At 42.9% G+C, this 60,948-nt stretch overlaps 1 protein-coding gene across 8 annotated transcripts; it reads left to right on the forward strand.

The window, feature by feature from the left end:
- Positions 1-18,629: 18,629 nt before the first annotated feature.
- On the forward strand, positions 18,630-45,884 carry LOC139383554 (grainyhead-like transcription factor 1). 8 transcript variants are annotated; one of them, XM_071128133.1, is made up of 15 exons: positions 18,630-18,767; positions 21,348-21,534; positions 21,947-22,026; positions 22,178-22,547; positions 23,069-23,151; positions 23,526-23,682; positions 23,934-24,045; positions 25,606-25,700; positions 31,623-31,869; positions 33,493-33,620; positions 39,723-39,751; positions 39,941-40,032; positions 42,596-42,681; positions 43,891-43,955; positions 44,141-45,884. In XM_071128133.1, exons 1-15 carry the CDS (start codon positions 18,748-18,750, stop codon positions 44,253-44,255), a joined length of 1,866 nt encoding a protein of 621 aa, XP_070984234.1. In that variant the 5' UTR covers positions 18,630-18,747; the 3' UTR covers positions 44,256-45,884. The 8 variants fall into 8 exon arrangements, with proteins under 8 accessions (XP_070984234.1, XP_070984235.1, XP_070984238.1 ...); XM_071128134.1 differs by having other exon boundaries at positions 39,944-40,032; XM_071128137.1 differs by having other exon boundaries at positions 31,623-31,833.
- The last annotated feature ends 15,064 nt before the right edge of the window (positions 45,885-60,948 follow it).

Here is a 60,948-nt window from a genome sequence, read left to right on the forward strand (position 1 = left end):
CGAAACCGAGGGGGGCGCCAACCCGGACAGGAAGATCATGTCAATGACTCAACCCACTCAAGTGACACACCCCTCCTAGGGACAGCATGGAAGAGCACCAGTAAGCCAGTGACTCAGCCCTTGTTAGAGGCAGAGAATCCCAGTGGAGAGAGGGGAACCGGCCAGGCAGATACAACAAGGGAGGTTTGTCACTCCAGTGCCTTTCCGTTCACCTTCACACCCCTGGGCCAGACTACACTCAATCATATGACCCACTGAAGAGATGAGTCTTCAATAAAGACTTAAAGGTTGAGACCTCTCACATGGATAGGCAGACCATTCCATAAAAATGTAGCTCTATAGGAGAAAGCCCTGCCTCCATCTGTTTGCTTAGAAATTCTAGGGATAGTAAGGAGGCCTGCGTCTTGTGACCGTAGTGTACATGTTGGTATGTACGGCAGGACCAAATCGGAAAGATAGGTAGGAGCAAGCCCATGTAATGCTTTGTAGGTTAGCAGAAGGGAGGCTAGCAGTGTAGGGAGGCTAGCACTGGAGTAATATGACCAACGTTTTTGGTTCTAGTCAGGATTCTAGCAGTCGTGTTTAGCACTAACTGAAGTTTATTTAGTGCTTTATCCAGGTAGCCGGAAAGTAGAGCATTGCCGTAGTCTAACCTAGAACTGACGAAAGCATGGATTCATGTTTCTGCATCATTTTCTGACAGAAAGTTTCTGATTTTTGCAAATTTATGAAGAGCTGTCCTTGAAATATTCTTGATATGTTCGTCAAAAGAGAGATCAGGGTCCAGAGTAACGCAGAGGTCCTTCAGTTTTATTTGAGATGACTGTACAACCATGAAGATTAATTGTCAGATCCAACAGAATATTTGTTTCTTGGGACCTAGAACTAGCATCTCTGTTTTGTCCGAGTTTAAAAGTAAAACATTTGCCGCCATCCACTTCCTTATGTCTGAACACAGGCTTACAAAGAGGGCAATTTTGGGGCTTCACCATGTTTCATCAAAATGTACAGCTGTGTATCATCCGCATAACAGTGAAAGTTAACATTATGTTTCCGAATGACATCACCAAGAGGTAAAATATATAGTGAAGAAAATGCTGGTCCTAAAACAGAACCTTGAGGAACAATCAAATTTACAGTTGATTTGTCAGAGGACAAACCATCCACAGAGAGAAACTGATATCTTTCCGACAGATAAGATCTAAACCAGGCCAGAACTTGTCCATGTAGACCAATTTGGGTTTCCAATCTCTCCAAAAGGATGTGGTGACCGATGGTTTCAAAAGCAGCACTAAGGTCTAGGAGCACTCGGACAGATGCAGAGCCTTGGTCTGACGCCATTAAAAGGTAATTTACCACCTTCACGAGTGCAGTCTCAGTGCTATGATTGGGTCTAAAACCAGACTAAAGCATTTCGTATACATTGTTTGTCTTCAGGAAGGCAGTGAGATGCTGCGCAACAGCTTTTTCAAAAATGTTTGAGAGGAATGGGAGATCCGATATATCATTTTATTTTCTGGGTCAAGGTTTGGCTTTTTCAAGAGAGGCTTTATTACTGCCACTTTTAGTGAGTTTGGTACACATCCGGTGAATAGGGAGCCATTTATTATATTCAACATAGGAGGGCCAAGCACAAGAAGCAGCTCTTTCAGTAGTTTAGTTGGAATAGGGTCCAGTATGCAGCTTGAAGGTTTAGAGGCCAAGATTATTTTCATCAATGTGTCAAGAGATATAGCATTAAAAAACTTGTCTCCCTTGATCCTAGGTCTTGGCAGTGTTGTGCAGATTCAGGATAACTGAGCTTTGGAGAAATAGCAGATTTCTTATGACAAATGTTTTTTGGTTTTAGGAGTGCGACTGCATTTAGGGTATTACGCAATGTTAAATTTAGTTCCTCAGTTAGGTGGTTAACCGATTTTTGTACTTTGATGGAGTACTCAAATAGAGATGATCAGCTTGAACAAATTGAGGTGTAGAATCACTGATCTACAAATAGTATTCACTGCCAAATATGTTTTGTGCGATTTAAGATTCAAAGAGCTATGCCAAAAACACGCGCACACCAAGACATTGATTGATTTGGAGGCAGCTTGTGTCAATTACAGAACATTTCCTACCTGCAGCAACACTAGTGGACAATGCTCGAAATACCGGTATAAAAGCCTAGTGCCTCAAAGTGCCCGAGAAATCCTTGCCTATTCAGAGGAAGATGCGATGCGAGAGAGTCCTACAGCGATAAGCAGACTGCCTGCCTACCCGCCTTTGGCATAACGACTCACATTGCTATATGCAGTATCTCTTCCCTTGTTATGAACGTCAGTGGGAAAAGCGAATGGATGCTTGCGAGGATATACATTTTGATCATGTAGTGCCCTCCCCTGGTCATTCACATGCACTGACATCTGATATTTCAAATTGCTCTTTGAGCACAGGAAGGTGTATCAGAAATGGCCTTTATCACACTATACTTGTTAAGGCAGTGGATTTTTTTTTGAGATAATCTGCTGTTGAATGCATTATGAAATGAAAGTAGAGGATGGATTCTAACCTGTGAACTTGTGTCCTTTTGATGGCCCTCAGAGAGCTATAAGAGTGACCATCCTACACAAACACGAAGGACACACAAAAGGTTGTTGTTTTTTCTCCGCTCTCAAATATTTGTATAAACTTTGACATGGTTTAGGAGATAGCGACTGCAGGAAGGTAAAGGCCCATTTCACCAAATTAAAGTCTGATTGTATAGGCGATTACATGATGAGTCAGTCCCTGGTTGTTTGACTGGAGTTCCATGTAACCATGACTCTATATACTGCTGTGCATTGCCTTGAATTTATTTTAGATTTGGGGACATGGAGCACAAGAGTATAGAGTAATACCACAGTAAGTATTGTAGCTGAGCATGGACTAATTACTATTAATAAATAGTAGCATGGAAGTAAAATGTATTTTTTTTTTTTTACATAACTGTACATTTCTTCCCAACCTTAAACTTCGATGGAGATAGGTGACATGTTTGAGATAAAGATGGATGCATACAAACACTGGGCCTTGTACGTTGGAAATGGCCATGTCATCCAGTTTATGAAATGTTTTATTTAACCTTTTATTTAACCAGGTAGGCCAGTTGAGAACAAGTTCTCAGTTACAACTGCGACCTGGCCAAGATAAAGCAAAGCAGTGTGACAAAAACAACAACACAGAGTTACACATGGGATAAACAAACATGCAGTCAATAACATAATAGAAAAATCTATATACAGTGTGTGGAAATGTAGATAGGCAATAAATAGGCCATAGAGGCAAACTAATTACAATTTAACACTGGAGTGCTAGATGTGCAGAAGATGATGTGCAAGTAGAGATACTGGGGTGCTAAAGAGCAAAAAAAATAACAATATGGGGATGAGGTAGTTGGGTGGGCTATTGATGGGCTGTGTACAGGTGCAGTGATCCGTAAGCTGCTCTGACAGCTGATGCTTGTAGTTCGCGAGAGAGATATATGTTGGCTTTGGTGATGACCAGAGAAATATACCTGCGTGCTACGGGTGGGTGTTGCTATGGTGACCAGTGAGCTGAGATTAGGCAGGGCTTTACCTAGCAAAGACTTACAGATGACCTGGAGCCAGTGGGTTTGGCGACGGATATGTAGCGAGGGCCAGCCAACGAGAACATACAGGTCACAGTGGTGGGTAGTATATGGGGCTTTAGTGACAAAACGGATGGCACTGTGATAGACTGCATCCAATTTGCTGAGTAGAGTGTTGGGGGCTATTTTGTAAATTACATCGCCAAAGTCAAGGATCGGTAGGATAGTCAGTTTTACAAGGGGATGTTTGGCAGCTTGAGTGAAGGAGTTTTTTTTGCGAAATAAGAAGCCGATTCTAGATTTCATTTCGGATTGGAGATGCTTAATGTGAGTCTTGAAGGAGAGTTTAGTCTAACCAGACACCTAGGTATTTGTAGTTGTCCACATATTCTAAGTCAGAACCGTCCAGAGTAGTGATGCTAGTCGTGCAGACAGTGATCGGTTGAAGAGCATGCATTTAGTTTTACTAGCATTGAAGAGCAGTTGGAGGCCACGGAAGGAGTGTTGTATGGCATTGAAGCTCGTTTGGAGGTTTGTTAACACAGTGTCCAAAGATGGGTCAGAAGTATACAGAATGGTGTCGTCTGCGTAGAGGTGGATCAGAGAATCACCAGCAGCAAGAGCGACATCCTTGATATATACAGAGAAAAGAGTCGGCCCGAGATTTGAACCCTGTGGCACCCCCATAGAGACTGCCAGAGGTCCGGACAACAGGCCCTCCGATTTGACACACTGAACTCTATCTGAGAAGTAGTTGGTGAACCAGGCCAGGCAGTCATTTGAGAAACTAAGGCTTTTGAGTGCCGATAAGAATGCGGTGATTGACAGAGTCGAAAGCCTTGGCCAGGTCGATGAAGACGGCTGCACAGTACTGTCTTTTATTGATGGCGGTTATGATATCGTTTAGGACCTTGAGCGTGGCTGAGGTACACCCATGACCAGCTCAGAAACCAGATTGCATAGCGGAAAACGTGCGGTGGGATTCGATGTGGTCGGGGATCTGTTTGTTAACTTGGCTTTCGAATACTTTAGAAAGGCAGGGCAGGATGCATATAGGTCTGTAACAGTTTGGGTCTAGAGTGTCTTCCCCCCCTTTGAAGAGTGGGATGACCGCGGCAGCTTTCCAATTTTTAGGGATCTCAGAAGATACGAAAGGGAGGTTGAACAGGCTAGTAATAGGGGTTGCAACAATTGCGGCGGATAGTTTTAGAAAGCTGATTTGTAGGGTCCAGATTTTTCAGCTCTTTCAGAACATCAGCTATCTGGATTAGGGTGAAGGAGAAGCGGGGGCTTGGGCAAGTTGCTGTGGGAGGTGCAGAGCTGTTGGCCGGGGTAGGAGTGGCAATATCATCCATTTCCTAACTCCAGGTTATTCTAGAGAGGTAGGCAGTTAGCAATATATATCCATTGAAAATGGCAAACACTTTGAGCTAAGTATAAATGTCTTAAAGAACCACAAAGGTTATGCTTGTGTGTAATATATATATTTACTACTGTTCAAAAGTTTGGGGTCACTTAGAAATGTCCTTGTTTTTTAAAGAAAAGCACATTTTTGTCCATTAAAATGACATCAAATTGATCAGAAATACAGTGTAGACATTTTATTTTATTTTTTTTTTTATTTTACCTTTATTTAACCAGGCAAGTCAGTTAAGAACAAATTCTTATTTTCAATGACGGCCTGGGAACAGTGGGTTAACTGCCTGTTCAGGGGCAGAACGACAGATTTGTACCTTGTCAGCTCGGGGGTTTGAACTCGCAACCTTCCGGTTACTAGTCCAACGCTCTAACCACTAGGCTACCCTGCCGCCCCAACATTGTTAATGTTGTAAATGACTATTGTAGCTGGAAACGTCAGATTTTTTATGGAATATCTACATAGGCGTACAGAGGCCCATTATCAGCAACCATCACTCCTGTGTTCCAATGGCACGTTGTGTTAATCCAAGTTTATCATTTTAAAAGGCTAATTGATCATTAGAAAACCCTTTTGCAATTATGTTAGCACAGCTGAAAACTGTTGTACTGAATGAAGAAGCAATAAAACTGGCATACTTTAGACTAGTTGAGTTCCTGAACCATCAGCATTTGTGTGATCAATTACAGGCTCAAAATGGCCAGAAACAAAGCACTTTCTTCTGAAACTCATCAGTCTATTCTTGTTCTGAGAAATTAAGGCTATTCAATGGGAAGAATTTGCAAGAAACTGAAGATTTCGTACAACGCTGTGTACTACTCCCTTCACAGAACAGTGCAAACTGGCTCTAACCAGAATAGAAAGAGGAGTGGGAGGCCCCGGTGCACACCTGAGCAAGAAGGTAAGTACATTAGAGTGTCTAGTTTGAGAAACAGACGCCTCACAAGTCCTCAACTGGCAGCTTCAACAGGGAAGAGGCGACTCCGGGATGCTGGCCTTCTAAATTGGCATACACTAACCATCTGACCATTGGTCACTAGGGACCAATACCAGGGGGATTGAGCACCACTAAATAAAGTAATCATATGGATATTATTGCAACTGTCCTCTGATGTGACTTCCTTAGTAGCGGTTGGACTAACCTCTGCCTTTTGTGAAGTGCAGTGATTTCTATCCGCTCCACCCAGGGATGGGCCTACCTGTCTATCAGGGTTGAACTACTACAGGTCTGACAGGTGTAGCTCTGTTAACAATAGACTAACCCAAAGGTGTTTCAGATTTAATATAGACACTCCTTAAAGACAGTACTTTGATTTATGGGAATGCCATAGTTTAATGAAATAATTACAGCATTTTAACAATGACAGGTTTGTTTAGACCATTAGTTTAGTTTGTGTTTACTCACACACACAGAAACACACACAGACACCAATTCATTGGAAACATCAATAACACACACACACACACACACCAATCCACTGCCCTGCAGGGTTAGAGGCTTGGCTTAGGTTCAAGTGAAACTCCTCTGTTTTTCCTCTGGCTGTTGTCTCGCCTTAAGTGCATGGGTTGTCCTGACATTTTCCTCCAAACCTTTTTCACTTCAAATTAGCACAGACATGGCAGTGGCATTAGATCTAATCCCTTATGAAGATCCTTCCTACCAGAGGGATTTTAGACAAGTTTGACAAGGGGTTAATTAGATGACATTGCAGTAAAATGGTGTCTCACACAGGAAGACTGTAAGTATCTTGAGAGGGGAGGAGAAAGAAAGAAGTTGAACTTGATGGGTCATCGAAAGGTCTCCATAAGTTTATATTTTATGATTTATTTATTTATTTTTTCACAATCAACATGAAAGGTCAATGGTCATCCACCTGGCTCATTGTCATGGCCTGTAGTTTTCTTTTACTAAAGAGGACACAAGGTCAAGAATATATTTTTAAAATAATTTTATTTAAACCTCATTTTACCAGGTAAGTTTACTTCGAACACATTTTCAATTACAGCAACAACCTGGGGAATAGCTACATGGGAGAGGAGGGGGATGAATGAGCCAATTGGAAGCTGGGGATGATTAGGTGGACATGTTGGTATGCGGGCCAGATTGGGAATTTAGCCAGGGCACCGGGGTTAACTACTCTTACGATAAGTGCCATGGGATCTTTAGTAACCACAGAGAGCCTGGACTCAAGTTCTTAGTTTTTTCTAGAATAGGATTAATAATGATGCAATATAGGCTCTCTCATCAGGGGTATTTTTCCTATAGAGAATACTACCTCATTCTAGAATTGTCAGGGATCGTGGGAAAAATTCCCAAGCTCACATAATGGCATGAGACATGGGCTGTTGATAACTACAGTCTGTATGGAAAAACACTTGACTTCACTGAAATTTTTAGTCTGTTGTGAAACGAGTGACACCTCGATCGCCCTCTGTTTAAACCACACTATTATGTTAAGGGATGAGTGGTAAAGGCCTCTATAAAAGTCCTTTATGAGTATGTGGTTTAGCTCTCTGCCCTTTTGACAGTTGCTTTCTTCACTGTGCTACACCCACATGGGAAGCAATAGACTGAAAGGATAAATGGCTTTCGGAGCACCATTGTGGTTCCTTTCTCTCCACGTGAAGATGACAGTAATCAACAATCTGCTGAGTTTGGCTGTGGAACAACAGAAACTCAGCTAGGCTTGTTCCTACCTGCCCTGAGATCTTTTACGAACTGGATCCAGTCTGTTCTCTCTCACCTGCCTCTCAAACCCTGTCCCGACACACACACACACACACACACACACACACGCAAACGAACAAGCAAGTACAAACACATGTTGCACACACGTCACGCAAATGCACACACAGACCTACAGTGTGTGTGTGTGTCTGTGGTTAATGCGATTAGGGGGGATATTGTGGGGCAGGGAACAACCAAATCGCCCCTCTTTCACACCCTCTCAGTGAAATGAATATAAGGACTGCTGGTAGCAAAACAGATCTTTTTTTGTTTCGCTTCTGCTGTTACCTTTCATTCACCTTAGCCCAGAATCTGGTGTTGACTGACTGACAAAAGTGTGACTCCCTTTGAGACTTACGGAACGGCTTTTTTCTTGATTTTTGATTGGCACGTGAGAGTCTCTCAATTAAAGCAGAGATGCAGAGAAGAAGACTGTAAAGCTACTTTGTAAGCAGGAAACATGTTGATTTGTAGACAAATTCAACATCATCCGTTAGTTCAATCTTGTTCAACCATAATTTGTTTCAGCAGTAAAGTAAGACGGTGAAGGGTTCTTAAAATGGATTCTGAAAAAACAAATGTAACCGAGTGCTTTTGCCATAACACGAAAATTAGTTCCAACTTCCTCTAAGATAATTTCAGGTTTGATAACAAATCTGTGTACTGCACGCACGCACACACACACACACACACACACACACACACACGTTTTTCATAAATCTAATCGCACGAGACAAGGTGAGCTTTTGGTGGCCTCCCACGCATACCTAACACAAACCTACCCTGACACAAACCTGATTATGTGACCCAGCCTGATGAAATGATAAATTCTACAATAGTTATGAATATTCATTGTCTGTAGGATGTCATGTTTTGCTCTCCTAAGTAGCCTGTGAGATAAAAAAAAAAAAGAAGTTTTGTAGTAGATACTGTATGCTATGGCACACAGAGTATGTCAGTATTCCACACAGAAAAAAGAAAGAAAGGGTTAAAAAATTGCCATGTGTCTTTCCACCTCTGGAACAGTTAAGTGATAATGCCCTTGAAGCTACGGTTGGAGGATATGCTGGCAAGGGTGTTGTTAGGCCCAAGACTAAGTCAAGGGTCGGCAAACATATTCAAATAATTATTGACATGTTTTTATTAAAAACATTATTTTTTATGAATTTACAGTGCGTTTGGAAAGCATTCAGACCTCTTGACTTTTTCCACATTTAGTTACGTTACAGCCAAATTCTAAAATTGATTAAATAAAACATTTTCCTCATCAATCTACACACAATACCCCATAATGACAAAGCAAAACAGATTTTTTTTTTGCTAAGTTATACAGTGGGGCAAAAAAGTATTTAGTCAGCCACCAATTGTGCAAGTTCTCCCACTTAAAAATATGAGAGGCCTGTAATTTTCATCATAGGTACACTTCAACTATGACAGACAATATGACAGACAAAATGAGAAAAAAAATCCAGAAAATCACATTGTAGGATTTTTTAATGAATTTATTTGCAAATTATGGTGGAAAATAAGTATTTGGTCAACAACAAAAGTTTATCTCAATATTTTGTTATATACCCTTTGTTGGCAATGACAGAGGTCAAATGTTTTCTGTAAGTCTTCAGAAGGTTTTCACACACTGTTGCTGGTATTTTGGCCCATTCCTCCATGCAGATCTCCTCTAGAGCAGTGATGTTTTGGGGCTGTTGCTGGGCAACACGGACTTTCAACTCCCTCCAAAGATTTTCTATGGGGTTGAGATCTGGAGACTGGCTAGGCCACTCCAGGACCTTGAAATGCTTCTTACGAAGCCACTCCTTCGTTGCCCGGGCGGTGTGTTTGGGATCATTGTCATGCTGAAAGATCCAGCCACGTTTCATCTTCAATGCCCTTGCTGATGGAAGGAGGTTTTCACTCAAACTCTCACGATACATGGCCCCATTCATTCTTTCCTTTACACGGATCAGTCGTCCTGGTCCCTTTGCAGAAAAACAGCCCCAAAGCATGATGTTTCCACCCCCATGCTTCACAGTAGGTATGGTGTTCTTTGGATGCAACTCAGCATTCTTTGTCCTCCAAACACGACGAGTTGAGTTTTTACCAAAAAGTTATATTTTGGTTTCATCTGACCATATGACAGTCTTCCAATCTTCTTCTGGATCATCCAAAATGCTCTCTAGCAAACTTCAGACGAGCCTGGACATGTACTCGCTTAATCAGGGGGACACGTCTGGCACTGCAGGATTTGAGTCCCTAGTGGCGTAGTGTGTTACTGATGGTAGGCTTTGTTACTTTGGTCCCAGCTCTCTGCAGGTCATTCACTAGGTCCCCCCGTGTGGTTCTGGGATTTTTGCTCACCGTTCTTGTGGGGTCAAAATGATCACGAGGTGAGATCTTGCGTGGAGCCCCAGATCAAGGGAGATTATCAGTGGTCTTGTATGTCTTCCATTTCCTAATAATTGCTCCCACAGTTGATTTCTTCAAACTAAACTGCTTACCTATTGCAGATTCAGTCTTCCCAGCCTGGTGCAGGTCTACAATTTTGTTTTTGGTGTCCTTTGACAGCTCTTTGGTCTTGGCTATAGTGGAGTTTGGAGTGTGACTGTTTGAGGTTGTGGACAGGTGTCTTTTATCCTGATAACAAGTTCAAACAGGTGCCATTAATACAGGTAATGAGTGGAGGACAGAGGAGCCTCTTAAAGAAGAAGTTACAGGTCTGTGAGAGCCAGAAATCCTGCTTGTTTGTAGGTGACCAAATACTTATTTTCCACCATCATTTGCAAATATTTTTTTTTTCTCATTTTGTCTGTCATAGTTGAAGTGTACCTATGATGTACCTCTCTCATCTTATTAAGTGGGAGAACTTGCACAATTGGTGGCTGACTAAATACTCTTTTGCCCCACTGTATATGTAAAAGATACCTTATTTACATAAGTATTCAGACCCTTTGCTATGAGACTCGAAATTGAGCTCAGGTGCATCCTGTTTCTATTTATCACCTTGGATTGTTTCTACAACTGGATTGGAGTCCAACTGTGGTAAATGCAATTTATTGGACACGATTTGGAAAGGCACAAACCTGTCTATATAAGATCCCATTTGATCCCATCCCATCCCATTTGACACTGCATGTCAGAGCAAAAACCAAGCCATGAGGTTGAAGGAATTGGCCGTAGAGCTCCGAGACAGGATTGTGTCGAGGCACAGGTCTGGGGAAGGGTGACAAAACATTTCTGCAGCATTGAAGGTCCCCAAGAACACAGTGGCCTCCATCATTCTTAAATGGAAGAAGTTTGGAACCACCAAGGCTCTTCCTAGAGCTGGCCGCCTGGCCAAACTGAGCAATCAGGGGAGAAGGGCCTTGGTCAGGGAGATGACCAAGAAAGCGATGGTTACTCTGACAGAGGTCCAGAGTTCCTCTGTGGAGATGGAAGAACCTTCCAGAAGGACAACCATCTCTGCAGCAACTCCACCAATCAGGCTTTTATGGTAGAGTGGCCAGACGGAAGCCACATTTATACATTTTCATCTTCCAAAGAACACAATACAAAATGTACCTAAATGGGTGTGAGTTTTCAAACGAACATGTGAAAATCCCATGATCAAACTGGAATGGACTACGTTCTTGTTTGCTTGCTTTCCGAAAGAAGGCATCCGTCTCTAAACATTAGCGAACCAGTTCCCTGACAAATGACATGACTGTCACCTCATCTGCAGGACATTGTCACTGGTGGTGTCACCATTGGTCCTAAACTATGATCACAGTGTGTCAACAATTCATGGTCATATTTTCGGATAAGTTCCTCACAATGGTAGCCTAGTTCACACCGCAGAGCGACAGAGAGAGAAATAAATGGAATGCAGGAACTTTATACCATTGGCGTAGCAAGATATCCCAAACCGTGTAAATGTTATGACCTGAAAGAGATCTGATAGAATGTTCCACCGTGATGACGTTTCAGTCATAGGCCAGAGGGTGTTGTGTTGGTCACGGCGATAATGATAGGTCAGGTGCAGTGGTTAGTACAGACACATGCAGTTTGTAAGGACACAGTGAAGTTTACAAGGACCAAGACAATCTCAAGTCTCTTCCTCGAGCATTTTGACCTGAACTATTTGCCTCAGCAGCTGGGCCCATCAAGCCAAAGGAATTTCAAGCTGAAACTGATAATGGATTGCTTCTATAGAGGTCTTTTCAGGTCTCATTACACTGTAAGAAAGCTTCAATGTATAGCAACCTGTCTAAAGTCCTAAACACTTGACATGACTTGTGAGGTAGTTTAATTTTCTGTCAGTGTTCGAGTGAGATCAGGGGGCAGAGGCTGATTTTTGGATAAGTCTGTCAGCCGCAGCAGCGCCACGTTTACCCACGGAAATGTCTGGGCCTGTAGCACTCCACTGCTCCGGTTACTCTGCTGTTGTCCTACCTCACCCTCTGATGGTTGGGGCGCCTGCCCGGTCGTCTTTCAAAGTCTCACATGCTTAAAGTTGTATATATTTTGGGCCGCCATGTTTTTTTTTTTTAGTAGGGCCATAAACGGAAACAAGAACTCCTGCAATAGTATAGCAAACATACTTGTGTATATACTGTACGGACAATACAGTTACCTGTAGCTAACTTAATAGAGGTACTGTTGTACCTTTAGGTTTCTGTACATAACTGACTTTCACAGACACTCTGTTTTGATTATACTGTGTAAAATACATGCACGCGTCAATATTAGAGAAATACTTGCATTCCTAGTACAGCATAACCTAGGGCCTGAACAAACAATGTAATCCAAGTTTGACGTGGACCAGCATCTCTTTGAATAATAATGTGTAATAACGTTATAAAGTCGTTTACTTGGTAAACTCCCTTTCCTACAGGATTCTGATTAACATAACCACCACAATCGCATCCTGGTCCTATGGGATCTGTGCCAGGTTTAAGATGGTGCTTTCGGAAAGGATTCAGACCCCTTGACTTTTTCCACATTTTGTTACGTTACAGCGTTATTGCAAAATGGATTAAATAAACAAACATCCTCATCAATCTACACACAATACCCTATTATGAAAAAGCAAAAACAGGTTTTTAGAAATAAACGGATTTATTACAAATAAAAAACTGAAATGGCTTATTTTGTCACACCTGTTCACCTGCTCCCGCTCCCCTTAGCTCGAGAGGTTTCTTTGCCTCGGTTGGCTCGGCAGGCTCCCATCTCACGTCATGCCTCAGCCGGCTCGTCAGCCTCCCACACCTCAGCCGGCTCGTCAGCCTCCCACACCTCAGCCGGCTCATCAGGCTCCCACACCTCAGCCGGTTCGTTGGGCTTCCATGTCTCGGCCGGCCTGTCAGGCTCGCCTAGGTGGCGCTCCTGGGGGGGGGGGGGGGTGGTACTGTCACGCCTGCTCCCACTCTCCCTCTCTGGTGCTCGAAGGCACCAGGCTGCCCATCATTACGCACACCTGTCACCATCATGAACGAGCATCAGCACTCATTGGATTCAACTGGTCTCCTTCACTTTGTTTATTGCCCCTTCTATATCTGTCAGTTCCTCAGTTTGTTCCCGTGTCAGCATTATTGTTGTTATATTTCCCCTGTTTAGATGCTGTCCTTGTTTGTTTCTTGTCAGTTATTTATTAAATGTTCACTCCCTGTACTTGCTTCTCGTCTCCCAGTGTCTGTCCTTACATATTTACAGAAGTATTCAGACCCTTTGCTATGCGACTCGAAATTGAGCTCAGGTACATTCTGCTTCCATTGATCATCCTTCAGATGTTTCTACAACTGGATTGGAGTCCAACTGTGGTAAATGCAATTGATTGGACATATGATTTGGAAAAGCACACACCTGTCTATATAAGGTCCCACAGTTGACAGTGCATGTCAGAGCAAAAACCAAGCCATGAGGTCGAAGGATTTGTCCGTAGAGCTCCAAGACAGCATTGTGTCGAGGCACAGATTAGGGGAAGGGTATCAGAACAGTTCTGCAGCATTGAAGGTCCCCAAGAACAAAGCGGCCTCCATTATTCTTCATCATCCATCATTCTTAAATGTAAGAAGTTTGGAACCACCAAGACTCTTCCTAGAGCTGGCCACCCAGACATACTGAGCAATCGGGTGAGAAGGTCAGGGAGGTGACCAAGAAGCTGATGGTCACTCTGACAGAGCTCCAGATGGAGATGGTTGTCCTTCTGGAAGGTTCTCCCATCTCTGCAGCACTCCACCAATCAGGCCTTTATGGTAGAGTGGCCAGACGGAAGTCACTCCTCGGTAAAAGGCACATGACAGCCCGCTTGGAGTTTGCCAAAAGGCACCTAAAGGACTCTCAAACCATGAGAAACAAGATTCTCTGGTCTGAATGCCAAGCCTCACATCTGGAGGAAACCTGGCACCATCCATATGGTGAAGTATGGTGGTGGCAGCATCATGCTGCGCGGTTGTTTTTCAGCGGCAGGGACTGGGAGACCTGACAGAGCTTGAGAGGATCTGCAGAGAAGAATGGGTAAAACTCCCCATATACAGGTGTGCCAAGCTTGTAGCGGCATACCCAAGAAGGCTTGAAGTTGAAATCGCTGCCAAAGGTGCTTCAACAAAGTACAGAGTAAAGGGTCTGAATACTTATGTAAATGTGATATGTCAGTTTTTTTTATTTCTAATACATTTGCAAAAATGTATAAAAACACATTTTTGCTGTGTCATTATGGGGTATTGTCTGTAGATTGATGAGGGGGGGGGGGGACGATTGAATCCTTTTTAGAATACGGCTGTAACGTTACAAAATGTGGAGAAAGTCAAGCGGTCTGAATTCTTTCCGAATGCACTGTAGCTTCGTTGTGGTTGGTAACGGTCCTTTCTTTTAGTCCGTTAAGAGCCCAATTAACTTCCACACAGCTGAGGGCAATAACATCTCCTCTGTTGTGTAAAGCAACAACACACTCCGTTAAGGATCTCCGCATCTCTGACACACACACACACACGCACACAGGTTATTGTGAAGAGGGCTAGGGTGGAGAAGGGTGGTGGTGGGGTTAGTATACAGGCCTATGGTACCCTCACTGTCTCCCAGTGTTTGCACTGTCAGCACAGAGAGCAGTGTGATAACATCTAAGCCGAGCCTCAGCAAAACACCTCCTCAACTCATCATATCCGTATGCCCTGCCTTAGTCATCATGTTTGTGTGCACAAACTCTCTGTGTTATTTCTCCCTAGCCAAACGTGGAATATTGTGCATAGATTGCTATGGTTTACTTCTACAGCATTTCCTACCTGTGTTTTACCATAGGAGATTGTGTCTGTTGTGACTATATGGGTTTAATTCCTATTACCTGCTCCCCTCTTGAGGCTATTGGATATGTGCCAAATTAAGTATGTTATCAAAAAAGGCATATTTGGACAAGGTGTGTTAATTTGTCATTTGGCATGTTTGGGGGCAGAGCTCATTAAACTAAAAGACATATTTCTACCTTTGTGTACCTATTTAGGATACATCACCATGAAGAGAATGACATTCACATGCATAATTATGCTTTACTGTATAGTACAGATCAGGGACCCATGATGAAATTCCGTTACTGGGTGTTAATCCACTTCACTTACTGTAATTCAATAACCACAATATAATTTTTCAATGTGTCATGTCAAATCTTAATTCGGAACAGACATTTAACAGAGTTTGGTGAAAACATGGACATTAAAAACTGAGGGAGATTTTACAGAAATTATATTACCAATCTTTGTGTCTGTTCTTCCATTAAATGTGTTTTTGTAAAATATTCAGTGTAAATTGTTCAGTGTAAATTGTAAAGTGTTTAGAGTTGTATGGTTTGTTCAACTTTGAAATCAATGTTTTTTTGTTTGGCACACATTTTAAGTGAAAAATCTGAGTCTCAGTATAATTCTGTTACCGTGGAATAGCCCTAAGAGGAATACTGTCTGATAGAGATCTTCAAACAAGCATACCGTTGCTTTGTTCAAATAGGAAACTCTATTAAATAAATAGTCATACTCGGGTTTACTTAGATGAAACTATAATACAGGAGAATTTACATCCACCTCATGTGTCAGGGACAACGTAACAATTCACTCACTACGGTTATAAGGCTCAGCTAAGATGAGCTAACAAACCTGGATAAAGAGGATTAATTTGCATGTCATTTCCATGAGATCCTGGTTAGCTGTCGAGTGCTAGGAGTGTAGAGCAGGCTGTAAGTGCCAACGGTCAGGGATTCCAGGATGAACCAATGGGAAAGGGGGTGTGAGAGTGAACGGGATATGAGGCTTTTCCCGAACAAAACAGATATATCATCCCAAACTCATTCAATAAATAGACCGTTTAACAGATAAGGATCAGGCAACCACGGTGAGCTGTTAACTGTTGGAAACCTCAGACAAACTCATGAAGAGATGATGTTATTTCTGATTTCACAAAGATAACATGATTACACTCTTCACTGATTGTGCTTTGTTCCTTAGACAGACTCAAGCCCAGACAATTCCCAATAAGACACAGAGCTTATAATCTATGTCAATACTTGGTGAGGAAAACGAAACTATCAGATGTTGCTAGTGAGCTTTAAATGGGCTCCCCAGGATTCAGAGCTGTCTTTTTAGACGGTTTTGGTATTGCACTAGCAAAATAACTATCTGATAATAATTCATATCAGAGATGCTGGTTTGGTGATTGATATAATGCAAGCGATCTGCCTTTTGATCTGCTGTATAGTACTCTATTTGGTCTGTATTTTCCACATGCAGTATGTACAGTAGTCATACGAAGCAGCATTCTTTATCAAAGCTTGCCAAGACTTATTCCTTGGAACAATTTGAAAGTCCTTCAAAAGAAAGAAACAGTTCGCTTCTCTCGCTGTCAATTCCTGGTTATGCTCTAGTGACTAGTCGTAGTCTGGGGGCCTCGAGTTTCTCCTCACCACAGTCTTCCTTAGTATGCTAAGGAAAAACCCCCGGGGACTAAGTTCTAATGAAAGCAACGTGCTGTTACTCAACTGAATTTAGACGTTGATGTTTCATATACATTTTTCTACATTCGCGTTGGAAACCGTAATAGCTTGATTCTATTTGTCTGAAAACAATGTCTCAAGGTAGGATCACCTTATGTGTAACCTATACTCTCCTCATGAGTCCTATAGGTTGAGCCCATGGGTTTCTCCTGCCTATTTCCCCCACCATGCTTTCACTCTAGTCTACACGCTCTACTACTTAGTCACACACCCAGTGTGTCTACGGCCGATCTCCAGACCTGGCTGCATGGCGGATATTCCTAGCTCTCTCCCTGCCTGTATCCCTACCCTCTGGTTCTATCCCATGCCCCAAGTGCAAACAAAAACAAACACGGCTGCCGGGAGAAGCAGGTGTCTTTCCAACGGGATAGATAAACAATTAAACAGGACGTGGGTGTGTGCATTCGGGTGTTGATCCCAACAGTGCGTCAACTTTGCATCTTGCTGATAGCATCTTTAAAGCCTCCTCAGACTAAGAAGAACTGCTGTTTATTTTCTCTCTATATGTTTCTTTTTAACTCTGATCTGCGTAAAAGCTGGGTATTGACGATTAGGGGAGAAATATGTTCTCAGTGTGGAATTCCATGTGAATGACGTACTGTATGGAGCCATCAGTGTAAATGCTTGTCACGTTATAAATGCATACAATTCATTCATTTATTATTCACAAATGGATTGGTGGCAACATATTACATTTCATTGCTTTGTGTAATATCAGGAGTAAATTGGCCATAATATAATAAAGACCAAAGTAACTACCTTTTATTATTATGACGGTGGTAAATGGTAGAGATGTTTTGTTGTTTATGAATTAGAATTTTGGGCTTTTCTCTCAAAAAAATTCCATTTCCAATTGGGTGTCATGTAATTGGTAATATCCAGGGCTTGGGCAAGAGCTCACTGAAACTGAGTATCCGACCGCACCTCTACTACTTGAGTTCCTACACCTCTACTACTTGAGTTCCTACACCTCTACTACTTGAGTTCCTGCACCTTTTACTACTTGAGTTCCTGCACCTCAACTACTTGAGTTCCTGCACCTCTAATAGAATATTAGCTAAAAGGTATTGTGGAATTCCTGCACCTAAATATAAACTATACCAGCACCCAAAATGAGTACCTACACCTATTTCAGTCCAAGTCAAGCCCTACTAATATCCCATCAGGTAGCCTTGAGGTTAGAGCGTTGGGCCATTAACCTGAAAGGTTCCAGGTTTGTTTACCAGAGCCGACAAGGTAAAAAAAAAAAAAAAAACATCTGTCTCTGTGCACTTGAGCAAGGCATTTAACCATAACCCTATTGGTGTCTCAGGGAGAGTTAGGATATAAAAAAACACACACATTACCATTACACACTTGTGTGTAACAGGACAAATATAAGCACCCCCAAAATTATTATAGTATTATCACCCTACAAGCCTTTGGTGAGCTTGACCCCAGACACTCTGATATGCCTTTTAAGTTGCCTGCTGTTAGCTAAAGCAATCAATCACTTTACACAAGTGAGGTCTAATTAAGTGCTGACGCTGGTTGCACCGTGTAGTTCTTCTTCTATAGCTTGATGGTTATCTTAAGTAAATATGTATGCAAACTAGAATTGAGCATTTTCTTATCCTAAAATAGTACAAATTGTGATAGATAGTATAGGCTACAATAAAAGCACTGTATTGCGGGTCACCTTTAATTCTGTCACTTTCTGTGTCACTCTCTTCCACATTGTTTTACTCTCTTAATTAACCAAGCCCACAGGTAGAGCAATACAAAGTACCAACACATGTTATTGAGTATTGGGCTCCACCCCTTACCGCGTTGTAATCCAATCCGATGCCCTGTCACAGGTAAAACCGGCCTCATATTCTCACACTATACCCCAAAAGCGAGAAAAGCCGACAAAACCCGTTCAGGACACTTTTACTGTGGCCCTCATCTCAAGTCGTAATTTAGTTTTTCTGGGGAAAGAAGACGGATCGGATTTACAGTACTAACTAGAAAGTCCAGTTCCACCAACCGCGATGTCACAGGAGCATGACAAGTAAGTGTTTTTCAATCACGACTGGAAGTCCAGCGGAACCAACGTGTTGAACTCATACAGCATTCTCTACTCTGGTGCAATAATGACCCGTCGATATTTGACTGCTTTTGAGGGGAGGGGGGGTACCTGGTGCAGGTCGATTCTAATAAGAGTTCCCTGGACTGTGGGAAAGTGTACTTTTTGCCTGTCTGCCAAAACGAGTATGATTCAATATCTGTATTTATCGTGCTTGGGATCCGTGAGAGCGCTATTGAGAGCTTACAAGCAGTTCCACTTGTCGTGTTCCAGCCTGTACGGCACAGGTGTACTGTATCTCTCCACCTGTCGTGCTAGATCAGGCGCCTGTTCCGAGCAACCTTCTGCCGTTCCGTGTGTGTTATTGATGTGCGGTTCATTATTTGATTATGTGGTTAGAATTTAATTGGAAGAAATTCGCCTTAATACCCCTGGAGGTGTTTGATTTGGCTTTACCTTAGCGAGGCATACGTTTTACCTATTGTTTTAGGCTACTTTATTGAAGTTGAGGCATTATGCATATATTTTCCTATTTATTTTAGGTTTGAAATGCACTGTGATTATATCCATGCTTGTAATGGCATTTCTAATCAGAAATGGCATTTTAATCCAAAACAATATGAATAATTATTTGTATAATTTTTTTGAATGTTTTAATCTTTGCTCAAAAGTGGTCAAATGTGGATGTATTTTGTCTGAGGACAATGAGACTGACTCCAGTGAAATCGTACACCTGTTAGGCGTTGGCCACCATAGTCAAAGGAACAATGTAAGCAAGCTTTCTCTCCGCTGTATTGCAGACAAACATACAGTCACTGGACGAATCATTTCTTCTGACAGAATTATTTAGTTGATTGAGATGGTGAATGTATATTTTTTGTAAAAAGAAGGGATTTTGATATTCACAAACAGGCCATTGTTGAAAGGGGGGGGGGGGGGTGACTATAAATATATTTTTAATGTAATTCCACATTTTAAAATGTGTAATTTAGGCCAGTTTTATTTCCTGGGACATCCAAATACGGTGTGAGAGGCAATTGGGGTTCCTCTTCAACCTTTCTGGAAAAGCAATGTAGACTACGCTATTATCCAGTGTCCAATTAAATTATTTTTTTATCCAAGTATAAAATCGCTCATGCTCCTTTGTTTTAACAATGTAACGTTATTGCGTATCCTATCAATTATATTGCCAGTTATCAGCGAATCTATCGGTTTGCAAATCACTAACGCCTCAATTTTACCCGGGAAACAGTTCGTGAATGAAACTATTAGATATTGGATTATTAATAATACATTGACATTAACCAGCCAGAATAAAATAATTTGCTGTAGCAACTATAGTTTAGAAGCAAAAGGAAATGAATCCGTAAATTCAATGTGTGCCACTCTGGAGAAGCGTTCATGTGAATTGAAGATAAGACACCTATAGCTTTTCTATCTCACGCTACCCTTTATTTTCTAGGATCATAGGAGACCTTTTGTTTGTAGATATATTTATTGAAAGAAAGAAATATGCCTAGTGTAGCCTTTAGGTCTGAAGTCGTCTTTGTTTGCACTTTCAATGTTGTTCCCACATCCCACTTGAAAGATCTAGGGTTCTGTTTGTGACTGTAAAATAATGCGGCTAAAAATAAAACTACTGAATAATTGTGTGACCATGCCATATAGCACATACTGCACTATTCCAAGTCTGGCCTTCACCCGCAATTGACAGAAAGCCTGCATTGCTTCTGATAATACAATGGTGTTAGTCCTAAAAGGTGCCTTATCAACTCCTAGAAGAATAAGATTTGTATTGATTTCTTAATCTTATACCCCCCCCACCCCCACCCCATATCCAACTAGCTCCTTCACTAAATGCCAGAAGAAGGTGTCTTGTTCTGTCTGATTTAAAGGATTCGTAATTTGCTTTCTATGGGAGAGTATTCAGTTAAGCTTGGCGTGATGATGATGATGATGATGATGACGACGACAGCGATAAATGTTCTCAAACAGGTTCTCTAAAAATTAAACAACAACCCAGTCTGGTAAACTCTGGAATGTTGCACTAGATCCTTCTGTGTAGATAACAGACAGGTAACCAATAGGAAACACTTAACGGCAGACTGATAACAAATAGGAAACTGTTGATCATCATGAGCTGTCACACTGGAAGAGCCAGTAGAGGTTCTGTTCTCCGAGAGACGCCATAATCTCACAAGTTGCTGAGATTTGTTGCGCAATCGTCTTGCTTGTACAACAGGTCTGGAAGATAAAAGTGTGACACTGTTGATCTCTCCAACCTGTTAGTCGGTTGTGAACAAGGCATTGATTGTTGCTCTGACTGTCTGTTGATTTATGTGCTGTTAGTCTGGCGTATGTCTGATTTTGAAAGGACCAGGTAGAAAAACAGGGCCCTGTTAACTACATATTTATAACTCAGTCCATCTTTAACATGTAGCTTTTTATTATGATTATCATGCAGCTCTTGGTTTTGATATGTGCAGTATGTAAGCACATGAGTTTCTCCCATTACATTGTGACGGCACTCCTCCTAACCCCCCCCCCCCCCCCCCCCCCCCCCAGTAAGAGAGCAGTCCTGGTGCTGCAGAATGAGCCCAGCTATGGTCAGCGCCGGCCATTCACCAACGAGGACGAGGCGTGGAAGTCGTTCCTGGAGAACCCCCTGACGGCCGCCACCAAGGCCATGATGAGCATCAACGGGGACGAAGACAGCGCCGCAGCCCTGGGCCTGCTCTACGACTACTACAAGGTAACATAGATGTGACCGAACCAATGCTGGTTATTACCGGTACAGGCACTGTGTTCCCACACAGGTGTCGTGACACTCCTGTAAAGTTATGGCTGCACTGTAATTGCTTATTATCAATTGATTGTTAAAAGCAGCACAGCCACAAATAAGCACCCTACTTGGCAAGCATCAAAATGACAATCACACAATTCAAACCAATGTGTTTATGAACGTTTTTTAAACCCATATCCACTAGTACGGTCTATAAACTAAACGACTGAAGTAGCTTTAAGTAAGACCTGTGTCTTACAGACTTCATTTGTGAAGCAGCCACAGCACAGACTGATTGTCATTTAGTTTTTCATGTAGACAGAGCTGGTGCTTTTGGATGTGGTCAGACTCACACAGCGGCTGTGTTTACCTTCCCATGCAGGTTCCCCGGGAGAAGAGAACAATATCTCAGACCAAGACAGAGTCCCTGGGCTCTGATGTAGATCCCAACAAAAGGTACATGTAGGTATAACATCCCTTTTACAAACCAGAATTGTGTGTGTGTGTGATACCTACACCACACTGTCTATGGTCCTTATTTCATATTAAATTAAACCACTGACATTTTACCTGCCCTGTGTTTTAATTGTTATTTTTAATTGTTCTTGCTCAGGCATTTGATGGCCCCCCTGCAAGAGGCTTCAATGGTGTCAGCGGAGAGCAGGATCCAGGTTTTGAAGGGCCCCTTTAACATTCTCCTGCCCAACCAGCTGCATGGCCAGGACAACAAGAGGGGAGTCCCTTTCCCCTCCCCGGACACCACTGTCACCGTCTCCATCGCCGCCGTCCCCAACTACCCCAACATCAAGATGGAGGGCTCCTCCAATGGCTTCTCTGTCACAGTCCCCAACCACTGCTCTGAGTCCGACAGCCACACGGTAGAGTTCGCCCGGCAGCTCACCCACAGCCAGTTCAGCCCCAGCACCCAGACCCGCACCCCCGACTCCACCTTCCCAGAGAACTATAAGGACAGTTCCCAAGAGGTGTGTACACATACACAACAGCAAGAATCCAATAGCCTCTTCTCTAATCTAAACCCCCCACCCCTTCCCCCACTTTCAGATATCTCTCTCTCCCCCGTCAGACATGACCCTTATAACCTGAGCCTCTGGAGCCTACAACGGTGGGTCTCAGCCCTCCCTGTTTTATTTGAACATGCCAAAATAGCAGACCAGCATGTTATTATGCCATTGTCTCACCCACACAATAAAGTGCTGTACTATTTCCCTCCTACAATAGCCCAAGCCCTTTCTCTCTTCTCTCCTCTCGCTCTTTCTCTATTTAACCTGGAGGGGGATTACCTTGGAAAGGGATAACCCAACACAAACCCCTTCACACAGGGGAGGGAGGGAGGGATTGGAAGGGAAGAGGGCAAGCCGAGAGGGAGGGAGGGAGAGAGAGCTCCCTAGCCTCCCTTTAACCCCTGAAAGCACTAGCTACAGCCTCGTCGTGGATGCTTGTCTAAATCCAGCCCCTCTCCCTCTCTCCTCTTTGTGTTCTTCAGGTGTTTTCCTTCCCAGGGGATCTCCAGTTACGCCTGGCCTCCATCGCGCCGGAGGAATACAGCGCTTTTGACACCGTGCCGGGGTAAGCCCGCTGGCCGCCGGCCGTCGCCATTTAGGCCCTGATAGAAGACTCCCGAGAATAGCCTCATTCACTACAGTTACCTGGGAGTCACCAGATTCCCATCAGTGTAAAAGGCACAATGCCAAACCCAATGTTAACAAGGGCCTCTGTGACACTATGAGGATTTGGTCAATGGGAAGGGCTTGATGAGTGTGGCCTAAATGTGTAGGCCTTCCCTTTCCCTAGCCTAAAATCCAGACCTGTTTTGTGCCAAACATATGACAGAGTACAAGTAGTGGAATGTCAACACAAAACAGGTCTGGATTTCAGGCTACTCTTTTCCCTAAAGGAAAATACAAATGTACTATTGTAACCAATACTTATTTTTCTATTAGGAATAATTTTGAGTACACCGTGGAGGCTTCCAAGTCGCTGCGTCAGAAGACCGGTGACGGCACCATGACGTACCTGAACAAGGGCCAGTTCTACCCCATCAGCCTCAAGGAGATAGACAACAGCAAGCTGCTCCACCACCCCATCAGCAAAGTCAGGGTAAGACCACACCACCAAGCTAGCTCGTCTAGCCTCATCGTTCAAGTACCAATACATGATATGAGTAGGTCTCTCGTTTTAAAAGATACCTCTGGTGAAAAGTTAGACGGAACAAACAGAGAAATCTTAGGCTCGTTGATAGCTATTATGCTAATGGTAGCTTTTTAGCTACTAACAGGTCGGATCTCGTTAAATCGAATGTGTCTGAGATAACATGTTTGATGGCTCTGGGATTGTGTGCTCCATTTTAGAGTGTGGTGATGGTGGTGTTCGGGGAAGAGAAGTGCAGAGACGACCAGCTGAAGCACTGGAAGTACTGGCACTCCAGACAGCACACAGCCAAGCAGAGGTGTCTTGATATTGGTGAGAGCCCATACTGTAGTCTACATCACACAAATCTCCACAAGAACTCTTAAAGGGGAGTTTAAAGGCCTAACGAATACATTCAAGGCCAGATTTACGGTGCGACGCACAAGTTACGACAAGTTTTCAAAGAAAAGCAAAAAACTGGCCAAAACATGAATTGCCTTACCCTTAAAGGTTGTTCATGAACCTGATTTTTATTACCACGGGGAAATAACAGGTGCAAAATTCGCATTACAAATGCTTATTAAATCAGGCCGTAGTTTCTTATGTCACAAAGTCTCCAGAAGTACTGCCTGAATGGTAATGAATGCATTTGATCATATCTACCTAACACTCTTTACCATACCGTCCTTCACTGCCACTGGTGTGATTCACTGTTGTTGCCTGACTTGTTGTGCAACCACCACCCTCCATTTCCTCCCTCCTGTCACATGCTGTCTCTGTCTCAGCTCAAGGAGAGGCAGCCAGCTAGCCAAGGAGCCAGACAGACAGATCCACCCAATGAGGATAAACTGGGCCTGTATTCAAAAAGTGTCTCCGAGTAGGAGTTCTGATCTAGGATCAGGTCCTCCCTACTCCATATAATCTTCATCTTATTCATGAATAATATTCAGAGACTCTTTATGAATACAGGCCATGTTCTCATTGGTTGAATCTTAACAAACCTCTTTAGAACAGTACACCTGATTGGATGAGAGTGTGGGTGGAAATGGGACAAGGCCAGTTGCCCTGTTTGTTAATGATACCTGTGTAAACTGGGACCCATGGTGGCTCCCTGTCAGGACAATACACCAACTTAATTCTCTGGAGGTAGACTGATCAATCTTACTCTGCATGCACACACTATAAAAATAAAGGTTTGTTCTGCTTGACAGAGGAAAGTGCATTGTTTCACTTGCAGTCTGACTTTGATGGAAGGACTGTGGGCGAAAGGTACTCTGCTTGCTTTGGATTAAAGTAGTCAGTCAGAAGCGTAGAGGAACCCTACTTAAAATAGTGTGGTTTGTAGTATAGGGCTATAGGCCAAGGTGTGAAAGTGTATTGGTGAATCCTAGTTAGGAAGTTGGTTGGGATTGGTCAGAATGTAAAGTTGGAGAACCAAGCACCTAGATTTCCCAATTTATTGTGTTAATTTGGCAAACATTTCTGAGAGACTTAGAAGTACGATAATGCGAGACAAGAAGTCCAATGCCACAGTTGGAGCTTTTTTTTTTATCCACACCTTTTGAGGACAAAAAGCTTGTTTGTTTATCAAACAGCTAAGTTGTGGGATGGGTCTTCACCAGGGCGGGAGCACATTTTCAGTAGTTGTGTCTAAAACAAGCTACTGACCTGCACTTCACTCTTATGCAACTCTCCTAAGACAATGAAATCAACCATATCCTTAAAATATTGCCATCCTTCCTCCAATAAAATATCAGAAGTCTCCTTCCGCCTCTCCATACATCCACTTAGCCAACTTAGTTTCATAACTTAGCCATCACCACAGCCCTTTTTCATCAAAAGTCTAATGATAATGCTAACAGTACAGTCCATTATGTGTCCTGTGCTTCCCAGCTGACTACAAGGAGAGCTTCAACACCATCAGCAACATTGAGGAGATCTCCTACAATGCCATCTCCTTCACCTGGGACATCAACGAGGAGGCTAAGGTGAGACAGGAAATGCGAGGAAAAAGGGAGTTGGAGAGAAAGTTGTAGGGCAACTTGATTTTCCTTAGAACACATCAAATCAAGTTTTATTGGTCGCATACACATATTTAGCAGATGCTATTGCGGGTGTAGCGAAATGCTTGTGTTCCTAGCGCCAACAGTGCAGTAATATCTAACAATACACACATCTAAAAGTAAAATAATGGAATTGAGAAATATAGAAATATTAGGACGATCAATGTCAGAGTCCGGATTAATCCTAGATTTAATCCTAGTAAGATTTCCCTGTTTTAGGTCAGTTAGGATCACCACTTTATTCTAAGAATGTTTATATGTCAGAATAATAGTAGAGAGAATTATTTATTTCAGCTTTTATTTCTTTAATCACATTCCCAGTGGGTCAGAAGTTTACATACACTCAATTAGTAGCATTTCCTTTAAATTGTTTACCTTGGGTCAAACATTTTGGGGAGCCTTCCACAAGCTTCCCACAATAAGTTGGGTGAATTTTGGCCCATTCCTCCTGACATAGCTGGTGTAACTGAGTCAGGTTTGTAGGCCTCCTTGCTCGCACACACATTTTCTATGGGATTGAGGTCAGGGCTTTGTGATGGCCACTCCAATACCTTGACTTTGTTGACCTTAAGCCATGTTGCCACAACTTTGGAAGTATGCTTGGGGTCATTGTCCATTTGTAAGACCTAAATGCGACCAAGCTTGAACTTCCTGACTGATGTCTTGAGATGTTGCTTCAATATATCCACATAATTTCCCGTTCTCATGATGCCATCTTTTTTGTGAAGTGCACCAGTCCCTCCAGCAGCAAAGCACCCCAACAAGATGATGCTGCCACCCCCGTGCTTCACAGTTGGGATGGTGTTCTTCGGCTTGCAAGCCTCCCCCTTTTTCCTCCAAACATAATGATGGTCATTATGGCCAAACAGTTCTATTTTTGTTTCATCAGACCAGTTGACATTTCTCAAAAAAGTACGATCCTTGTCCCCATGTGCAGTTGCAAACCATAGTCTGGCTTTTTTATGGCGGTTTTGGAGTAGTGGCTTCTTCCTTGCTGAGTGACCTTTCAGGTTATGTCGATATAGGACTCGTTTTACTGTAGATATAGATATTTGTACCTGTTTCCTCCAGCATCTTCACAATGTCCTTTACTGTTGTTCTGGGATTGATTTGCACTTTTCGCACCAAAGTACATTCATCTCTAGGAGACAGAACGCATCTCCTTCATGAGCGGTATGACGGCTGCGTGGTCCCATGGTGTTTATACTTGCGTACTATTGTTTGTATAGATGAATGTGGTACCTTCAGGCGTTTGGAAATTCCTCCCAAGGATGAACCAGACTTGAGGTCTACAATTTTTTTTCTGAGGTCTTGGCTGATTTCTTTTGATTTTCCCATGATGTCAAGCAAAGAGGCACTGAGTTTGAAGGTAGGCCTTGAAATACATCCACAGGTACACCTCCAATTGACTCAAATGATGTCAATTAGCCTATCAGAAGTTTCTAAAGACATGACGTAATTTTCAGCACTCCGGGATGCTGGCCTTCTAGGCAGAGTTGCAAAGAAAAAGCCATATCTCAGACTGGCCAATAAAAATAAAAGATTAAGATGGGCAAAAGAACAGACACTGGTCAGAGGAAGATTGGAAAAAAGTGTTATGGACAGACAAATTTAAGTTTGAGGTGTTCGGATCACAAAGAAGAACAATCGTGAGACGCAGAAAAAATGTAACGATGCTGGAGGAGTGCTTGGCGCCATCTGTCAAGCATGGTGGAGGCAATGTGATGATCTGGGGGTGCTTTGGTGGTGGTAAAGTGGGAGATTTGTACAGTGTAAAAGGAATCTTGATGGAGTGCTATCACTCCATTTTGCAACACCATGCCATAACCTGTGGACGGCGCTTAATTGGCGCCAATTTCCTCCTACAACAGGACAGTGACCCAAAGCACAGCTCCAAATTATGCAAGAACTATTTAGGGAAGAAGCAGTCAGCTGGTATTCGGTCTATAATGGAGTGGCCAGCATAGTCACTGGATCTCAACCCTATTGAGCTGTCGTGGGAGCAGCTTGACCGTATGGTACGTAAGAAGTACACATCAAGCCAATCCAATTTGTGGGAGGTGCTTCAGGAAGCATGGAGTGAAATCTCTTCAGATTTCCTCAACAAATTAACAACTAGAATGCCAAAGATCTGCAATGCTGTAATTGCTGCAAATGGAGGATTCTTTGACGAAAGCAAAGTTTGAAGGACACAATTATTATTTCAATTAAAAATCATTATTTATAACCTTGTCAACGTCTTGACTATATTTCTTATTCATTTTGCAAATTATTTCATGTATGTTTTAATAGAAAACAAGGACATTTCTCAGTGACTCAAACTTTTGAACGGTGTGTGTATGTATGGACATTGTGGACAGTATATGGATAAAATATGTAGTATATCTGAAGGATACATAGAATAGTATATATACAGCAATAGTTATATAGGATGGCCTTGACTAGAATGCAGTATATACATAAAATGGGTAAAACAGTATGTAAACATTATTTAAGTGACCAGTGTTCCTTATCTATGTACATAGGGTAGCAGCCTCTAAGGGGCAGGGTTGAGTAACTGGGTGGTAGCCGGCTACTGACAGTGACTAAGTTCTGGGCAGGGTGGAGGCCGGCTAGTGATGGCGTAACAGTCTGATGTCCTTGAGATTGAAAAACAGATTGTATCTCTTTGCCCCAGCTTTGATGCACCTGTACTGACCTCACCTTCTGGATGATAGCGGGGTGAACAGGCTGTGGCTCGGGTGGTTGAGGTCCTTAATGATCTTCTTGGCATTCCTGTACCAACGGGTGCTATAGATGTCCTGGAGGGCAGGCAGTGTGCCCCTGGTGAAGCGCTGGGCAGACCGCACCACCCTCTGGAGAGCCTTGCGGACGGTGCTGTTGCTGTACCAGGCGGTGACACAGCCCAACAGGATGCTCTCAATGGTGTATCTGTCAAGGTTTGTGAGGGTCTTAGGGGCCAAGCCTAATGTTTTTCAACCGCCTCCTGCGGTTGAAGAGGCACTGTTGCGCCTTCACCACACTGTGTGGGTGGACCATTTCAGATTGTCAGTGATGTGTACGCTGAGGAACTTGAAGCGTTCCATCTTCTCCACGGCGGCCCCGTCAATGTGGACAGGGGCGTGCTCCCTTTGCTGTCTCCTGAAGTCTACGATCAGCTCCTTCATTTTGTTGACGTTGAGGGAGAGGTTATTTATCTGGCACCACTCCACCAGGGCTATATTGTCGTTGTAGGTAATCAGGCCTACCACTGTTGTGTAGTCTGCAAACTTGATGACCGAGTTGGGGGTGTGTCATGGGTGAACAGGGAGTACAGGTGGGAGCTGCGCACGCACCCTTGTGGGGCCCCTGTAGTGGAGGTGTTGTTGCCTACCTTCACCACCTGGGGGGCGGCCGTCGGGAAGTCCAAGACCCAGTTGCACAGGGTGGGGTTCAAATCCAGGGCGTCAAGTTTGAGCTTGGTGAGTACTATGGGGTTGAAGGCTGAGCTGTAGTCAATGAACATTCTTACATAGGTATTCCTCTTGTCCAGATGGGATAGGGCAGTGTGCAGTGCGATGGAAAATGGCATAATCTGTGGATCTATTGGGGCATTGTGACAAATTGCAGTGGGTCTAAGGTAACTAGCCTCTCAAAGCACTTCATGATGACGGAAGTGAGTGCTACGGGGCGATAGTCATTTAGTTCAGTTACCTTCGCTTTCTTGGGTACAGGAACAATGGTGGACATCTTGAAGCAAGTAGGGAGAGCAGGCTGGGATAGGGAGAGATTGAATATGTTCGTAAACACTCCAGCCAGCTGTTCTGCGCATGCTCTGAGGACGCGGCTAGGGATTATTGGGAATGTGAGGACAGATCTTTGTCCTAGACAATGATGAGAAGTGTTTTTGAAGGATTAGGTGTAAACCTGATCACTACTTCCTTAATAAACCATGAACATTCTTTGTGACAGCGGCAGAAGACTCTTCCAAAAATAGACTACATTTCCTTGATCTAAAGGTAAGGATGTGTCTTGGCCATCAAAGGTGTCAGGTGATCAATTTGTCAAAAAGATATAGTCACATGCTTTGTTCTTTTTTATTTTCTTCTAAATGCCAATTATGGAAGTGGTCCCTCGAGTTTTGATCGAAGAATAAATACGTTTATTGTTCCTAAGGGAGTTTTTCCTGTGTGCTGGGTGCTTCGGTTGCATAGAGACCATAGACACAGGTCGGAGGTAGTCTATAGCTGCAGAGGTAGGTGTTTGTCTGCCGTTGAGGCCACATTCTTGACTCGTTTTACCTGTCATCCCCATTGTTGAGCTGAAGTGATGCGCATACAAGGGAGGCCTTAGGGGCTAAGTTGAGCCTAACAATGGGAGTTGGAATGAGGAAACACGGTAGGGGGGCAGACAACTGGATTTGACAGCTAGCGATGGAATCCTGTCCGACCGGGTTCGAGGCAAGAGCAGTATTTCACTGTCCCTGACCAGTTTGTTTGGTTGTGAGGGATGGCGTCAACTGTCAACCTCCCGGAGGTTTTAGCTGGCGCTTTGTGTTCGTGTGGTGCTATGACACTGCTACTGTTGACCATTCGACTGTTAGACTGGGATGCTAACAGAATTAGGCCAACAAATATACGGGCAGACACGACAATTCATCTATCCCTCGATCCCCTGAGGGAGACACACAGACACACACACACACGCATAACCAGGATGTGGGTCTTCTCATCTCGTGACCCGAGGCCTGTGTCCATAGGATAGAGGATGTTCATCCTTGTGTGTGTACTGTGTAATCACCTGTTTGTACTGTGTACAATCACCTTTGTGTACGCACCACACTGCCTGTTTTGTAAGAACCACTGATGAGCCAGGTGTAAGGTTTCGCACTAAGGATGATGTGTAAGACTGATGGGACACTTAGTCACTGCGTTTGTGTACGTACGTACGTACGTACGTGCGCGTGTGTGAGACGCTTTACCTTCTCTCGCTTTGCCCTCTGGTGTAGGAGCAGCCTTTCCCAAATGTTCACACTTTTTGAGTTTCTTGATAGGACATACTCCTAGGATCATGAGAATAGCTCATTGTACGATGAGATCATCTTTACTGGAGATTGAGTAATAGCAAAAACGTTGAAATGGAACATGTCGCTCATGAGACTATGTTGCGACAGACATGACTTTATATGAAGTCAAATAATGACTTACTACATTGGTTAACCAGTCGGCTATTTGATTAAACCAAGCATCATATATATAAGAAAACAAGTCAAATTCGGCTTAAAATGAACTACAAAATGTAGTTACTATGTCATTATAGAAATGAACAGTTGAGACTACATGATATCTGTGCAAACTTTTAAGATAATGTCTCAGTGTAGTGGTTAGAACATTAAGTAAGCATATCGAAACAGTACATTCTAAAGAAAGCCACGTATTGAAATTGCTTTCAGCAAAGCCTTGTATTAGTGGTTGTCAGTAGAACTGAGTCGACGTGTAATTACCACGGTCTGCCAAACGAGGGAGACGCACACTAGTTCACTCACTAGTTCAGTGAAGACAGCGCGTACATAAACAAGGAACCGGACAAAGAGATCCTGTGCTCCTTAGAATTCAATGGGAGTGGAACCAGTGGGAATGCTCTTGAATAAATATGACTTCATTTACTGTGCATGGAACATCAGTCAGGTTTTATACCGAATGAACAGGGTATAAAAGTGTCAGATACTGTACCATGCATTGTGCACAATCACTATGGTGTTTAACATAGTGAGGCAATGTTACCCCCCCCCCCCCCCCCCGAATTACCTGAATTACCCAACAACTAAAATGACCACTTAAAAACAACATCCTTAATCTTCTTCCTCAGATCTTCATCTCGGTCAACTGCCTCAGCACAGACTTCTCCTCCCAGAAGGGGGTGAAGGGCCTTCCCCTGAACCTGCAGATAGACACCTATAGCTACAACAACCGCAGTAACAAGCCAATCCACCGAGCCTTCTGCCAGATCAAGGTGTTCTGTGACAAGGGAGCTGAGAGGAAGATCAGAGACGAGGAGAGGAAACAGTCTCGTAGGAAGGGCAAGTGCACTGACCTCGGCACCAGTATGGGAGCATGTGAGTGCCCACTGAGCATAGACTCACGTAGGCACACACACACACACACACACGCACACGCATCAGCTTTTCGTGCATATGGAACATTTTACATGGGACCAACCGTTTACATGTTACGTTTATTTTTGTTCAGTGTTATAAACTCAGCAACAACAAAAAATGTCCCTTTTTCAGGACCCTGTCTTTCAAAGATAATTCGTAAAAATCCAAATAAATTCACAGATATTCATTGTAAAGGGTTTAAACACTGTTTCCCATATTTGTTCAATGAACCATAAACAATGAATGGACATGCACCTGTGGAATGGTCGTTAAGACACTAACAGCTTACAGATGGTAGGCAATTAAGGTCACAGTTATGAAAACTTAGGACACTAAAGAGGCCTTTCTACTGACTCTGAAAAACACCAAAAGAAAGATGCTCAGGATCCCTGCTCATCTGCGTGAATGTGCCTTGGGCATGCTGCAGGGAGGCATGAGGACTGCAGATGTGGCCAGGGCAATAAATTGCAATGAGACGCCTAAGACAGCGCTACAAGGAGACAGGACGGACAGCTGACCGTCCTCGCAGTGGCAGACCACTTGTAACAACACCTGCACAGATCGGTACATCCGAACATCACACCTGCGGGACAGGTACAGGATGGCAACAACAACTGCCGAGTTACACCAGGAACGCACAATCCCTCCATCAGTGCTCAGACAGTCTGCAATAGGCCGAGAGAGGCTGGACTGAGGGCTTGTAGGCCTGTTGTAAGGCAGGTCCTCACCAGACATCACCGGCAACAACGTCGCATATGGGCACAAACCCACCGTCTCTGGACCAGACAGGACTGGCAAAAAGTGCTCTTCACTGACAAGTCGTGGTTTGGTCTCATCAGGGGTGATGGTCTGATTCATGTTTATTGTCGAAGGAATAAGTGTTACACCGAGGCCTATACTCTGGAGCGGGATCGGTGGTGTGTCACAGCATCAACGTACTGAGCTTGTCATTGCAGGCAATCTCAACGCTGTGCGTTACAGGGAAGACATCCTCCTCCCTCATGTGGAACCCTTTCTGCAGGCTCATCCTGACATGACCCTCCAGCAGGACAATGCCACCAACCATACTGCTCGTTCTATGTGTGATTTCCTGCAAGACAGGAATGTCAGTGTTCTGCCAAGGCCAGCGAAGACCCCGGATCTCAATCCTACTGAGCACGTCTGAGCACGTCTGGGGACCCCCCCTCCCCGTGAACTTGCAGGTGCCTTGGTGAAAGAGTGGGGTAACATCTCACAGCAAGAACTGGCAAATCTGGTGCAGTCCATGAGGAGGACATGCACTGCAGTACTTAATGCAGCTGGTGGCCACACCAGATACTGACCGTTACTTTTGATTTTTGACACACCCCTTTGTTCAGGGACACATTCCATTTCTGTTAGTCACATGTCTGTGGAACTTGTTCAGATATTGTCTCAGTTGTTGAACCTCGTTATGTTCATACAAATATTTACACATGTTAAAGTTTGCTGAAAATAAACGCGGTTGACTGTGAGAGGATGTTTCTTTTTATGCTGAGTTTATGATCTATTCTTGCAACAAGTCTCATTTGTCATTTTCGACCCCCCCCCCCCCCCACACAGATGGTGACGTCAAAGTCCCTATCCTTCAGAAGCGTAATGATGTCACATCCTTCAAGATGATGACTGACTTTGAGACTCAGCCGGTTCTCTTCATCCCTGATGTCCACTTCTCCAATGTCCAGCGCCATGTGAGTACCCCTATACACTGATCTATGGTCCGTCTTGCATTTGACCTTCTGTTGGTTAAGGTTTTGGGCAGGGTAAGCTGACCCTAGATATGTATCAAAAGGCAGCATCCTGGGCCAGGTCACCGAATGCAGGGTTATGCAAAGTTTGCATACCACACAAATCATATTATGAAATGGTACCTGTGACATTCAAACTGATATTAAAACAGTTTTGTTTTCCTGATATACTGTAGGTGTGGTGATAAGGCTGTTAACAGATTAATTGGGACAAAGTGATTAACGCCAACCCTTGTTTTTATTTTGGCGGATTCCAGAAAATTGCTTTGTGCATTTAACATTGGGGCTATATGTAGGCTGCACAAGTGGACCACACCAGCCATGCAATTAGAGTACATCGTAGTTATACAGTTGAAGTTGGAAGTTTTACATACACATACATACATACATGAGGTTGGAGTCATTTAAAATTAGTTTTTCAACCACTCCACAAATTTCTTGCCAACAAACTATAGTTTTGGCAAGTCGGTTAGGACATCTACTTTGTGCATGACACAAGTAATTTTTCCAACAATTGTTTACAGACAGATTATTTCACTTATAATTCACTGTATCACAATTCCAGTGGGTCAGAAGTTTACATACACTAAGTTGACTGTGCCTTTAAACAACTTGGAAAATTCAAGCAAATTATGTCTTTAGAAGCTTCTGATAGGCTAATTGACATCATTTGAGTCAATTGGAGGTGTACCTGTAGATGTATTTCAAGGCCTACCTTCAAACTCCGTGCCTCTTTGCTTGACATCATGGGAAAATCAAAAGACATCAACCAAGACCTCAGAAAAAAAAATTGGAGACCTCCAAGTCTGGTTCATCCTTGGGAGCAATTTCCAAATGCCTGAAGGTACCATGTTCATCTGTACAAACAATAGTGCGCTAGTATAAACACCATGGGCCCACGCAGCCGTCATACCGCTCAGGAAGGAGACGCGTTCTGTCTCCTAGAGATGAATGTACTTTGGTGCGAATGGTGCAAATCAATCCCAGAACAACAGCAAAGAACCCTGTGAAGATGCTGGAGGAAACAGGTACAAATATCTATATCTACAGTAAAACGAGTCCTATATCAACATAACCTGAAAGGCCACTCAGCAAGGAAGAAACCACTGCTCCAAAACCACCATTAAAAAAAGCCAGACTATGGTTTGCAACTGCACATGGGGACAAACATTGTACTTTTGGAGAAATGTCCTCTGGTCTGATGAAACAAAAATAGAACTGTTTGGCCATAATGACCATTGTTATGTTTGGAGGAGAAAGGGGGAGGCTTGCAAGCTGAAGAACACCATCCCATCCGTGAAGCACAGGGGTGGCAGCAGCATCTTGTGGGGGTGCTTTGCTGTAGGAGGGACTGGTACACTTCACAAAATAGATGTCATCATGAGGGAGGAAAATTATGTGGATCTATTGCAGCAACATCTCAAGACATCAGTCAGGAAGTTCAAGCTTGGTCGCAAATGGGTCTTCCAAATGGGCAATGACCCCAAACATACTTCCAAAGTTGTGGCAGGTGCCATAACAAAGCCCTGACCTCAATCCTGTAGAAAATTTGTGGGCATAACTGAAAAGGCGTGTGCGAGCAAGGAAGCCTACAAACCTGACCCAGTTACACCAGCTCTGTCAGGAGGAATGGGCCAAAATTCACCCAACTTATTGTGGGAAGCTTGTGAAAGGCTTCCCAAAATGTTTGACCCAAGTTAAACAATTTAAAGGCAATGCTACCAAATACTAATTGAGTGTATGTAAACTTCTGTGATGAAAGATATTAAGCTGAAATAATTCTCTACTATTATTCTGACATTTCACATTCTTAAAATAAAGTGGTGATCCTAACTGACCTAAGTCAGGGAATTTTTACTCTGATTAAATGTCAGGAATTGTGAAATTGAGTTTAAATGTATTTGGCTAAGGTGTATGTTAACTTCCGACTTCAACTGTACCTACTTAATTGCCATGCAATTGCAAGGTAGAATTTACTATAGAGTACCGGTAAAATGGTGGGCTCCTGAGCGGTACAGCTGTCTAAGGCACTGCATTTCAATGCTAGAGGTGTCACTATAGTCTACCTGGTTCGAATCCAGGCTATATCACAACCGGCCGTGATTGGGAGTCCAATAGGGCGGCGCACAATTGGCCGAGCGTCATCCGGGTTTGGCCGGTGTAGTCCGTCATTGTAAATAAGAATTTGTACTTAACCAACTTGTCTAGTTAATTTAAGGTTAAATAAATTATGCAAATGCTATGTTTAGTGATAAGATTAGAGCACATACTGTAATTGGTGCAGATTCAATGATACTAAAAATCTTATCAAATGGCATTTAAATGCTTCTTCCACCAGCCCCTGACTACCAAAGAGTCCAAACCACCTCCTCAATGTTTCCTTCAGACTTCTAAGAGCCCCTCATTCTGACATTCCTTCACTAAATACCAGGTGTTCTTTAGTGGCTGGATATCCCCCTCAGGCTTTCTTACTTTAAAGTGTAGAGGTTCTGCCTATGCATTGTTAAAAGTCCAAGCCCTGAATACCATTGATGTCCCGGGGATCTGCTGTGCATTATGGGGGATCAGGGTTGCATTATTCCAGAAACTTTCACTAAATTCCCAGGTTTCCCAGAAATACTGGTTGAAATTCCAGACAACTTGAACATTTCGGGAACATGTATGAACTTTTGTGACCCTGTAGGGGAATGTGTTATGTCTGTACTGTTTTATGACCCTGTAGGGGAATGTGTTATGTATGTACTGTTTTGTGACCCTGTAGGGGAATGTGCTAATGTCTGTGCTGTTTTGTAACCCTGTATACCCAGTGCGCCTCCTATCGGTCACTCCTCCCCAGCTTATTGGGTCAGGGTGGCATTCAGAAGACATATTCCAGACGCCACACTGGATCATTGCACTAGAGCTCGCCGCTCAGAGAGTGCTACTTAGCAGGGTTTAAAACCAAAAAATGTTCCCAATCGTTTCGCCTGAACAGAACCATTCTTTTTTTGGTTACGTTCCACTGTTCCGACCAGCAAAATAAAGTTCTGAACCGGTTCATAAACCCCAAAATAGTAGCAGTTTATGTTTCTTTCTGTTCCTAATGAAATCAAATAATGTTTACATTTAGCTCGATAATAAATTACTTCACCAATCAGTGTGGATAGAGCAGCTTGCTATGGAGTGGGTAAGCTATTTACATGCATTGGACAGACGAGTGTAAATCGCAAGATACAACTGAAATTTTGCAGGTGAGAGAGGATGGAGGAGGCTTGGCTTGAAACGCTGGGCATCTTGTTGTTATGACACGCATTATCTGAATTAGGACCAAATAATTATACCTACGGGGGAACCGCTAATATGAAGGAACTTTGAATGTCTTTGAACTTCAGAGAGTTGACTTAACATTGGACCAGCTAGCTAGTTAACAAGCTTGTGTGTGTGCAGAGCTAGAATTCAAATAAAAACATGTCTTACCTTTTTGTAGTTAATACATCCAATGTGGAACTTTAACTATAGTATCCTTAGTTAGTATTGAAAAGGTTAATCCATTTTTCTCTCATAAAAAAATCTCTCCCTAATTTATAAATTAAGCTTGTAAAGTCAGTAGGCTACTAAAGGCACACACACACACACACACAATATTTTCAGCTGGCAAGCAGGCAGACACTGAAATACATTTCTGAGTGACAGAGTGAGGGCTTTGCATAGGCGATTTGTTGCGTTTTGTGGGACTGGAAAAAAATTCCCAGAACCTAAAATAATGTTATTAACCGGTTCCCATGCTTTTAAAATAACGGTTCTGTTCCGGAACAGCATAGATTATTTTCATTTGCGGTTCTGATTCTGTTCCTCAAATGTTTGTTATTTTCAGATTTTTGGTTCTGTTCCCTGAACCAGTTCCAACCCCTGGTAGTTAGTGAGACTTGTCTCTCTCTCCGGGCTGTAGATGAGATCACCATGGACAAGTAGCTGTTCATGCTTAAGAGCCTATTCGAGAGAAGAGAGTACTTGAATCTGGTGCCTGGCCAATGTCATTGTCACTTTGCCAGGCCACTCCTGCCATGTTAACACAGTATGAGATCCCTATTCCCTATGAGGTGCACTATTTTTGACCAGAGCCCTATGGGCCGTAGTAGAAAGAAGTGCATCTATTCCCTATAGAGTACACTACATTTGGTCAAAAGAAGTTCACTATATAGGCTATAGGGTGCCGTTTCAGATGCTGCCATAGTTTGTTTTGGTAGATTTAAGGTAAGATGTGGGTCACATCACGTAGTTCCTGGTGGGTAAACAGTTCCACAACTCAGGGCAAGGTGACCTCAAAGCAACCAAAACTGACAGGATAGACTTGCCAATTGGCCAGGACTTTGTAGTCCTGTAATATAATGGGATCAGGGGTTATACAGACTGGGACTTTCCAGTGTGTTCTGATAGGGGTGAGTTAGCCTTGGGATTGGCTGATGTGTGTGTTTATGTGCTAAAGATCTTACATGGTGCTTCAGTGAATCAACACATGTTTGGATTCACTCTTATGCCTGTATAGCTTTTTTAAAATTATTATTATAAAAAATGTAAATATACTTTCAACATAATTGATTATTTTATGCCCGGTGCTCTTTAAATAAATAATGCAACCCTTATCCCCCATAATGCACAGCAGATCCCCGGGACATCAATGGTATTTGTATGTCCACAGTAGACTGCACCTGTGACTTGGTTTGACCCCAAGGTGAGAGGAGACAGAGGGTAATGTAGCTCTGTCTGTATGCGTGTGGTATGTCAGGTCTCTCATCATTACCCAAGAGCACACCTCTGGCAGTGCTCCCTGCAGCGTGACATCACATGGCCCTCAGGTTGGATGCAGGAATCCTAGAGTGTAGCATATTGCCTCTATTTTTTAGAGAAAAGAAGTCCATCTAACATGTTTTTAGGTGTGTTGAGACAAAACATTCCAGGGCCCTGTTTGAACACGGTCAATGGATTCTTCCTTCCTTCCTGCTGTGAGGTCATCAGAAATCAGACCAAATTGGTGAAAGCCACATTTTTGCTTTCACTTATTCATCCTCAATAAATCACTGATATCTCAAGGAAATTGGTAAGGAAGGATGTTTTAGTATATAACAGGGCCCAAGTCATTGCAAAGCTCTGAGAATGTTGTCTGTAAACTGGGTCTGGGGCCAACATTGAGGATCAGGATAGATGGTTGTTTTGCTGAACCTGTATGGCTCTGTGGAATGTTAACTTTGACTGCCCCCTGTTGGCTACAGTGGCACCAGGGTCTTGTTCATTAGGTTTAAATGTTTGAAAACATTATTGCAACAGAAAACTACATCTGTTTTTCATTAGTAGTGTTCCTCCCTGTTTCAGTCTGTCTGTTGCCTAATGAACATGACCCAGCTCAATGAGTTCGCTGGTTTCTGGGCCACATGGCGCTACTGAGCTGCAGAGTGGACTGAGCTGAAAATAAAGCTTTCCTGTTTACTTTTCTGATCCAGCCTGGAGGGAAAACATTTTATTTTGGTGCACAATTGGCAGTTGGATCCAAATTAGCAACCCAGTAAACCTCCAGCACTTTTAGCTGTTACTGATTAGCAGGGTGACTGGGTTTCCTCTGAGAATGATTTAGCTCTGGTCCAAGCTCTGGTCCAAGTCGTTAGTGCGCGCTGCTCCACACCACAGTAGAGGAGTGTACAATAACAACCTGGACCAGAGCTAATATTGACTATGGCACAAGTTGCCGGGTTTATGTCAGGTTCAGAGAGATCACTCCTCTTGTGCTGCAATAATGGCCTTCGTGAAGGAACTGAACAAGAAAATCCTAAAAGTGTGACTCAAAATACTGTAAGTATAGTATAGTATATCCAAAACAGTCATTACATTTGATTGAAGAGTTCCCCAAGGATTGTTTTCACTGCCCACAAAATCCAATTCAACCTATAGTCTTGCACTTATTTCCCAATGCGGTCCATATCAAATAAAATCCCGTCTTTGATATGTAGGAATGTGTGTTTTCACCCTTGACCCATACCTCTTTCTCCCTCTCTTTTCTTTCTCTCCATGCAGCCCTTCTCACAAGAAGATGGGGAGGAAAGGTGAGTTCCTGGAAACACTAATTTGACACTTGTTTGTCTGTAATTTGATTGAAGGAAAACCGCTGGAGAAAATAAAGACTATGGCTTAGGACCTTCCTGCTACTTCTCTGGGAGAGGGCCTCACAGGCTTAACAGGGGTGTGTGTGTGTGTGAACCCTCTAAGCCAACTTGTCGTGTGTGTGTCCGTAGCAGCTTGGGCATGAAGAAATTACCCTACGCCAACGAGGATGAGTTTGGTTCCCCTCCCAATAAGCTGGCCAGAATAGACGAGCCCAAGAAAGGTATGATGTCTGTATGTGGGGTGTTTGTCTTCTATTTGAGTCGTGTGTGTGTGTGTGTGTGTCCACCAATACACTGTGTATGCACTACTGATAAGGTGTTTCACACTCGCTTACCATCCTACCTGGTATGAGACCAGAGAGAGGGGGAGGTATGCTGAGGGAGGATTGTGTAATTGTGTGTGTGTGTTGTGAATGTTATGGCTTGCTCCCTGAAGGCCACCTACCCTCCCTAAAAATCCCTTCCCATAGACAGAGACACATGACTCATTAAGGCATTCACATGCTTCCCAGCCGAAACAGTTCGGTAGAGTTCATGCATATATTATGACAACATTTTGTGACATTTTTGTTCTTTTTGGACTTTTTTCGGCTGTTTGGAGCCGACGTCTATGCCTCTGTTGGTGATTGGTCAACAGTAGAGATTCTTCAATAAAGTCTTTATTGTCATTCAACGAGACACGACTCGTTTTCATACACATTTTTTCATTGGGAAATACTGCACCAAACATCTTAGGTAGATGTAAAATTGCGTGACTAAGATCTCTCCTCTGTAAAAATGCATGACAGATTTCTTGAGTTATCTTTGTTTAATTCAGACTATTTTGAGGAAGTGTATACTGACTATGGCATCTCAAAGTGGACAAACGGTACTATTGACGCTTTGTTCTAATTTTTCAAGCGGAGGTCTTTTAAGCGAGTTCAGGAGCACACTCGTTCGGTTCGGCTAGCCGAGTACAGCTAGGCACCAGCCGAACTGAAGCATGCTGATGCCTTTTCACCCAGTCCCTGAAAGACCCCCCCCCCCCCCCCCCCCCCCCCCCCCCCCGACGACACAACCCTGTTCATTCACTGTTCATTCTCACCTCACTCACAATTCACACACAAGGACACACACTCTTCAGCCTTTATCAGCACATGGACACGCTTGCATGCATGCACACGCCTCTTTGCACACTGTTTGCATTGAGGAGCTTTTATCGAAAAGTATTTTTTTGTGTAGTAGGGGAAGCTTACTATAGCGAATGATGTCCTAGTCACCATTGCAGAAAGTTGAAGTCCGAACACACACACGGGCCAGGCCACCCGTGATAAAAGTCCGTTTTTGACGTCTATCCATGTCTGAGGACGTCGGGAGATGACGTGGAAACCGGCAATTAGGGGCAACTCTAAGCGCTGTTACCTTGAAGTAGGTTTCGGTTTTGCTAAGGTGTTGTGGACTGGGATGGTGGATGGGTGTAAACATCTGCCTCGGATTCCAAAAGTTGTTTTTGAGATTTGTTTTAAGCTTATCCTAAACCTTAACCATTCAGAGTTAATGCCTAACCTTAAGAAGTTGCCGTTAAATGCCTAAACTTAACCCTAACCTTAAGAATTCTGAGTTGATGCCTAAGCTTAATCTTAAACACTTCGAAATTTGACGTTTGGAACAACTTTGAAATTTGACGTTTGAGAAACATGGCTGAACGTCTAATTCTGACGTGAGACTGTGAGAACTGGTAGACACACACACCCTTGGTCAAAATCCCCTTTATAGTCACTTGTAACAGGGCTGCCAAATTCCCTTTAAGGCCAATAGATCTATTTCGAGCACATCTATTCTGAGTATCATGTTGGAGTGAATGTGGGTGGATAGTGGGCAGCATGATGAGTGCCCGAGTGTCCTCCACGTGTGGGAAGTTACACTCCAGCCCTCCCTGAGCAGTGTGCTGCCTGGCTCAGGATGACCGGATCGACTGGGGCTGAGTTTGGCTAGGCATCCTGCCAATGCTAACCCAGAGGTCTGGGAAGGGGCTGGACAGACGATAAAATCTCTGGTCTAGCGAATGACTTAGTCTTCCCGGTACCAGAGTAACAGAGGGACCAGAGCCTTGAGTTTGGCCACTTCCCAGACTGGAATGTCCTGGGCTTGGGCGACAGGGCCAGGTGGTTGTTAGTTAGTCATTGTGGTTTGTGGGTCAGACTGCTGTGTGAGTACGTATGTGTGTGTAACAGGAGGAAGCGGAACTCGCTAAGAAACAGCGTGACGTCCGTTGCACGTGTGTGTGTACGTATGTGTGTTTGTGTGTGTACGTATGTGTGTTTGTGTGTGTACGTATGTGTGTTTGTGTGTGTACGTATGTGTGTTTGTGTGTGTACGTATGTGTGTTTGTGTGTGTACGTATGTGTGTTTGTGTGTGTACGTTTGTGTGTGTGTGTGTGTGTGTGTGTGTGTACGTATGTGTGTGTGTGTGTTTGTACGTGTGTGTTTGTACGTATGTGTGTTTGTGCGCATGTCTCAGATGTGATAGAACACTGTGTGAGGTATGAGTCACTTGAGACAGGGACATAGTGAGACTCTCTCAGTCCAAACTCACATAAAGGGCCTCATCACCAGTCAAGCCGCTTAGCTTCAGCAAAACATATCTGACTCTGCCAACAAGTTCATTGTGCTGTGTGATTTGGGGATGTGTCCTGCTATGACTTTTGTTTTGTGAAATCTATCCCCATTTGAGTGTTTCTGTGTGTATGTGTTGTGTGTATGTGATCAATATGTCTCACTGTACCCCTCCTCTCGCCTATGTAGTTCTGCTGTACGTGCGTAAGGATACCGATGAGGTGTTTGACGCTGTCATGCTGAAGAACCCCACACTGAAAGGACTGGTGGAAGCTGTAAGTTTCTACGCAATGCAACTAGAGCAGTCATAATATTATAGTAATAACACAGTAATATTGTCATTTAGCAGACAATTTTGCCCTAAGTGCCTTGCAGTTAATCGTCATTGTATGTGGCCCTTGCAGGAATCAAACCCACAACCCTAGTGCAAAAACATGCCTCAAACAACTGCGGGTTCCGAACCACAATCCACTCAATTTTATGAAACCGATCACTTTTACTCAAACATCACACCCACAGAACCACCATGATAGTGGCTTAGATACAGGGTTAGTCTGTCCCTAGTGGGGTTTCATAGGGACAGCCAGGGAGGGATACACAGGGAGACAGCCAGCCATATGGTGTCCGTTATGGGAGGCTGGTCACATTGCATCACTCCAGTGACACTAGTGTGGGTGGCTCTGTTTGTGTCACAGCTCATTCTGCCACACAAACTCCTCTCCCGTTTACCCTGCAATTACCCATGGCCACTATCTCTCTCAGCTTGACGATCCTAATTCAACCCAGCATCTCAGAGAGAGCGAGAGAGGAGACACAACTCAACCTAGATGAAATTGAGGGTCGGAAAGAGAAAGGTTGCTCGAGGAGGGCCGGGGCATCGCCACGTGTAGGGTCTCTGTCTGTATAATCATTAAGTCTTTGGTTCTGATTAGGGGGTCTGTCTGGTATAGTGCACGACGACAAAGGGTATAGGGGACATCGCTCAGCAGGGGCCACCGGGCTGTGGGGAACTCTACATGGGTCCGCAACGGGCCAAATGAGTTGTGACCGGGCCTGGGCTGGGGGGCAAAGAGAGGCAAAGATACCATACATATGTCTCTTCTCTTTCCTGGTTGAATTTTGCTTCTGTTTTAAGTGTTTCTGTCATTCAACCTGATTCATTTGTTTAAAGAGTGTATTTTCATTGAAGATGGAAAACAAAACATTTATGGCATTGTAAAATGCCCCACACCCCTCCTCACCCCACCCCTCCTCACCCCACCCCTCCTCACCCCACCCCTCCTCACCCCACCCCTCCTCAAGTCATTGAGTTGCCTTACAAATAAAAAGAAACCAGTATGCAACGTTGTCACTTCAATACAACGCAAGCACCAGACGTAGTATTGGAACCTATTTCAAACATCTCAACCACCCTCACATACTGTACATTGTCTCTGCTTGAGAGACGACTGGGTAACAAGTCTCTGTTGCTCCGCTTCTTCTAGATATCAGAGAAGTACAATGTGCCGCTCCAGAAAGTGGGGAAAGTCTACAAGAAATGCAAGAAAGGGTAAGTGGTTCACGTCCATGGTTAAGTCTATTTACCATGATTTTTAAGGTCCTTTTACAACAAGTCAAGGTAATATTTGTGGAGAATCAGGCTTTTTATGTATTACATAATAACCTTGGAAATAGAAATAGACTGACTAGACTCTCTTTCTGTGATACTGACATCCATATATGTCCCTCTGTTAGGATTCTAGTCAACATGGATGACAACATTATCAAGCACTACTCCAACGAAGACACCTTCCAGATCACTGTGGAGGAGCTAGGGGGTGTGTACAAACTCACCCTGACGGAAATCTGATTGGCCTAAAGGGAGGGGTGGGGAGTGATTGACACTGTCACCGCCCAGTCCACATAGAGTGTGAACATAGGGCAGCTTGTAAAGTTGTAAATGTAAAGACTTGTGGTTTACACATGCCCTTAACCCAGTCACTGAACGGGAGCAGGATGTCTCTGACACTATTAGCAATATCTTAAGTCCACTAGCATAGTCCCAGATCTGTTGTTATCAGTCATGCCAATGATCATTGCCGTTGTCGAGACAGCAGAAACAGATCTGGGACAGGGCTTAACTGTCCACCTGTCTGAGAGATGGTGTTCTTTTTGTTATCTGTAATGTTACAAAGCCACTGCTCTTATCTGATGACATTGTGTCGATGGCTTGATATAGACCTTTTGCTACATTTTTTTTTTTGTATATAAGAATTGAGTTTAACAAGAAGCGCTCTTTGTTTTGTAATATATATGTGTATATATATGTGTATGTAAAGGCCATTTGAGAATCTAAGGTACAGTATGTGCAGAGTATTTGTTGCGTGGCTGTAATACCCCACGCTATGCAGACAACTTTCTCTCGGTATCTTTGTGTTGAACATGGAATACGTAAGAGAAACAGGCTAATAATGCACTCCTTTTTACATTAGCATCAGAGTAGAGTGGTTGGAGATCTGTTTGTGCTGTCTTGTCAATTCCTATGGTGATTGTCTTGCCAAACATAGCAAGACAGTACAAACACAACTGGGACCAGGCTAGCTATCCTTATGCCTCAGACTGCATTGTCTCTGCCCCCTTGGGACTCCATATAGCACTGAAGATGGCGCTTAATTGATTGAAAGAGGATATTTAGCACACAAAGTACGGATTGCAAACACTAATTGTATTGTAAATAGAGGGGATGGTTGGCTCACTGTATTGATACTAAACATCCTGGCAGTATTTAGTATGTATGCACGTACACTCAGTCTGGCAGTTAATATGATATGATCTGTGTTTGTTGCTACTGTATGTGTCGAGTAAGAGCATGTACTGCATGTGGTTTTCACATTGATTTTCACATTTTCCCTTATACCGCTTTAGCATATGGCCTCTTCATAAGTATTACATGTTTTTTTATTAAGTAGATGAAAAAGTATCAATCATTCACTCACTCAGCTATGGCCTGAATAGGTTGCAGACTCGCAACAAAATAGAGTTGAGAATGTCTATTACTGCATAGAAAGTCAGAAAGCTAAGGTCAAACGCATTCAGATTGACAGATTCTGCCGCTGTCTCTGTATCTACACATCAGACACGGTAATAATGCGATAACATTACATTTGAAAATGTTCGGAAAAAGTGTGTCCTTGTGTACTGTAGACGTTCCTTTTGTACCAGAGTACTTCATGTGTATATATTTATTAAGAGAATGGGAAATGGGTTCTTTTTTTTTTACAGTACGTAACAAAACGGAATGTTACAATATTAGGAATGATAACGTTTTGTTTTTGTATGAAATGATTCTAACATAGTATTTACAGTACATGTCAAGGGTAGGTTGAAATATTTGTACGTCTTTGTTTTTAAATGACATGTCTTTTCTCAGATTTGGGGAATATTCTCTGGTGTATATTATATAGTGTCCAATAAAACCAGCTCCGGTAGCTGTACTGGTGGTCTGTGTGTGGGTGTCACATGTCCCAAATTGAACCCGATTCCCTATATAGTGCACTACTTTTGACCAGCGGCTCTGGTCAAAAGTAGTGCACTATATAGGGAATCGGGTGCCATTTGGAATGTAAGCCTCGGTGTTGGGCCTTGGCTTCATTAACATTCCCCTTCAGCCCTAGAGCAAACTCAACCGTGGCTCGAGCCCCTGTCTTCCACAGGTCCATATGTCTGGGCACCAACCCCAAAGCCCAACTGACAGGGAAACATTGCTCCGAAAACACGCCAATGTCCTCTCTCCATCTGCCTGTCTCCACAAAAGATGTAGTGGTAAGGCATTTATGGTACAGTACATCCACACTATTCAGACTGAAGTATATTTGGGTACATGTTTGGCTAGAGAAACAGGGGAATGCAGCAGAGACGTAGGCGCACACAGTAAGGTACAGTAGGCCTACTGCTAATGTGACAGTTGAGATTATGTGTATTAGAAGTAAGGATAAGGGGCTTTCCTTTTTCCAGCTCAGTGATGTAGAATCCTCAGACTTCCTCAGACTGGATACTTCCATGGCACCTATGGCATAGAAAGATAATCATGATTCTATGGCCTATGGTATTATCACAAACTGTACCTAGGCCTACATTCTAAAAAGTAGGGTTCAACAAGGGTTCTTCTAAGACCCGCAAAGTTCTTCAAAGAACCTTAGAGTTCTTGGCACTGAAAATGGCCCCCAGAAATGTCTTCCAAGTACCCCAAAGGACGTGGTATTTTATTAGGATCCCCATTAGCTGTTCCAAAAGCAGCAGCTACTCTTCCTGGGGTCCACATGAAACATGACATAATACAGAACATTCATAGACAACAGCTCAAGGATAGAACTACATAGATAAAAAATACAAATCCAAAAGGCACAAGTAACCTACATATCAATACATACACACAAACTATCTAGGTCAAATAGGGGAGAGGCGTTGTTCCGTGAGGTGTTGCTTTATCTGTTTTTTAAAGGTTTGCTGTTGATCTGAGCAATATGAGATGGAACGTTCCGTGCAATAATGGCTCTATTTAATACTGTACGCTTTCTTGAATTTGTTCTGGATTTGGTGGATGTTGCAAGACACCTGGTGGCATGTCTGGTGGGGTAAGTGTGTGTAAGTTGACTATGCAAACAATTTGGGATTTTCAACACAATGTTTCTAATATAAAGAAGTGATGCAGTCAGTATGTCCTCAACTCTTAACCAAGAGCGGCTGGCATGCATAGTATTTACAGTGCCTTGCGAAAGTATTTGGCCCCCTTGAACTTTGCAACCTTTTGCCACACTTCAGGCTTCAAACATAAAGATATAAAACTGTATTTTTTTGTGAAGAATCAACAACAAGTGGGACATAATCATGAAGTGGAACGACATTTATAGGATATTTCAAACTTTTTTAACAAATCAAAAACTGAAAAATTGGGCGTGCAAAATTATTCAGCCCCCTTAAGTTAATACTTTGTAGCGCCACCTTTTGCTGCGATTACAGCTGTAAGTCGCTTGGGGTATGTCTCTATCAGTTTTGCACATCGAGAGACTGAATTTTTTTCCCATTCCTCCTTGCAAAACAGCTCGAGCTCAGTGAGGTTGGATGGAGAGCATTTGTGAACAGCAGTTTTCAGTTCTTTCCACAGATTCTCGATTGGATTCAGGTCTGGACTTTGACTTGGCTATTCTAACACCTGGATATGTTTATTTTTGAACCATTCCATTGTAGATTTTGCTTTATGTTTTGGATCATTGTCTTGTTGGAAGACAAATCTCCGTCCCAGTCTCAGGTCTTTTGCAGACTCCATCAGGTTTTCTTCCAGAATGGTCCTGTATTTGGCTCCATCCATCTTCCCATCAATTTTAACCATCTTCCCTGTCCCTGCTGAATAAAAGCAGGCCCAAACCATGATGCTGCCACCACCATGTTTGACAGTGGGGATGGTGTGTTCAGGGTGATGAGCTGTGTTGCTTTTACGCCAAACATAAGGTTTTGCATTGTTGCCAAAAAGTTCAATTTTGGTTTCATCTGACCAGAGCACCTTCTTCCACATGTTTGGTGTGTCTCCCAGGTGGCTTGTGGCAAACTTTAAACAACACTTTTTATGGATATCTTTAAGAAATGGCTTTCTTCTTGCCACTCTTCCATAAAGGCCAGATTTGTGCAATATACGACTGATTGTTGTCCTATGGACAGAGTCTCCCACCTCAGCTGTAGATCTCTGCAGTTCATCCAGAGTGATCATGGGCCTCTTGGCTGCATCTCTGATCAGTCTTCTCCTTGTATGAGCTGAAAGTTTAGAGGGACGGCCAGGTCTTGGTAGATTTGCAGTGGTCTGATACTCCTTCCATTTCAATATTATCGCTTGCACAGTGCTCCTTGGGATGTTTAAAGCTTGGGAAATCTTTTTGTATCCAAATCCGGCTTTAAACTTCTTCACAACAGTATCTCGGACCTGCCTGGTGTGTTCCTTGTTCTTCATGATGCTCTCTGCGCTTTTAACGGACCTCTGAGACTATCACAGTGCAGGTGCATTTATACGGAGACTTGATTACACACAGGTGGATTGTATTTATCATCATTAGTCATTTAGGTCAACATTGCATAATTCAGAGATCCTCACTGAACTTCTGGAGAGAGTTTGCTGCACTGAAAGTAAAGGGGCTGAATAATTTTGCACGCCCAATTTTTCAGTTTTTGATTTGTTCAAAAAGTTTGAAATATCCAATAAATGTCGTTCCACTTCATGATTGTGTCCCACTTGTTGTTGATTCTTCACAAAAAAATACAGTTTTATATCTTTATGTTTGAAGCCTGAAATGTGGCAAAAGAGTGTGGTGTCAAAAAAGCAGAGCATCTCTTTATTACGGACAGACCTCTCCCGATCTTTACAACCAGTGATTCTACAGTTGAAGTCAGAAGTTTACATACACCTTAGCCAAATGCATTTAAACTCAGTTTTTCCACAATTCCTGACATTTAATTCTAGTAAAAAAATCCCTGTTTTAAGTCAGTTTGGATCACCACCTTTATTTGAACAATGTGAAATGTCAGAATAATAGTAGAGGGATTTATTTCAGCTTGTATTTCTTTCACCACATTCCCAGTGGGTCAGAAGTTTACATGCACTCAATTAGTATTTGGTAGTATTGCCTTAAAGAATTTAAACTTGGGTCAAACGTGTTGAGTAGCCTTCCACAAGCTTCCCACAATAAGTTGGGTGAATGTTGGCCTATTCCTCCTGACAGAGCTAGTGTAACTGAGTCAGGGTTGTAGGACTCCTTGCTCACACACACGTTTTCAGTTCTGCCCACAAATTTTCTACAGCATTGAGGTCAGGGCTTTGTGATGGCCACTCCAATACCTTGACTTTGTTGTCCTTAAGCCATTTTGCCACAACTTCAGAAGCATGCTTGGGGTCATTGTCGAATTGGAAGACCCATTTGTGACCAAGCTTGAACTTCCTGACTGATGTCTTGAGATGTTGCTGCAATATATCCACAATTTCCCATCCTCATGACGCCATCTATTTTGTGAAGTGCACCAGTCCCTCCTGCAGCAAAGCACCCCCACAACAACCGTGCTTCACGGTTGGGATGGTATTCTTCGGCTGGCAGGCCTCCTCCTTTCTCCTCCAAACATAACAATGGTCATTATGGCCAAACGGTTCTATTTTTGTTTCATCAGACCAGAGGACATTTCTCTAAAAAGTATGATCTTTCTCCCCATGTGCAGTTGCAAACCGTAGACTGGCTTTTTTATGGTGGTTTTGGAGCAGTGGCTTCTTCCTTGCTGAGCGGCCTTTCAGGTTAAATGGATATAGGACTCGTTTTACTGTGGATATAGATACTTTTGTACCGATTTCCTCCAGCATGTTCACAAGGTCCTTTGCTGTTGTTCTGGGATTGATTTGCACTTTTCGCACCAAAGTACATTCATCTCTAGGGGACAGAATGTGTCTCCTTCCTGAGAGGTATGATGGCTGCGTGGTCCCATGGTGTTTATACTTGCTTACTATTGTTTGTACAGATGAATGTGGTACCTTCAGGTGTTTGGAAATTGCTCTGGATGAACCAGACTTGTGGAGGTCTACAATTTTTTTCTGAAGTCTTGGCTGATTTCTTTTGATTTTCCCATGTCACACAGAGGCAGTGAGTGTGAAGGCAGTCCTTGAAATACATCAACAGGTACACCTCCAATTAACTCAAATGATGTCAATTAGCCTATCAGAAGTTTCTAAAGCCATGACATCATTTTCTGGAATTTTCCAAGCTGTTTAAAGGCACAGTCAACTTAGTGTATGTAAACTTCTGACCCACTGGAATTGTGATACAGTGAAATAATCTGTCTGTAAACAATTGTTGGGAATATTACTTGTCATGCACAAAGTCTTGTTAACAAGAAATTTGTGGAGTGGTTGAAAAACGAGTTTTAATGACTCCAACCTAAGTGTATGTAGACTTCCGATTTCAACTGTATATGTTTTGACCATGACACTTTATAATCTAAGGTAACGCCAAGTAAATTAGTCTCCTCAACTTGTTCAACAGCCACACCATTCATTACCAGATTCAGGTGAGGTCTAGAACTTAGGGAATGATTTGTACCACATACAATGCTCTTAGTTTTAGAAATGTTCAGGACCAGCTATATAAATACATTTGATTTGATTTTGATTTGATTTGATATTACTGGCCACCCATTCCAAAACAGACTGCAACTCTTTGTTAAGGGTTTTAGTGGCTTTATTAGCTGTGGTTGCTGATGCGTATATAACTGAATGATCAGCATACATGGACACGTATGCTTTGTTTAATGCCAGTGGCAGGTCATTGGTAAAAATAGAAAAGGGCAGAGGACCTAGAGAGCTGCCCTGCAGTACACCACACTTCACATGTTTGACATTAGAGAAGCTTCCATTAAAAAAAAAACCTTTGAGTTCTATTAGATTGCCATATCGTGGATTCAGAGCTGAGGTTGAAAATCCGTAACACATATGTTTTTTAAACAACAGGTTAAGGTCAATAATATCAAAGGCTGCACTGAAATCTTAACAGTACAGCTACCACAATCTTCTTATCAATTTCTTTCAACCAATCATCAGTCATTTGTGTCAGTGCAGTACATGTTGAGTGCCGTTCTCTATAAGCATGCTGAAAGTCTGTTAATTTGTTATAAGAGAAATGGCACTGTATTTGGTCAAACACCATTTTTTTCCAAAGGTTTGCTAAGAGCTGGAAGCAAGCTTACAGATCTGCTGTTAAACCAGTAAAGGCCACTTTTCCAATCTTGGGTAGCGGAATTACTTTGGCTTCCCTCCAGGCCTAAGGAATAAAGATATGACTGATAGGAGTGGCTATAGAGTCAACTACCATCCTCAGCAGCTTTTCATCTAAGTTGTCAATGCCAGGAGGCTTTTCATTATTGATCGACACTAATTATTTTTTCACATTCCCCACAGTAACTTTACAAAATTCAAACTTACAATGCTTTTCTTTCATTATTTGTTTTTTTATGCATGAATACGATGGCTCACTGTTCATTGTTGGCATTTCCTGTCTAAGTTTGCCCACTTTGCCAATGAAGCAATCATTGAAAAAATTGGCAATATCAAATGGTTTTGTGATGAATAAGCCATCAGATTCAATGAAAGATGGAGTTGTATTTGTCTTTCTGCCCATAATGCTTTTTATTATATATCTTGGCTTCATAATACAGTTTCTTATTTTTCTTGTTGAGTTTAGTCACATCATTTCACAATTTAAATTTGCAGCAAGTCAGCCAATCAGATGTGCAGCCAAACGTAGCCACATTTCTTTCAACCATACAGTTTTAAAATTCCTCATCAATCCATGAACAGTTCTAACAATCAGTTTCTTAACTTCTTGAGTGTAGGGGGCAGTATTTTGATGTTTGGATGAAAATCGTACCCAAATGAAACTGCCTATTTCTCAGGCCCAGAATCTAGAATATGCATATCATTGTCAGATTAGGATAGAAAACACTCTAAAGTTTCCAAAACTGTCAAAAAATTGTCTGAGTATAACAGAACTGATATTGCAGGTGAAAACCTGAGGAAAATCCAACCAGGAAGTTCTGTTTTTCCTGAAAGCTCTCTGTTCCATTGCATGCCTTCCCTCCATTTAAAGGGATATCAACCAGATTCCTTTTCCTATGGCTTCCACATGGTGTGAACAGTCTTTAGACATAGTTTCAGGCTTTTATTGTGGAAAAATGAGCGAGAAAGATCACATCGCGCCATTGGATGGCTGGGTGCCAGCAGCGTTTTGCATGTGCCAACAGAGTGGAGCAGGCATTTTCTCTCTCTCTCTCTCTCCTATTGAAGAAGCTACAGTCCGGTTGATATATTATCGATTATATATTTTAAAAACAACCTGAGGATTGATTATAAAAAAGGTTGGACATGTTTCTACAAACTTTACGGATACTATTTGGAATGTTCGTCTGCCCCGTCATGACTGCTCGAGCCTGTGGATTTCTGAACATAACGGGCAACCCAATGGAGGTATTTTGGATATAAAAATAATCTTTATGGAACAAAATAAACATTTATTGTGTAACTGGGAGTCTCGCGAGTGGAAACATCCAAAGATCATCAAAGGTAAGCGATTAATTTTATTGCTTATCTGACTTTCGTGGCCAATCTACTTTGCTGTTTGAAATGTTTTCTCTGCTGAGAGAGAAGTCCTTACATAAACGTTTGGACACTTTTAGCTGAAAAGCTTTTTTGAAATCTGACACGCCAGGTGGATTAACAACAAGCTCAGCTGTGTTTTGCTATATTGCGCTTGTGATTTCATGAAACTTAAATACAATGCTCAAAATAATAAAGGGAACACTTAAACACAATGTAACTCCAAGTCAATCACACTTCTGTGAAATAAAACTGTCCACTTAGGAAGCAACACTGATTGACAATAAATTTCACATGCTGTTGTGCAAATGGAATAGACAACAGGTTGAAATTATAGACAATTAGCAAGACACCCCCAATAAAGGAGTGGTTTTGCAGGTGGTGACCACAGACCACTTCTCAGTTCCTATGCTTCCTGGCTGATGTTTTGGTCACTTTTGAATGCTGGTGGTGCTTTCACTCTAGTGGTAGCATGAGACGGCGTCTACAACCCACACAAGTGAGTCAGGTACTGCAGCTCATCCAGGATGACACATCAATGCGAGCTGTGGCAAGAAGGTTTGCTGTGTCTGTCAGCGTAGTATCCAGAGCATGGAGGCGCTACCAGGAGACAGGCCAGTACATCAGGAGATGTGGAGGAGGCCGTAGGAGGGCAAAAACCCAGCAGCAGGACCGCTACCTCTGCCTTTGTGCAAGGAGGAGCAGGAGAAGCACTGCCAGAGCCCTGCAAAATGACCTCCAGCAGGCCACAAATGTGCATGTGTCTGCTCAAACGGTCAAAAACAGACTCCATGAGGGTGGTATGAGGGCCCGACGTCCACAGGTGGGGGTTGTGCTTACAGACCAACACCGTGCAGGACGTTTGGCATTTGCCAGAGAACACCAAGATTGGCAAATTCGCCACTGGCGCCCTATGCTCTTCAGATGAAAGCAGGTTCACACTGAGCACATGTGACAGACGTGACAGTCTGGAGACGCCATGGAGAACGTTCTGCTGCCTGCAACATCCTCCAGCATGACCGGTTTGGCGGTGGGTCAGTCATGGTGTGGGGTGGCATTTCTTTGGGGGGCCGCACAGCCCTCTGTGCTCGCCAGAGGTAGCCTGACTGCCATTAGGTACCGAGATGAGATCCTCAGACCCCTTGTGAGACCATATGCTGGTGCGGTTGGCCCTGGTTTCTTCCTAATGCAAGACAATGCTAGACCTCGTGTGGCTGGAGTGTGTCAGCAGTTCCTGCAAGAGGAAGGCATTGATGCTATGGACTGGCCCGCCCGTTCCCCAGACCTGAATCCAATTGAACACATCTGGGACATCATGTCTCGCTCCATCCACCACCACAGACTGTGTTGCACCACAGACTGTCCAGGACTTGGCGGATGCTTTAGTCCAGATCTTGGAGGAGATCCCTCAGGAGACCATCCGCCACCTCATCAGGAGCATGCCCAGGCGTTGTAGGGAGGTCATACAGGCACGTGGAGGCCACACACACTACTGAGCCTCATTTTGACTCGTTTTAAGGACATTACATCAAAGTTGGATCAGCCTGTAGTGTGGTTTTCCACTTTTAATTTTGAGTGTGACTCCAAATCCAGACCTCCATGGGTTGATAAATGTGATTTCCATTGATAATTTGTGTGTGATTTTGTTGTCAGCACATTCAACTATGTAAAGAAAAAAGTATTTAATAAGAATATTTCATTCATTCAGATCTAGGATGTGTTATTTTAGTGTTCCCTTTATTTTTTTGAGCAGTGTATTTTTAGTAATTTGAATTGGGCGCTCTTTAATTCAGCGGATGTTGACAAATTATCCCGTTAAAGGGATGGGTGCGCCAAGAAGTTTTAACAGGTGCACGTTTATCAATAATTGGAAGAAGCAATTTCATAATTCATTAAGTGCAGAGCCTGGATGCTCCTTGATAATCATATCAGATCAACAAATATGTTTAACATCATCCACATAAGATTCACAACAGCATCTTTTGTATGATATCTTATACACTATTTTAGGCCCAGCCTTTGGAACTTTGGCTTTTTTGGATATAGCCACTATATTGTGATCACTGCATCCAATGGGTACGGATGTAGCTTTAGAACAATGTTCTACAGTATTAGTAACAATGTGATCGATACATGTGGAGGATCTTGTTCCTTTAGTGTTTTGTAAACACCAAGGTTGGTTGAATAATAACCTAAACTAGATTACAGGCACTGGTTACAGTGACAAGCTTCCTCTTGAGCGGACAGCTTGATGAAAGCCAGTCAATATTCAGGTCCCCAAGAAGGTAGACCTCTCTGGTTACATCACATACACTATCAAGCATTTCACACACATTATTTAGATACTGACTGTTAGCACTTGGTATATAGCAACACCCAAAAAGAAAAGGCTTTAGATGAGGCAGCTGAACCTGCAACCACAACACTTCAATAACACTTGGCATGAGATCTTCTCTAAGCATTACAGGGATATGGCTCTGAATATATACAGAAACACCTTCACCATAAGCATTTCTGTCTCTTCTATAGATGTTATATCCTTGTATTGCTACTGCTGTATCATCAAATGAATGATCTAAGTGAGTCTCAAATGGTTGATATGAATGTTATGAAACTATGAACCCATAGGCTTGGCTCTCTCATCGCTTCCAGGCTTCTGGGAGGGAGCGTGGACAATGAGCCTGTCATAGCAGATGTAAGCAATGTCCCAACGCGCTCTGGCAGCTTTCATGGCTGGGATAAGTTCTTTCCTCTTCTAGCACACAGCTTCAGGATATTCCCAGTTGAGGAAGATGTACGTTCCTCTCTAGTTCTTGGCTCTTTCCAGAACAGCTAGCTTGTCCTTGAACCTCAGGAACTGGACCACTATTGGCCTGGGCCTGTCACCTGGGCCGATGGTGGGTTTTCCGTTCCTTTGAGCGCGCTCCACCTCAATCTTCCTGTGGTCCATGTTCAATTTCTCAGAGATAATTTCCCTCACTTTGTCCTCAGACCGTACAGGTCTCATGTGGAGATTCTGCAATTCCGTCCACAACCATGTTATTCAGCCTTGATTGTCCCCCGAGATTGTCTGCTTTATCCGTCATTGTTTTCATGGATTCACACACAGAACTGATGTCCCCTCTCAATGACTTACAGATTTCTGTCATCTTGCCGGGAAGATTTAAAACAACAAACAGCAAAGATCTAGACAGCAACAAACCCGGGACAATCCGGCACAATGGCTAACTGCATCGCGGGCTACGTTCAAGCCCTCAAGAAATCCCGCTAGCTTGATAGGCAGCTAGCTAGCAGCTAGGCTAGCTACTACCTCAAAAAGCTCCTCAGGCCCGGCCTTGGTCAGATCACTGGACAGAGAGTAGCAGTCCCAGCAACGAATGCCAAACTAAAAAGTTAGCTAGCTACTAATAAACATTTAAATACACGTTTAAAACAACAAACTTTCCAAAACAACAAACCGAGCTCATTCAACAGGTAGTGTGGTGTTCATCAAGGAACCTCCTTAGTTGGTGGGGGTTCTTGCAGGAACCTAACTGCTCAACTAAAACATTTGGATTTGAATTTGAAAGGACAGCAGGTGCAGGCACTTAACTGAAAAATGTAAAGATCTCCTCAATTTAAGGTAAGGTTTGTCTCTTGTATGATCTCAATTGGTATCATCAAACAACAACATCATCTGTTTTAGAACGATTTGCACAAATATGAAAAGACAGAAGATGGACACAATTCAATGGATATCAATCAACAAAGAGGTAAGAATATGTAGGCTATAAGAATATGTTGAAGGATGCACTCAAAAAAATAGGGGTTCAACAAGCGTTCTTCTAAGATCCTCAAAGTTTTTTGAACAACCTTAGGGTTCTTGGCACTGAAAATGGCCCCCAAAAGCTTATTCCAAGAACCCCATAGGAGGTTGGGTTCATCGAGGAACCTCCTTAGCTGGTGGGGGTTCTTGCAGGAACCTAAATGTCCAACAGAAACATTTGGATTTGAAGTTGAAAGTACAGCCAGTGCAGGCACTTAAAATGAGGAAATCTTTAGATTTTCGAGTTAAGATAATGTTTGTTCTAAATTGATATTGTTTAATGATGATATCATCTATCTTTTCATATTTGTGTAAATCCTTCTAAAAAACAGAAAATGGACACAATTCAATGGATATCAATCAACAAAGAGGTAAGAATATGTTGAAGGCTAGCTGTATTGGGTGCAGATGACTGAACTGCTCACTTTTGTCTGTGTCTGCAGGTATACAGACGAGGAAGCATACAATGGTATGTCAATTGTTATTGGTATGTTTTGCAGATCACATTTACCATCTTCCTTCCTTACCTATTCAATGAATATCCACATAGGCCTTTACATTATTGACACGGTATGCGTATGAAAATCATTATTGTCACGCCCTGATCTGTTTCACCTGTCCTTGTGCTTGTTTCCACCCCCCTCCAGGTGTCGCTCATCTTCTCTACCGTCCCCTGTGTATTTATATCTGTTTGTTGCCAGTTCGTCTTGTTCGTTCAAGCTAACCAGAGCTTTTCCTGTCAGCTATCGTTTCCCAGCCTCTCTTTCCTCGTCCTCCTGGTTTTTGACCTTTTGCATTTCCTCACCCTGTACCCGCCCGCCTGACCCCGAGCCTGCCTGCCGTCCTGTACCTTTGCGCCACCTCTGGATTACTCAACTCTGCCCGACCCTGAGTCCGCCTGTCATCCTGTACCTTTGACTTACCCTGGATCTTCGACCCCTGCCTGTCTTGACCTGTCTTTGCCTGCCCCTGTTGCTACAATAAACATTGTTACTTCAACAGTCTGCATCTGGGTTTAACCTTGATTCCTGATAATTATCAAAACAGTTTTTTTTTCATTCACATTTACCACAAAAACCAAGGTATGAATACTGCCGTGTGCATGTTTTGTTAATCATCTGTATAGTTACTATTTTTACTTTTTTAATTTATTTTTTACTATAATTACTATTTTTTGGATACACAGACTTTACCCTCCCTACACCTCTGATGAATCTAACAGGAAACCTGTTCGATCACCATGCATCGCAAAATCATTCTGGCTGTGGATACGGAGAACCTCAAGACATTAACATCAACACGCCAGAGGATATACCCATTATACTAGGGGCTCTGCTGGGAGTTTACCTCATATTTAGATTTTTTTATTCTGCCTTGCCGCTAAAATCATAATAAACACAACACTGACAACTAAAATATTGTGTTATTGTTGTTATAGCGTGTAGTTCAAAAATTAGCCACAAAAGGTTCTTCAAAAGGTTCTTTGAGGTTCCATTAAAATGGGTTCTTCAAAGAACTTATAGGGGTTCCACCACAGTTTCAATTTGAAGAACCCCTAAATGACTAAATGATACTCCAGGAACCTTCTTTTTTTTTGTGTGTGTATGAAATGTCTCATTGGATCCTAGACACTCTCTAAGTACATCATTCAACAAGACAGATCGACAGAGACCCCTAAAATGGCTGGGGATGTGAATGGGCCTGGCCTGCTATAACCAAAGCATGATTCTGTGAGCAATCTGAGGCTGAGTGGGTGGACAGAATGGAGGTATACAGCCATGACCGAGCCACTAACTGAGATTTCTGGATATGGAGATCAGAGGCAAGGCAGCCAAATGTAGTTCTACTTCCACCCAGTCGAGCTTCAGGCGCTACCCTTGAGCCCTAAACCATCTGCTCTCTTCTCCCTCCCTTTCTCTTGTCTGGCACAGGTCTGGGTAGAGGAGGAACACCCGAGAAGAAAGGCAACCTCCTGTAAAGTCCTTATTGGCTGGGGTCCATAGACTCTGCCCTTATATGGAGAGAGAGACAGACTTGAATAGCTTGAGGGAAGTAGTACCAGAGACTGACTGGGCCTGGCTGTAGACTGGGGGATGGGGAAGACATGGTGACATGGTTGCTAAGCAACTCGAGTGGCATTTTCTCAGAATGTTCTGCTTTTTACCCCAAAGACTCTTTTGTCTCACCTGTGGCCACTCACATGTTTGTTTTGAGTCTTTATATCCATATCAAGTCATTATTTGCTCAAAACACACATTCAGGTTGAGTTTGAACAGTTCAGTATGCACATTATGTGGGCTATTAATACTCATTATTAATTACAATTAATAATAATAACATCTTGTGTAATCCTGTCTACAATTTCATCAATATATTAAGTGTGTGTTTTAATTTCAGCTCTTTGGATTGTATGTCAAAATGCTAAGGGAGTTGAGCAACGTGTTTTCGAGAACTATGTTTAGTTTTGCTTCCAAGGGCTTGTAATTCTGGAATGATCTACTGTGAGAAAACCCCCAGGGAAAGCCTGGCTGTATAATGTTTCTTTGTTTGGACAGTAAGACAGACTTTTGGACCTCCAACGGGGGTCAACATGTGTGTTTTTAAATCCGTGATGGTTCTGTTTTAGTCTGTGTCTGTGCGAGATTAAAGAGATGTTTAGAGGGAGTCCTATTGGAGTCGACGTCCTGTATCAGTTGTATAACGTTGTTGTTCAGTCTATCCTCGTGTGTGTGGACTCAATTGTGAGGACTATTGACTCTGTGAGAGGCCTTCATTAATGATTGGTTGGTTCTTAGGTGTTCGGTCATGTAGCAGGAGGACATTCTCGATCACACAAGTCATGGTTAACAACGCTGGTTGAAATACTGCCGGGAAATGGTGACTAACAAAGTAAGGTGGAAAGAATTCCCGTATACAGTATACAATGTAGTTTCTCAGAACCCCCGCAGACTGCTGTAGCCATACTTCAAGATATAAACGAGCCCCCCCGCACTTCAAGTCCTTTTTAGTCTTGGATGAGAAAGGGGATACCTAGTCAGTTGCACAACTGAATGCATTCAACCACTTGTGAGGTCATCTCACTCACCCACCCATTCACTGACTCACTCCTTGAACAGTGTTGACATTTTTACATTTTAGTCATTTGGCAGACGCTCTTATCTAGACCGACATACAGTTAGTGCATTCATCTTAGGATAGCTAGGTGGGACACCACATAGATGGATATATAGATATCATCATAATGTTTTACATGAATATGTACAATGATTATTTAGTTGGTGGTAATTTGACCTACACAAAAAAAACTCAACTGAACCCTGTTTGAGATGCTTTCCGAACCTGTCTGTCATGGGAAAGCCCTGACTTTTCCAACTCACTGTTGATCTGTTTCCTTAAGTCTGCAGGCACTTAAGCTCCTTGACTTGGGGTGAAGATACAGTATATCTGTCACACGAACACATGCACATATAATGTACACACACATACAGATATATGCATTCACACACATACACAAATACGCACACACACACTGTTGAAGCGCAGAGATGAAGACTTTCACTGTGTCCAGCAAATACATCTGCAACCCTGTGTATGTGACTAATAAACTCGTCCATCTGTCTATCACACACATATACACACACAGCCTATCCGTGAGCGTCTACAGTATATACAGCACATCGATCCGGATGTGTCCATACACAGCACAGGGAGCTGGCAGTGGAGGTCCAGTGGAGATCCATATGTGACATTATTGGGCTTAAGTGCACTTGGCCAAGGAGGGATCTTCACAGAGTGGAATCTGAAAAAGGCCTTTAATGTATATTTGGTTAGTGGGCACAGTTTGTTTGATTATTAGAGTGTCAAATTAGATTCACCTTTCGGTAGAGCACCCATGAAGAATGAGAAACCCTATTTTTCCAGTTGTCATGGCGCTAGGACCATAGTACAGTGCCTTGCGAAAGTATTCGGCCCCCTTGAACTTTGCGACCTTTTGCCACATTTCAGGCTTCAAACATAAAGATATAAAACTGTATTTTTTTGTGAAGAATCAACAACAAGTGGGACACAATCATGAAGTGGAACGACATTTATTGGATATTTCAAACTTTTTGAACAAATCAAAAACTGAAAAATTGGGCGTGCAAAATTATTCAGCCCCTTTACTTTCAGTGCAGCAAACTCTCTCCAGAAGTTCAGTGAGGATCTCTGAATGATCCAATGTTGACCTAAATGACTAATGATGATAAATGCAATCCACCTGTGTGTAATCAAGTCTCCGTATAAATGCACCTGCACTGTGATAGTCTCAGAGGTCCGTTAAAAGCGCAGAGAGCATCATGAAGAACAAGGAACACACCAGGCAGGTCCGAGATACTGTTGTGAAGAAGTTTAAAGCCGGATTTGGATACAAAAAGATTTCCCAAGCTTTAAACATCCCAAGGAGCACTGTGCAAGCGATAATATTGAAATGGAAGGAGTATCAGACCACTGCAAATCTACCAAGACCTGGCCGTCCCTCTAAACTTTCAGCTCATACAAGGAGAAGACTGATCAGAGATGCAGCCAAGAGGCCCATGATCACTC

The sequence above is a fragment of the Oncorhynchus clarkii genome, chromosome 25 (assembly GCF_045791955.1).
Source record: "Oncorhynchus clarkii lewisi isolate Uvic-CL-2024 chromosome 25, UVic_Ocla_1.0, whole genome shotgun sequence".
Lineage (NCBI taxonomy): Eukaryota > Metazoa > Chordata > Actinopteri > Salmoniformes > Salmonidae > Oncorhynchus > Oncorhynchus clarkii.

Excerpts from the sequence above, each read along its gene's own strand:
- LOC139383554 (XM_071128133.1), top strand. The coding sequence starts at position 18,748 with ATGTCACAGGAGCATGACAA. Across the intron at positions 22,548-23,068 it reads ATAAGGACAGTTCCCAAGAG|GTGTTTTCCTTCCCAGGGGA; the intron begins GTGTGTACACAT and ends TGTGTTCTTCAG. Across the intron at positions 24,046-25,605 it reads GCAGAGGTGTCTTGATATTG|CTGACTACAAGGAGAGCTTC; the intron begins GTGAGAGCCCAT and ends TGTGCTTCCCAG.